Source organism: Patagioenas fasciata, chromosome 5, assembly GCF_037038585.1.
Source record: "Patagioenas fasciata isolate bPatFas1 chromosome 5, bPatFas1.hap1, whole genome shotgun sequence".
Lineage (NCBI taxonomy): Eukaryota > Metazoa > Chordata > Aves > Columbiformes > Columbidae > Patagioenas > Patagioenas fasciata.
In genome coordinates this window covers 68,063,082-68,135,170 of record NC_092524.1, presented here as the reverse complement: position 1 = coordinate 68,135,170, position 72,089 = coordinate 68,063,082, and the positions used below count along the sequence as shown (strand labels likewise).

The following is a 72,089-nucleotide window of genomic DNA, read 5'->3' as shown; positions in this document are numbered from 1 at the left end:
GCCTCTCCAGGTGTGCAAACTATCCGTCTCCTTTGGCAGGTACTGCCAGGGGCAAACTAAGCTGCTAAAGGCTGCCAAAGCTCGTTTCTGACTCATGGTCTCCCATATCAACAGGGAGAGAGGTGACTGCAGAAGGGGTCACAGCAGGGACATCTGAGACTCTTTCTCTGGGTTTTGGGGGATGCCTGCAGCATATTGTAGGGTGTCAGTGCGTTAATGGATCATCTGGATCTGCTGTAAGTCTGTGATTTTTCAAGGGACGGTGGTGGATTGATTGCAAATTAGTAAAAAAACAGTGTGCTGGAGCTATTTGGAGGCAACCGCACTAAAATACTTCCTATATGTCTAATTTCCCAGGAGAAGTCCTGATTTCCACCGTTTCATTTTCTACTTTGATGGCATCAAGGCTGAGGAGCCATCTACACGGCTTTTATGCTTCTGTCTATAGTACCTCAACTGCCTCAACCTTTGCATAGATACTGCAACAAATATTTGTTATTACTTGGCCAGAGTCTTTTATATTTTCTGCAAGATGATGTCTGATCCTTTATAAGGTATCTAGGAGGCTGAGATTTTCCAAAGCCAGGAGCTGAGCCTTGTGGATGGTATCCATAGCCCAGCTGGGAAGAGGACAAGAGGACCCAGGGACAAGGGCAGTGCTTACTGCTGGTAAGGACAGAACAAATTGCTTTGCCATCTACATTGACCTGAGTATTAGCTCTGTCTGTGCTATGTTTGTGAGTAATTTTGATGTCAGGACGATAAGATGCTTGGCAATGGAGCCTGAAAATATTTTGGCCATGGGCGTTATGCTTGTTGGACCGGACATGGCAGCAGGGTCAAAGAAGGGTCTTCCCCCAGCCCATCTGGGTGACACCACACACAGTCATATGTACGGTGAGATGAATCTCAAGGTTGGCGTTCCCGTGTCAGACACAGCCCCTCGATGGAGCAGGGGGCAAATCAACCAATTGTGTCTGGCACTCGGGCACAGAGGAGTTGAGGTGTTGCAAATTCAGGAGATGGGGTGAGCTGCATGGGGAGGGGGAGTGTGAGACACAAATCAGCTGTCCAATGCCCCGGCAGTGCCGAAAACCTGTAGGTCTCTTGATAATCAGAGAATCCAGTGATGCTCATGGGCTCATACTGGAAATCTGTGACTATAACTGTCCCATCAGTATTAACACACAGCCTCCTTACTCTGCAGTTTAATAGACAGTGATTAGATATTATACAGAGTCAAATGACTCATGGAGACCGAGCATGATGTGCTTATTTTTTATTTGCCTTCAAATCACAGAAATCCACAAGCAGCATTAATTGTAGACCCACCCTTACCAGCCTGCTCTGGGAGCTTTCAAATTAAAGCAATCACAAGGCTGCCCTTAGGTTTCCAGTGACTTATGCAAGAAACCAAACACATGAGAACAAAAGGACAAATGAAAAAAGGGAAAAGAGGTTTCAGGCTGGAATTCAGCCTGGTCTTGGTTTGTACTGAGAGCAATGCCATCTTGGAGTCAACTTTCCTGTGTCAGGAGAGGGGAGGGAGGGGGTTGTCCTGATTAGATCTAATTTCCTACCTGTTTACTGTAGGCATTTGCATAATGATCACCCTGTGAAGAGTGGTTAGCATATGCTAACACTGATTCTTCAACCCGTTAAAACACAAAACCCGGGCAGACTGCTGCTGTTTGCAGCACATCCCTTCCTCCTGATTGTATCTCCATGGATGGGGGCCGGTGGGTGCCCCCCACTACCCGAGATGGCTGGAAACCTCCTCCAGATGTCATCAGGATGAGATGTAGAGAGATAAACACAAACAGTTCTATTTTCATCCATAAGGAAAAAATCAGAGGGCTGGAAAGAGATCTGGAAGTCTTTTAGGGGTCATTTTCCATTTTAGCTTCTTGTTCAGTGCTGGAAGGAAGGGATTTCTCCGATACCCCGTATTCCTGGCACAAGTTCTAGCATGGTGACAGCAGTTGACAGATTTTGAAGCAGTGCAAATCAAAAGAGAGGCACAGAGAGCAGTTCAGTCCTCCCCAGTTATTTGAATCCAAGGAGGATATGTGCTTCACCAGAACATTCACCAAAGCAAACCTTCACGTGTAGAGTGATGATTTACAGACTCTCACTCTAACTGGTGGGAAGTTGAGCTTATTTACAAATCATTTGTTCCCATGAGGACAGACACGAGTGTGCCATTGTTTCGGAAGAGTTTCTTGTTCATTGAATTAAAAACCGAAAAAGATAAAGGAGAGAGATGCAAGGCAGACACCACGGTGCTGTTTCCAAAGGGTGGCAGGGGATTGCAAGTTTTGAGTATCTGAGCAGCAAGGTGTCAGCAAACAAACTCAATCTGGTTCACCTTTCAGCAGATCTGTCCATGTCTGTGCTTTGACAAACAGGGTCACAACATCCTTCCCCACGTCCTCCTTTTCAGTGTTTCCCACGTGTGTTTTCACAGGTTGGCAGCTCCCCTAGCTACTGTGAGCTAAAGTTATGCCCCCTCCACATGCATGTCTCTTTAATGGAAGTATTTTAATGCCCTTGGATGACTCTGGTAGCTTAGAGATCAGTTGTGTGTGGAGTTGTGCCAGCAGATCTCTGAGGGGATGAGAATATCCAGGGAAGGGCACAGGGAGCAGGTGAGAGGCAGCAGCATCTCCCTTGGGATGGGGCAGCCCAGCACATTGCAGGTGCTCCTTGCTCTGGGTAGATTTGTTCTCAACAAATTCAGACAATATTCTGCATAAACTGGATTTTCATAGGAATGAAAAGTCATAGAACTGAAAAGTCGTACAACAATTAGAGTCTGAAGTAACCTCTGAAGGTCTCCAGTCCTAGACCCTGCTCAAAGCAGACCTAACTTCAAAGTTAAATCATGTTACTTCGGTCAAATTTTGAATATCTCCAAGGGTAGAAATTCCTCTCAGCTTCTCTGGTCTCTGCCCCAGGGCTTAACTGCTCTCATGGAGGAGAGTTGTTTCCCATCTGTCCCTTCTTGTAACTTGTGCCTGTGACCGAAAAGGGAACCTGGGGGATTGCTGTCACCTCCCGCACAAGCCCAGACCTCCAGCAGAGTGAAAGATCACTTGCCCCAGCTCCCGTGAGCACTGGTCTCTCCTGCTTTGTGACCACAACACAGAAATACATCTTCCAGAAAGAGGGATTACTTAAAGTTGGTCTCTGGCTTGACCTGGAGGATAAGGGGTTATACCTAACAGCCAGTCGCATGCAGGGGTGGGACCAGATAGTCTTTTGCTCTGTTCTGTTTTGTGAAGCTCTGAAGCCCCTTAGAGCAATCCCATAGTGTGTTATAGAATCATAGAACAGTTTGGGTTGAAGGGACCTTCCCAGCTCCCCCAGTGCCACCCCTGCCATGAGCAGGGACATCTTCACCAGCTCAGGTTGCTCAGAGCCCCGTCCAGCCTGGCCTGGGATGTCTCCAGGGATGGTTCATCCACCACCTTTCTGGCCAACCTGGGCCAGGCTCTCACCACCCTCAGGGACAACAATTTCTTCCTCATGTCTGACCTGTCCCCTGGCAGAGATATCCATGGGCCTTGACCTCCAGCCAACTCCTTTGGTAGCTGCTGCAGCTGGACATGTTCCTCTTGGACCCACCTCTCTTCCACACCAAACATGTCCTGATGATCCTTCATGGTGTCTGAAAGTCCTGTGGGACAATTGCGAAGGTGTTCCGGGGCTTCCTATGGCACTACACTGGCCCAAGGACAGCGGAGGTGTTCTCAGTGTGTGTTGTATGTTGGAGTGGCAGTGTTTCTCATTGACATTTGCCTCTTCACCGTGTCCTCAGTTCACATTTCCCAGCAGCGGTGGCACTGAGGCATTAAGTGACCCTGTTTCCCATCACTCCTGTGGAGCATTTTTGCTTTCTGCTCTCTGTGTCATACACAGGGCCTTGATGCTGCCTTTCCTAGTTGGAGTCATTGCCATGGGGTTGATTCTATTGCTCAGCACCCTGTCCCAAGCTTGCCCTTGATTAGGGAGTCAGTGGCATCTGCAAGGCAACATCGTGATGCCAGAGTTCCCACCTCTGTCACACAAGTACCTCTTACCTTCCTTCTTCTTGATTTTGTGTAACAAACAGTATCTCACTCTGCTGGGGTTCCCAGAGCTCATCAAATACCTTTATCAGCTGCTGCAGGATCCCTGGCAGGATTCCTGGTGATGATGTTTCACTAACTTCTCTTCCCTTTTCCCCATGAGACTGATGGTCAGCTACCTATGCAGAAGCTCCCGTGCTTATAGAAGAGTCTTTGTCCAGAAATTCAGCACTTCCAGTGGTCTGAGACCTGCCTATTTGTTTTCTTCTCTACTTGCTTAGTGTTGTCCAGTCTGCCTTTATCCTGAGCTTGCTGTAACTCACACTAGATGGTGACACCCATCACATTTCTTATGCCCTGTGCTGGGTGGGAACAAAACAAGAGATCACATTTTGGACACTTGAGCAGTTTTTAATTAATTGACTGATTTCTCATGACACCGCTGCAGTGGCTGTCCCCGCAGGGTGTTCCCAGGGCTGCTTCCAAACACCTCCTTCATGCACCTCCAAGCCACCATGGAGGCTGACATAGGTTGCCCCATTCTATGTCTTTTTTGGTTTCCCAATAGCATTTTGATACACTTCTTCTATGAGGACAGGCTGAGAGAGTTGAGCATGTTCAGCGTGGGGAAGAGAAACTCTAGGGAGACCTTTTTGCGGCCTTTCTAGGCTTAAAAGGGGCCGATAGGAAAGATGAGGACAGACTTTTGAACAGGGTCTGTTGCGATAGGACAAGGGGTGATGGTTTTAAACTAAAGGAGGGAGATTCAGGCTGGACATGAGGAAGAAATTGTTGGCCCTGAGGGTGGTGAGAGCCTGGCCCAGGTTGGACAGAGAGGTGGTGGCTGAACCATCCCTGGAGACATCCCAGGCCAGGCTGGACGGGGCTCTGAGCAACCTGAGCTGGTGAAGATGTCCCTGCTCATGGCAGCGGTGGCACTGGGGGAGCTGGGGAGGTCTCTTCCAAGCCGAATTATTCTATGCGTCTATGATTCTATGATAATGTATGTGGCCATACCAGCTCTGACTCCCTCGCACAACATGGTACAAGCAGAGAAGTTACAAAACAGCTATGTGCTCCTGGCAGAAAGGGAAACCTCATCATCCTTGTTGTACCAGCAAGGCATGGAGACACTATAGGTAGGATGGCTCTCCTGTGGGATCCATTTGGCATCAACCAGGTGTCTCAGGCACACCTCAAGCCACCAAAGGTGAGTTACTGCTGATACCCCTAACCTGTGCTTTCCCGCTGGCAGTCGGACCTGGCGGTTCAGAGTCCTACACCTGAGAAAAGGGGCAGCCCAGGGAAGCTGCTGGTTTTCTGCTGTCGCTCCATCGCTGCAGCGTCTGGCGCAAGAGCCCAGCTCTCATGCTGGAACCGCACGTTGCTTTCTCATTATGCAACTGCTGCATTTTAATAGAAACCTCTTTTTAGGCAGTCTCAAAAACAGTTGGATTTTTTCTTTTTTTTTCCTCCTTCTGTCAAATGACCAACTTAATAATTCACTAGTTGTGCTGGGATTAGGCACTTTGGGCCACACTCTGGATTTCTTATCTTTAATGTAGTTCTCGACGACATCTTCTGCACTTAATCCCCTGACAAAACTCCCTTTGATTCCCATGACAGTCGCTCACAGAGATCAAACGCAGAACGCTGCTCTGTCAGGTAGAGCTGGGCGAATAATTTGTGACAAATAATTTACCCACAGACTTTCCTCCTCATTTTCTGCGCACAAATTGTCCATTTGGTTGAGGTTTGGGACTGCAGACGGATTTGTTTCTGGCTGCACGAGTCTGAGTTCAATGACTTGCTCACAAGAAAGAGCCTGCAAGTATATTTAAAGAGCTTCAGCCTTCAGGATGCTTTGACCTCGTTCAGCACCAGCTTTGGTTGAGCCCATCTCACCCCACAAGTGACATCAACGCACACCCCGATGTGCTCAGCGCTCGTGAGTCATCACGTCGTATTTCTGTACCAGATGGGAAGAGCGTGACGCTCCAAGCCCAAAGTCGCAGTGCAAATAATCTCTCATATCAACTTAAAATTTCCTGTTCGGGGGGGATGTGCTGTAATGTATGCGCCTGATATGAGTTTTATCGCTTTCCCTCGCAAAGAATAGTCTCCGAAAAAAACAAGCAGAGGCGAGACGGGGATGTGCAGGGATAAAGGGAGCCGGTTTCCATGTGGAATCAGCTCAAGCAGGAGCGAGGGGCACCCACCCCGCTGGCAGAATTGTCTGCAGCCCACATTGAACGACTGGAGACTGAACACGCACCCCGTTTTCACCTTTGCATTGCTGTGGTCTCCACGCTGGTTTAACCGTTTAACTGAACATGAATGGCATCTCTGCGTGTGCTACATTAATGCAATCTGGGTGTTTCAGGTAGAGGAAAAAAAATAGGAATTAGTATTAATTAGGAATTAGCCATAAGAAAGTTCTGATCTAGAGTGATTTGAGCCATATTTATGACTGTAATTTTACAGACGGGAATGTTTTTATCTTGCAGTTTGTGTCAACTTTTGATTTTTTTCTTCCTTTTCTTTTTTAATGAAATGTCCTCAACTCTCAAAAAGCACAAAGGTGGGAACTTTAAGGTCTCCATCTGTTTTCCAAACAGCCCTGGTAACGCCTGCAGGGAGCAGAGAGCAGTGCTGTCTTACCAGGGCCCACAGAGACGCTTCATTAACCCAATTAAGCAGGTGGATGGAGAGGGTCTCTCTGATAATTTACACCTTACTAATGAAGTGTGTGACTCTTAATCTCCTCCAAACAAGATACACTCATGAAACACTGGTGCAAGGAAAGGGGAAATTAATTAGGTGAAAAAACTATGAGATTATAGCAGAGGGATTCCAACGAGGCAACTGTAACATGGCTGGTGATTCATTTGTGCCTGTCTTAAATTAATGTCTGAGCTGTCAAGTAAATAAGAGCCAGCATTATTTTGGCTTAAAAGACATTCTCACCAGGCCTGGTGAGAGGCACCTTATTTTACTGCATGACACACCATTTTCCATGCCCCAGCTGCCTGAATGGTCCTGGGGTGAAACAAACCCAGTCTGAGCAAAGCCTGGCCTTCTTCTAAGCTGTTTAGTGAAGGGTTAGAAGAAGATACTTATTTGATGCAAATATTTTCAATGTAGTCTTAACTTTCTGTCCCATAAGTGTCTGCCTGGCTGCCAAGCCTACACTTGGGTTGCAGTGGGATGGTGGGGAGGTGATGTCTCATTGCAGAGCAGCCATCCCATCAAGTGAACCAGCTCTACTAAATGCTTCATGTTTGCTTCAGCCCAGCGGTGGGTAAGATGAAAGGATGGTTTGGATGATGGCGAGTGAAAGCCTGGAGTCAAGCTCCAGTGAGGTGCTGGAGCAATTTCAGAGAAGGATAATAAAGCGGTTGAAGTGTCTGGAACACAAGTGTGATGGGGAGCAGCTGAGGGAATGGGGCTGTTTAGCCTGGAGAATGGGAGCTGAGGGGAGACCTTCTCACTCTCTGCAACTGCCTGACAGGAGGTTGGAGTGTGGAGGGTTTTGGTCTCTTTTCCCAGGTAATAAGTGACAGGACAAGAGGAAACAGCCTCAAGTTGCACCAGGGGAGGTTCAGATTGGGTATTAGGAACAATTTCTTCCCCAAAGGGCTGTGGGGCATTGGAACAGGCTGCCCAGGGCAGTGCTGGAGTCACCGTCCCTGAAGGGGTTGAACAGATACAGAGAGGATGTTCTTGGGGATATGGGTTAGTGCCAGAGTTGGGTTAATGGTTAGACTCAATGATTTTGAGGGTTTCTTCCAACCAAAACGATTCTATGATTCTGTGATTCTCTGGGTTGATTTCCTTTATTTGTGTGCAGTGCCACAGAGTTATGCTGCCCATCAGCATTTGTGAGAGAGCAGACTGGTTCAAATCATGGTCAGAAGAGACCTTCAGCAGCGTGAGAGCTGGCTACTCAAAAGAGCATGACTTCTCCTAGCCTCCAACGGCGTTGGAAGACCCTTGCCTGTGTTCCTGTCATGCTTGGGTGCCGGTAGGGGATCCTCCAAAAATTTGGTATGAACATGACTCATAGATCGTCTAGTTTTGTCCCCAAGAGCCCATTAGAAAGACACTGTTCATCTTGTGGTCATGTCTGGTAACTCTACCTCCAGGTAATGGAGTCTTCGAAGTTTCCTCAGTGTGAATGCTGCAGAAATGCATTTTACCAGCTAAATTGAGCTTCTGGCTACTGAAAGATTCCCAGAGTAGCGAATCTGAGGAGATTCGACGTTGGAAATTGTATTTTGTCCTAGAAGGAGCTCAATGAATCCAAGGATTTCAAAGCTTTTGGCGAACATGAATTAAATCAGCAATTAATTAAGCTCTGCGGCACTCCTGTTTGATAAACAAGAGATACATTATGATCAGTCAGTATTGCCAACTGCAAGCGTTCACAAAATGTGAGTCCAGCTCCCCAAAATTATGAGATTGGCTTAAAAAATCATGAGATTAAAACCCCAAATTGTTGCATTTTCTTTATCCACCATCTGGCTTCTCAGCCTCTAGGGTAAACATGCCTCGTGTTTTCAACTCCAAGGGCTAGCCACTTACTTGAAAACATGAAAACTGAGATCCTTGTGCTTCGTAATAACTCCGACAGCTGAGGCTTTAGGAAAAACACTAAAAATCCTAAGACCCATCATAAAATCAGAAGAATTTGCAATACTGATCGCTTAGAACTGAAATGTTTTTTGGCTCAGCAGCTATTTCTGAATGCAGTAAAGCAGTGCAAGACCTGCTAGACAAGGAATAATGAAGACTACCCTTCCTGGTCGAGTTTGCAGGAGAATTGAGGTGGGTGAAATACAATATGCAGGATGTCATGTAGTCCTTGGTGGAATTTAGCCGGGGCGCGACAAGCGAACACATCAATTCCCATGAAAACTCTTATGGGATTGTTAATTATTACAAACAGTTGTTCCTGTCTCTGAAATATGATTGAAAGGCAATACCACAGCACCAAGCACTTGGCCGGGGGGCAATAGTTTTGCACCAAACCACAGATGTGAATGTCACCCCTGAAAACCCCGTCCCCCCTGGTTCTGCAGCCCTGACAGACAGTTTGTGTCAGGAAAATCCTGTCTCCGGCTGATCCGACTTAACTTGTGAGACGGGGCCATTTTGGTGGCAGGGCTGGCAGCCACCGCATTACTGTCTGGAGAAGAGTTTACGCTGCAGTGGGAATGGGAAATTATCTGGAGGGGAAAGTAGCTGCAGAAGGGCCACGGCTGGCCGAAACCAGGAAAACAGATTTCAAACTAATGTAAACAGCTTGGGTTTATCACTGGTTTTGCAGGTTCAAAAATAAATATCACAATTTTTGAGGTTTGAAAGTTGGTTATTTTCTACTGACACTTCAAAAATGTAGTTTTCCAGTGACCTTCGAAACCACTTTAAATGTATTTTTCAGTAATTTAAAAACCTGAGGTTAATACAAGAGAAGCAGAAAAAGAAAGAAAGTTTCAATTCTTTAAGCGGGTCTATTTGTCAAGGAAGAGAAGATGAACTTGCAGCCACCTGAGCATCCAAGCACATGTATTTTAGAGAAAACTAGCTCTAATGTCTTCACGGTAGCAGGATCCTTAGGGGCATCAAGAAGCTGTTTTATTCAAGGAAGAACATTATGGCTGTGCTTAGGATAAACTCTGATCTTTGCACCTAAACCTATTTAAAGTGACACCAAGGGCTTTTGTGCTGCTGCGAAATTACCTTGGGCCAACGAGAGCAGTCGTTGGCTGCATCCTCCCCTCTCCTCTGCAGAAATCAGAGTACAAACGATTTGAGTTATAGACAAATTCATGCAGTGAGCACCAACCAGGGCTATTTTAGCAGAAAACATACAGTCTCTGACTCAGGAAGCTCAGTGATGCAGGGAATGGGGGTGATAAGGAGGAGGGTTGGCCTTGTTTTTATGGTTTTTCTCTAGATGTCTCTACTAGATGGACCTTCAGGCAAACCCACGCGTGGTCACTTGTGTCCTCCTGTCCCCCAGGATTCCACCCCCTACCCCAGCCCAGAGAAGCATCACCAGGAGGAGCTCCCACACAGCTGGGGCTGTGGGTAGGATAAGTAACTCAAGTGCAGAAGAATCTTGGTTAACACGGGAGCCATGGACCTCCTGATGCTGCACTCCATTTGGACCTGTCCCCCTGCTTTTCAAGTTACGTTTGCACATTGGATAAAGCATTTCCAAGGGTTATGCTAAATAGGTATTTGGGGCTCAGTAATTAATGTCAACATCCACAAATGCTGCGTTTCTCACTCTGATAGTGCCCATGCCCTGACGACAGCACCAAGTACCTTATCAAGTTGCTTGCATTCTCCAAAAGATGTACCAGCAGGTCGTGTGTAGGTTAAATATGGCAGCTCTCAGGAGCTATTTTATCCTGTGTGCAAACCTGGTTTATAAAGCTTATCAAGAAGAGAGGCTTGATATCACAGTCTAGTACTCATAATTAATCCTGGAGACAGCATGGATTTAGGTTCATTGGGGCTGACTTCAAATTAAAAAGTCACTATTAGCATGTGAAACAGACACCATATGTTATGTATTAACACTGTAGATGTTACAGAATGTTGTGTGATTTTTGTTTCAAGTAAGATAGCTATAGATACATGCTTTTCAATAGACAGTTCTTTGGTTATCTATCTATATTTCTCTTACATGGAGTAGTCTCCATTATGGATGGTGGCAGATGTCTTTACAGAGATCACCACGCTCAGACCTATGTAGATATAGTCCTTGTTTACGTGGTCATCTATATTTGTATATGTAAAATGATACCTGTATGTGTATTTTATATGTTATCGTTACATTTAAAATACAATACTGATCAGTACGCGCACACAAACCAGTCCAAGAGAAATGGCATGTACATATCAAAAGATATAATTTATTTACATGTACAAATAACTCAAAATACAGATGGAAGTGCTGTGTAAGGATGTATTTTGCAGCATCCTGTAAAACCTCATTGTACTGGGAGTTAATACACTGTTCAGTCATCTGAAATTTGAGTTTAAAGTTTTTGCACAATCACAGTCAACATAAAATGCAGCAGGAAATCGCCATTAGTCAAATGTGTTCATCTAATCCCACTGCAAAATGGAGCTTTTTCATTTTTATCCTGCCACGGGTTAGTTTGTGATTTCATATGTCAGATACATCAATTCTGCCAAGAAGAGAAGATGGGCAAGAACAAATTAAAAATATAGACTCCTTTGCCTCGGGGGAAGAAGAGAGGGCAGGTCTTTGTAGAGAACAGTAATAATGATCTAATTTAAGAGAGTTTCTGGGTTGGATTCTTTGCTGCCCTTCCTCACAGTTAATTACTCCCTGGCAAATTGAGGGCCTAAGCAGAAAATCCAGATGAATATGTGTTCACTCTGCTGAAATTGCAGAGGGAGAGGGCAAGGAGGGAGACATCAGCCCACGTCCACTGACACCTCTGTGCCAGGGAAGAGAGCAACAACTGGTCGCCAATGGGAAAACCTGCCATTTCTTTCTCTCATTCTTTCTGTCTTCGTCTCATTCTGTTTCTCACTCTCCACACTTTCTTCTTTCTAATTGTCTCCCTTCATTCTCTCGACCACTGGGATAAATACAGCAACAGCCCTTCTCTTCCCAGAGACTCATGCTCGGGAGGATATTGGTGTGTGCCCACACTCCGCTTGCCTATTTGTCTTAAGGTAATTATTTCTAATGGCTGTTGTTGTTTTTTCCTGCAGAAACTGTAATGTAGCCCCTTTTGTATCATTGGCTGAAGCCTGTTGTTTCTGTAAGAAAAACAATAGGCCCGCAGATTAGGACTGCATATTATGGCTCTGCTAGCACAGCAGGCTTCTGGTATTGGTACCAATCCTATCAATTCCTGGCATCCTTCCCCCTTTACTCCTGGTAATTAATCTTTTCATGAATGCTGTCACATTTAGAGCCATTTCATTAAGTTTCTGGTTCCTGCATTTATGTAACTCACCGCATCTCTCATCTGCTCCATCAGCTGGAGGGATGCGGAGAGGCGATGCCGGGCGCTGGGCTGGCTCTCCCCATCGTTCCTCCTCTCCGCAGAACACGCTGTCTCAGAAATGAAGTCACACGCAGATGACAGACAAGCAGCCACACACTTCAGACAGCCTGAAAGGGGCAAAATTGAGCCATCAAAAAGTAGGAAAAGCCCCTATGAATGAAGTCCGTGGAACGTGATGCCCATTTCCTGTATGTATGTATATGATAGGAAAGGGCTTATAGACTTTGTGCAACGTAAAATATTTTTCCTGTGAAACATTGCAGATTTCTTAAAGCAAGGACAGAATTTGGCACAACCAGCTCCTCTCAACCTACGCTGGTGTTTTATTTCCTCCTCCTCAACAAATCTCCAACCCACCTCCCATGAAATTCCCTGACCTCAAACTGTTCCTATATAGCAAGAGGCTCTTTGGGTAGGGCAAGGAGAAGTGAGGTTTAAAGCCAATTTTGCTGATATTGCTCCAGACTGTTACTCCTGGTTTTGAGAAGGAGTCGGGCCCAATGGTCGCAGATTCGTAGGGTGTAGCAGCGGGGTGAGAGACAAAAGCTGCCCTACCCAGCCCTGCCTCTAGTGACCTTGTGCAACCTCTTAATTACTGCAATTACTTGCCTCCTGAGATGACATTATTAGGCCGTGCTTGGTAATAAGGGCTGTGAAGTTCACAGAATTATTCGTGTCGGTTGGTGAAAGAGCAGCAAGTAAAACACCCAGCCATCTTCTGGCTTCCAAACGGGCTCGGGGTCAAAAGGGGGTGGTCACTGGCTCTTCTCGGATACTCAGAGTTGGGGGTGTCTGGCATTTTTACATTTGGGGCTGGGATTTTTGCTGCATGGCATCTGCACCGTTTCACCCAGGGTGTGCAAAGAGCAATTCTGCAATGTGGCTGCACCTAAATACATTTTAAGGGGAACAAAAAATAGTAACTATCCTCTTGCAGTACTGTCCATCTGCCAAATTCCATGTTTCTCCCCCAAATAAAATAAGAGCACTCCTAGATGGTAAAATACTAAATATAAAATATGAAAGGGTTAAAACTGACAGCTGCTGGAGCCAATTTTCAGCATTAGGGACACTAATTCAAAACTCCAAAAGGCTGGGGCATTTTGCTGTCCTTGGAAAAAATAATTAAAAACAAGAAAATAAACAAACACCCCAAAACCGAATGATGAAAACCAGAAAGAACTGCAGAATTGCAGAATTCACCCTAAGGCAGAAAATAAACATCAAGGATCTCAAGTGAAGTATTTAGTTATTGCGAAGCAACAGAAACTGAAAACAGGATACTAAGTGCAGAAAATTAAACAACCTTGACTGCAATCATTGCTACCGACAATGACAGATGCAACTGCATTTGCCTTTAGCTGGGATGCAGCAACAGCCCTCCTGCCTTGATGTTTGCACCATGTGTGAGAATGTGGCTGTCACCGAACACCTTCTGCTTCTGCTGTGGTCAGTTTTGACCTGCAGGTCCCCAGCTTGGCTGGAACAACACACAAGGACGCCAACCCTCCTCGCTACCAACCGTGATCCAAGCCCTGATTTCCCAGTCCCGGGGGAGGGCTGTGTCCTCCAGCCCAGGCTGAGCTGTGGGGGGCTGGAGAGTTGTTCTTGCTCCCACTGCTCCACCTGCCCAGCTGCAACCCACCGGGGACATGGGGACCCTTCCAGGGCAGCTCCTCTGCTGAGGTTCCACCACCAAGCACTGCTGCAGAACCATGGAATGTCCTGAGTTGGAAGGGGCCCACAAGGATCATCGAGTTCAACTCCCGTCCCTGCACAGGACAACCCCACGGTTCACACCGTATGTCTGAGGATGTTGTCCACTCTCTTCTTGAACACTGTCAGATTGGGGCTGTGACACCTCCCTGCGGAGCCTGTTCCAGTGTCCAGCACCTCTGGGTGAAGAACCTTTTCCTCATATCCAACCTAAACCTACCCTGGCACATCTTCCTGCCAGAGTTAGCAACTGGTGCTGAATGTCCTGTTCTGGAAAGGGGTAGAGGGAAGGGTGGAGGTCAGAAGAGCTACATGGAGGAGAAGGATGTATTTGGCTTAGATCTGTGGGCAGGAGTGTCAATATGTACTCATTTGGATATGGAGACACGTTGGAAAAACATGTCTCCGTGATTTCGGAGTGGAAGGAGGTGCCATGCCAAGCAAGGAAAAGATGAGGGGAAAAGTACAAGGCACTTGCTGTGGGCTGCAGGGAATGGGTTTTGGACCTGTTATTCCCTCGTGAATAACTCAGCTCCTCTGTATGAGCATTTGGTTGAGCTCTTCTCTACCACTGCAGTCCGAGAGAGAAACCTTGCCCACTCTCCAACATCTGCTTCGCAGTTGCATTATGCCACATTGTTGTTTTTCTTCTGTCTGGGCTTTTTTTTTTGTGTCCACTGACACCTCTATAATAGAGGAGGTAAAATATTTTCATTATCCTCTCCCCAGAATGTGGAAATCTTCAAAGAGGAGGTAGGAGGGAGGTTAGCTCCTCCAGCCTCATTTCCCTACTGCTGCCGTTCCTTGGCTGTTCATCACAAAATGAGTCCACATGCCCATTGCATTGTGGCATTGAGCACGTTGTATGTTTTGCCTTTTATTTTTTTCCCCCTAAAATTATTTCACATTGCAAACCTGGTGATTATTTCATGCTGTTTAAACTATATTTGTAGTCTTTGATCATACATAAGCAGACTGAAGTAAACTGCTGATAGAGTGAAGATATTGTTCTCGGTGTTTCTCCTCTCACTTTGTTCATTACATTATGCCTATAAGCTTGCATAAAATGTTCATTGTGGCAATGCACCTTTGTTATTAATTCTTGCGGTGCTGTGTATTTTTATGAAACATAGTTCATTCAGAAATTGAGTGATTAGGTAATCTATGCCAGTGTGTATGGGTGTATTTTATACACATCATGGACACACGCAACACAAAATTATATGCACCCCAAACACATATTTATCCATATAAACAGAGGGACCAAACCATCATGTCCTCTTTATGTTCAGAAAAATACTTATAATCCAGTTTTCAAGGTGCATTCTCAAACTAAAATCTTGTTGACTATGGACATTCTATGATACTTTGCTGCCTTGAGACCTGGCCCAACAGTAAAGAGACTCAATACCATGCAGTAATATCCAGCCCAGGATTTCAAGACAAGACACAAACAGCAGCCCAGGATTTCAAGACACCACACATACAACAGCCCAGGATATTGCACGTGACACCTGTGTGACTCCTTATCATCAGTATCATTATTTACAAGGAGACAGGGGAGTTAAATAATTCATCATGCGGCAGGGAGCCGGGAGGTGGGAACCCCAGCCTGGTTCTGGCTTCATTTATAAAACCATGCACACTAGGACATGGTCATGCTAGAGGGTTGGGCTCCTTTTCAAATAGAACAAGTACCTAACCCCATAGATTGCTCCCATTTAGTGGGAAACAGATGTCTCATTCCCAGGTTTCTCTGCAAATCACTGCTAGTCACTCCATCAACTAATTAAAAAACTGCCCATGTGCTAAGCTTCTCACCAGCCTTGACTCTTTTCCATGCATTTATGTCTATTGTGTGCAATATATAAAGATGTGATTTGTGTATGATGCCTCCATCACTCCAATATATCTTCATCCTATTTTTTTCCTTTATAATCTATATTATTATAGTTACTATAAAAGAGAAAGAACTGAACAGCAACCCTCCCTCTGCAGCTTGAGCTGCCCCAGCTGAATGGGACAGGTGAAATAGGAAAACAGATACGATGTGGGACGATAAGAAGTTTGCTGACCTGCATCCCTCTGAGTGGGGTGACTGGGGGAGACCCCAGAGCCGTGAATCACAGAATCACAGGATGTCAGGGGTTGGAAGGGACCTGTAAAGCTCATCCAGTGCAATCCCCCCATGGAGCAGGAACACCCAGCTGAGGTTCCACAGGAAGGTGTCCAGGTGGGTTTGAATGGCTGCACAGAAGGAGACTCCACAACCTCCCTGGGCAGCCTGGGCCAGTGTTCTGGCACCCTCACTGGGATGAAATTTCTTCTCATGCTTGAGATGCAGATCAGGTGGTTCCTTCCAATCCATGAAGGAAATAATTGATGGTAATATCAGAGAGTGTCATGAGAAGAGCAGCACCATGTGAGCATCAATCTCAGTTGAAACCAAGAAGGCTTTCAGAAGTGAGACCCTCGAGAAATTTTTTGGCAACTCAGCACTCAAAGCCCCTGTTCCTATGGTAGCCACCATCCCTGCTAGGGACATCATCTGAATGACCTACCCTATCATCAAGGATCTCTTCAGCTGTCAGAGAAGGAGGAGAAACCCGTGGAGATGGGTACATGACAATGCTGTACCACATCTGAAATGATGACCACTGGGCAACATATTGCCCTCACCAGAATATGCTGGGATCTGGACAGGACCTCTGTGAGAAGCTGAGATAAGAAGGTGAAGCTGTGGGAGCACCTGAGCTGGTAAAGGCCCAGCAGAGACAGGCAGGTAAGAATGTCCCATCCTGCCTGCAACATGCAAGTCCAATGACCTGCATTGCAGGGCTGGCCACAGCACCTCCAGCCCACCCAGCCCTGATGGCTCCATTCCTTCAGATACATTTACAGGATGTGCACAGCCAAGGTCTGGGAATGGGCACTCCAAGGGATTTCCCTTCATCATCTTCCTCCTCAGGGAGATGGGCCCATGCTCTTGCAGGTGTTCCCAACAGCTGCTTCTTTACCACTTCTAAGGGGCCTTTTTACCCCTAAACGGTTTAACTTCCATGTGCAGGGCAACCAATGCTCTGTGATGGGTTCCAGTAACGCAGCTTACACCATGCGAGTTGTGTTTTAAAGCCCCAAACTCTTCCTTGGAAAGCATCTTCTCCTCTAGCCTTGGTAAATACAGTGTCCAATTGCAAAATGCTGATATTGTGCAGCATGGAAAAGGCTTTTTTCCCCCTGAGTTTTATTATGTACAATTGATTATACACCATTTTTCTCTCCTTCTGAAACCTGCACAATTGGACTCATGTTGCCAGAAGAACCTGCTGTTACCCAGCCCCAGGGAGAAGAAACCGAGAACAGGAAGAAAGCCATGTTTTAAAGCTCTTTAAAGTTTTTTTTGAAACACATTTCTCTATAAAACATCTAGCAGCTGCATGTACCAGGGGCCTCGTGATTGTCACACACTACAGGAAAGACATTGCGGTGCTGGAGAGAGTTCAGAGAAGGGCAATGAAGATGGTGGAGGGTCTGGAGCACAAGTCGTATGGGAAGCAGATGAGGGACCTGGGGGGTTCAGCCTGGAGAACAGGAGCTGAGGGGAGACCTTCTGATCTCTGAACTACCTGAAAGGAGGTTTTAGAGAGGTGGGTGTTGGTCTCTTCTCCCAAATAACAAGCAATGAGAGCAAGTGGCCTCAGGGTGTGCCAGGGCAGGTTTAGGTTGGATATTAGGAAAAATTTCTTCCTGGAAAGGATTGTCAGGCATTGGAACAGGCTGCTCAGGGCAGTGGTGGAGTCACCATCCCCTGAGGGCTTTAGAAGATGCGGAGATGAGGTTCTTAGGGATGTGGTTTAGTGCCGGAGTTGGGTTAATGGTTGGACTTGATGATCTTCAGGGTTTCTTCCAACCAAAATGATTCCATGAGTCTATGATTCTGTGAGTGGGTTTGCTGAATCTAGTCTTCATGCAGGGTTTGACTCCTGGTCTGGAGGCTGTGAAAGAACAGAGGAAGTCTGACAGCAGAGACATGGCAGAAGAGAGAAAATCAAGCCAGAGACATGCCCCAGAGGTTACATTTTTAGCCATGGTGGTTCAAAGAACACAATTTGAGGCCATTTCCTCTCAACCTATCGCTTGTTACTTGGGAGAACAACACCTTCCATGCTCTAAGCTCCTTTCAGGCAGTTCAGAGATCAGAAGGTCTCCCCTCAGCTCCTGTTCTCCAGCTGAACCCCCCAGGTCCCTCAGCCACCCCCATCACACTTGTGCTCCAGCCCCTTCTCCAGATTCATTACCCTTCTCTGAAGTTGTGCCAGCACCTCAAGGCTTTTGTTGTAGCTCCCAGTTGTGCCACCAGCAGTAACTGGGACCAGCCCTGCTCCTTGGCTCTGCACAGGGAACATACAGCACATAGCACATACACACATAAGTGGCCACTTGCAGCTCCACTCCTAGCTGGGCTGAGCTGGAGCCACCTCACCATACGGGCCCTGTCTGCATCCTGCTGATGCAAAGCCATCAGGTGAATAATCCTTCCTGAGCATCAGGTGAGCTGAGTTTAACCATGGACCATCACAGCTGGAAATGCTGTGAGCCCCCAAATACTTCTCAGAGGAAATGGGAGGATGCTGAAAATACATAAAAAAATAAAGATATCCTTCCTCTCACTGGCCTTGTTAACATAAAAATAAGAGTATGGAGAACAGGAGCCATAATGTTTTGTATGGAGTTCAAAGACTGGATCAGCATTTGCGTGGCTATTGTGGGTTATTCCTTCACATACATGAAAAAGGAGCCTAACATGGACACAGTTTATAAGACCCAAACTAGCCTTCCTAACTGTGAGCATTTCCCTGGCCAGAAGCTCTTAAACTATCCTCTAATCACAATTATATATAAATATATATCCACATACACTGTCCTTCCTAGCTGTGAAGATTTGCATGGCGAGGAGCCCCCAAACCATCCTCCAGTCATGATTATGTTTAAACACACACAAATAAATAAGCAAACATTTTGCCCAAGGGAAAAAAAGCTGAAGATTTTCTCCATTTTTTTCAAACTATTACAGATGATAAATCATTATGATTTCCTGAATTATTGCCGAGTAGATCAGCATTACAACACTCAGTCTCCCTAACCAAGAATGCAAAAACACTTCATGTGCCTTAGTTATTTTTTTCAGGGACTGAGAATCGCTAAGCGATTGGGAAGGAGCAGTAAATACATGCTGCTGGTGTATAGGGTAGCCTTCCAAAAAGGATTTCAGGGTCGAATCCTGTCTCTGTTTACACAGCGTAAATCAGGTGTAACTCCAGTAAAGCTAAAGGAAGCAGTCTGGTGTCAAACCCATGCGGATAAGAGGATCAGGCCCTCTAAGCTTTAAAGTTATGAGTCTTTTCAAACTGCAGATCTACTGTCAACATTTCAGTGATTACTTCTCTTTTTTTTTTTCCAACACACAAACATAAAATAGTAACAAGATTATCAGATTAAAGAGCCAAAGAACAGCCAGTTTATTATACTCTTGCTTCTAAAACACTCAAATCTTATAGGTTTCCTTCCCAGGCTGCATCTTGAGGGGAGAGATCGGTTTGTTTGTTTGTATTTGGTTTTAATTTTTTTAATGGCAGTCTTGTATAGCTATGTAGGAAAAGAAACCAGCCATAATATTATGAATAGCGCAGTGCATACTCTTGGATCCCCAAAACCAACCCTTCTGAACATTTCAACTTAAAAATCTTTGCTTTCGTTCTGTCAGTCCCCATGGAGAAGAAATGATGGGACAAACAGAATGAAAAGGACAGAGCTGTTTAAAGCTAAAAATGTGCAAATGCTGCATTCCTTCTGGGAGACGGGGAAAAAATACAACCCCCCACCTTTGCATCAGTATAAATTATTTAAATCAGAGATGGTTTGTGTTAAGGGTCTTGAACAGATTGCATAACTGTTGCACAACTAATGTGTACAAGTGTGTCACTAATTTAATTTTAATTTTACTGTATGAGTTTGTATAAGATCCCCCAGCTGTCATGTGCTCATCATCTGTCACAGAACTATCACTAAGCCATGCTGGGCTAAGACAGGATTATAAACGATGAACTGCCATGTGCTCTAAATCTTCTTATTTGCCTAGCCTGGAAGGTATGCCCTGTAAAATTTGATTGGCAGCGTGCTCTATTCTGTCAATTGACTTTGAAGGCCCTTTTCTATTGGCGCTTGGAGGGGATCTCAGTAGCTGTATTGACTGTCACCTGCTGACACCAGCACGTGCCTGACCCCGGCCCCGCGCCCGGGCTCCGTCCCTCTCGCGCTGGTCGCACTGGTCGCACTGGTGGCACGTGCGGCACAGAAAAGGGCATATGGGCTGCCTGGTTGTGTGCAGAATAGAATAACTGAAGCCAAGCAGCCCCGCACTGTTATTACGGCAGATGGGGGAAGCGTGGCATTCAATATTAAGACAGATGCCACCTCCTTATTCCACCTGTCTGGAACTTGGACATGGGACAGAATGAACTGTCTGCCTAATAATTAAGGAAACAAAGACTGCATTTATGAAGCTCAGCAGAGCACCGTATCTGCAAAGCATGCACAGATATAATTGTCGACTATAACAATAAGGAAATGTAGACTACTGCTCATCAGATGTTCAGATACGTATACACAATTACAGTAGGAAACTGTACTGTTCCCAGCTGCTTTTGTAGCCTTTTATTTAGGCTGGTTGTGTATTAAATTAAAAGGGAGGAACAAGTTGGCTGGCTTTATTACTATTATAAATAACGCTTTAAAATTATAGTGAAGTTCCTTAAATAACAAAGCACCTACCGTTCCCCCTAACAGTCGCTGCTGCTATTGTGCTGTGCCCTTTCTTGCAAATTTGCTCTTTGCTTCTCAGTAGTCAACTGTTTTTGTAACAGCCAGAGAGAAGAAAAACATTCTTTCCAGGACCACTATTATTTCCACGTATTTTTACACAACAATTTGCCTCTTTCTTTGGCGTTGTTAAAAAAAATGATAACTGTGTAAAAAAGAAGGCCTGGCTTCTTGGCATTTATGCTATGTTACGTTTCTGTTATTTAATCCTACTTAATTTGGGACCAATTATTGTCGAACCCGCCGTGCTTTGTGATGGGAAGGATTGTGCTGGAGAGATGGCCCAATCCTGCCTGGGGTTGAGCCTTGGCTTGATAGGGTGGCAGCGGGGCTGGGTTGGTGGCCACAGGGTTGGGTTGGTGGCCACAGAGCTGGGCTGGTGACCACGGGGTTGGGTTGGTGGCCATGGGGCTGGGCTGGTGGCCATGGGGCTGTGTTGGTGGGCACGGCACTGGGCTGGTGGCCACGAGGTTGGGTTGGTGACCATAGGGCTGGGTTGGTGGCCACGGGGTTGGGCTGGTGAACACAGGACTGGGCTGGTGGCCACAGGGCTGGGTTGGTGGCCATGAGGCTGGGTTGGTGGCCATGGTCACCTGGTGCACCAGGACTCCAGACCTTGTGCGGGCTCCACAGAGGCTGATGCCAGGGTCTGCAATTGTTGTGTAGGTCCAGTAGCACCTATATGTTGTCCAGATTTGGGTCCTAGCCCCCCTTGAACAACGGGTGCCTCCCCCTTATATATCTGCACACACCTACAGGTTCACTGGAATTAGGTGCCTGGATATAAAATTGAGCAGGTGTGGGTGTGTTGGCTGGGCAAAGATATTTCTCTCTAGAAGCAATATGCAATTAATGCCTATGATTGAGAACCTAATGTGATCCAGGAGATATTTTTAGTATCTACTTACCTACCTCCAACCCTCTTTTAAATGGCCTGTGCTGATGTGATCACGCCCATCCTTAAATCTTTCTAATTAATTTTATTCTCTTTTGACTGAATGAATTCAAAGGCAGCTTAAAGAAATCATCTGTGTGTCTGTCCTGGGATTTATCTGTAGATGGCAATTGGAATAAAGACGAATAAGTTGCAGAGAATGAAAATGCAGGAGTAAGTGTTAAGGGCATGTGTACTGTGTATACATTATATAGAAGATTAAGGACACACAGAGTGCCTTTTGTCTCAGCAAGCCATGAAAGTGGGCTTTTATTTTTATATACCTGTGTTTGTATGTAGCAACTGGCATATATGTGTATATAATCTCTACAAATAAAAGTGAATAATTGGATTTTTAAAGGTAGAAAGATCACATGCAACACAAAAAGGCAAAGCTTGGTTTTCACATTTATGTGCATATATAAATATACATATCCATTTAGAAATATATACATATAAATATTTACAGTATAACGTGATTAATTAGACATACATATGTGTGTATTTAAATATATACACATAGACAAGGCATGCTGAACCTACTGTAGCTCTGTAATAGTACTCATAGAGTGTTCTATACTAATTTGTAGCAGGGATATTTAAACCAGGCAGCTTGTCCTTGGAAAAACAAAACCAAACTACTAGCTGTATTAGATTCTCCAAAGCACAGAAATCACATGCAACAAATTTAAAAGAAAATAATCAAAACCTGAACTTTTAAATTTTTTTTTAATAGAAAAGACAGCATTAAAAAGACACAGATACATACTACAAGATGAGGATCAATTTGAAAAGATCCCACAATATCTGTTACCAAGAGCTTTGTTAATCTTTAAAAACCTAGAATGATTTTTTATACGGAAGCTGTGAATTAACTAGGCTTTAATAAATAGCTTGCAGGCACATGTGTCAAGATTGTGCTTTTTGTTTTTATATGTGTCTGTATCTGGAAAAAAAAAAAAAAGAAGAAATAAAAAAGGAAGCCATTATTTGTTACTTTTTTCTGCAACAATTATTTCAAATTAAAAGCCCATCTGACGAAAGGCATATGGATGGAGAGGGGGTTCAGTCCTAATTGAACAGCCCAGGACTCGTGAGGTTAATTACAGATATTAACGCTGTTGTTCTTCAGCTTCTTGCCCTCACGAAGGCTCCAGCTTCCAAATGACCTGGCTCCAACAATAAGACTCTCTTTAGCCCATTAACTAATTGATAAAAATGTGAGTGTTTAGAATGAGTCTAATTAAATCACCGAGCCTTACAATTACGAGTCCATTTGGTAGCTGTCGGGAGATGGGTAACCTCAGCTGGCATTGTAGGCGAATAAAAGATAAAAATAAAAGGGAGCTTAACCAAAGATCATTTTGAAAGCTGTTCATTTGAAGACAAAGTACACATTTGCCTGAAATGTATACATACACCACTTCAGACTAGCACAGTGTCTTGAAAAGAAAATGGAGCGTTTAGCAATCATGATTTTTTTTTTCCAGTGCATGCATGAAATTCTCTCCAGCCTGTGTGATGGAATGAGACACTTTGATAACAATTTCTGACTTACAGTGAATACCTAGATTCTTCAAGAGCACCCGAATAGCTGATACGAGGTATTTCTATGTTTTTAACGTATTTTTTTCTTGCTCTTTCACAACTGCAAACTCCCTGCAGACTGACATCCCTAAGACCCCATTCTGTTTGCGGCTGCTGCTGTAGGGACAGCCACTTGTTCTCAGATGTCCTGTTTGGGAGGCTGGCTTGCTAGAGCAGGGCAGATTTTCTCCTGCACATCACAGGTGCCATTGACAAGGGAGCTAGAAAACATCTTGTTTGTAAAGACTCCCATTGAGGGTGTGCTTGATGTCCTAAGCATCACACGCAATTCCAATCTCACCATGCCAGGCAGAGATAGAGATCTAGAAAAGGATTAAGAGGTGGGTGATATCGTTCGCTGAAGAAATGGCTTCCATGGAAGAAATATCAAACCAACAAAGTTTCACAGGTCAAAAAGAAGAGATTGAATTTGGATATAACGTGTAGCCTCATCTAGGTGTTCCTGCTTCAGCCGGTGGATTGGACAAGATGGTCTTTCGAGGTCCCTTCCAATCCCTAGCATTCTATGATTTTATGATAACAAGAGTCTATAATAGCAAAAGACAGATGGAGGAGGTGACCAGGAATGAGTATGCACTGTTGCATGGGAAGATCAACCAAAATGATCATTTGATAGATTAAAAAAAAAAGAGATGAACAAAGTAACTGTTTCACTGTTAAGCTGCTGAACTCACTGCCAAAGGAAGTTTTGGATGCTAAAAGTTTAAACCAAAAAGCTTCTAAACAAATCAACGGAAGAAAAATCCACCCAAACTTATAAAGACACTGTCTCTGTCTTGAGAGGTCTTAAAGCTGCAGAAATCTGGAAATTTGAAAAACATACAGATGAATTTCTGCCCTATGTCTGCCCTGCACTTATAGTCTATAGCCATTACCAGTAAGAAGATACTGAGCTAAACTGTTTGTTTGCTTTACTCCAGGACTGCAGTTTGTACAGTCTTAAAGTGCTTCTTTGATGAGTGGACTGTAGAGAATGTGCCCATGGTGGTGTCACAGGCACTCAGGAAGACTGGAAGGAGCTTTGCACAGCCTGTGCATAGCAGAGAGTGAGAAGACAAAGCTCATCAGATCACTGAACCATGGAGACTCTGCTTTGGCCTCTGAAATATGGCCAGGGAGTGAACTACACTTACGGCATTTCTCAGCTCCCTGCGTCTCCCTAAGGCACGTGGCTGGAGACCACCAAGATTTGTCTCTGCCCAGTGATGAAACGGTCAGCAAAATGATTTGCACATAGTCATATGTGGACTGGGAGTCCCTTCCCTTAGGGGATGTCCTCCCATTATTTCCCAGGTTGAAATCTTAAAAAGCCAGAGCACAGTAAGACAAAAAAATTCCCCAACACCTTTTGGTGCCATTACAAAGAAATCATACTTCTTTTGCTGACTGTTAAAACATATTTATGGGGATATTGGGGGAACTTGGAGGATGAACAAGTTAATGTGCATGGTTTGATCACAGAGGGTGTTACTCATCAGCATTAGGACCAAATACACTAAAGTCACAGCTCTCATAGAATTGTAGAATGATTTTGCTTGGAAGAGACCCTCAAAATCATTGAGTCCAGTCATTAACTCAACACTGTCGCTGCCCCATGTCCCTGAGAACCTCATCTCTGTGTCTGTTCAACCCCTCCAGGGATGGTGACTCCACTGCTGCCCTGAGCAGCCTGTTCCAATGCCCAACAGCCCTTTCCAGGAAGAAATTTTTCCTAATATCCAATCCATGCCTGTCCTGGCACAACCTGAAGCCATTTCATCCCATCCTCTATCACAAGTGCTTTTTGCACAAGCAGGGGAAATATCTGTCTTATGTTAGCATAACAAGAGAAGACATCTCCTCATCTTCCATTTTCATAGCCTCTCAAACCTTTCTTCTTTGATGGGAAAGCCTAGCTCAAAGATAAGTATTCATCTTTCTCTTTGCTTTTCTGCTCCTGCTTCCTCCTCTCTCGAGATAATATTCTTGTAGCTAATGCTCCCCACTTTGCTTGTGGCAAAACTTCCCTTGATTTCATGAGCCTCGGGTTCAGGTCCCACAAAACAATGGGCTGTTAATGGGAAGCCTCAACCAAGCAGGGCATGAGCCATGAGGATACGGACCTGGGCTCAGCTGGTATTTCAGGTGTTGTGCGACCAGGCAGGACAGAAAAACAGAATTGGACCTAGGCAGAGCTCAGTTCATTTCCACCTTTATCGATATTTAACCAGTCTTGGATGCTACCCAGGAGTGACTTGGCAGCCAGTTCCGGGCACGGAGCACAGGTGTGATGTGCTCCTGCCAGTTTGCCTTGCTCAGAAGATGGGCAGCTGTACCTTGCACTGGACGATGCTTCCAAGCAGCCTTCCAGGGTAGCCCAAGGTAGGGCCTGCATCCTTAGATTAGCCTTGAAATGGCAGAGACAAAGATAACCACGTGAAGGTCCCTGAGAAAAGAGGGCAGACCAAAATGAAAGAGAGCGTTTCCAGACATTGGGTTGTCCAGGACTGGGGCTACATCAGTTCCTAAACGCCTCGGAGAAAAAAGGACAGAAGTCTTTTAATAGATGGAGCAGGCACTTTCTTCCAGCTCTTCAAGACTTTCTCTCTCTGCCAAGCAGCATGGTTTCTGCCTTATCTGGATTGACCTTCGGCCAAATGGCTTCGATCCACAGCTCCGTCTCAGCCAGATTTTGCAAGAGGAGGGAAATGGCACATTCAGGCAGGGGTAACAGAGCTGGGTGCTGCCACCCTAAGGCACCGAGAGCTTCATCACCCCTTTTCAGGGAATTCGCACATGTTTTGAGGAATATCAATTGCAAGAGTAAGCCTGGTGGGATGGGACAAGCTGGAAATGGAGGAGGTTCTGGTCTAGCTTCTGACAGAATGGGGAGGTTGAGTCAAAGCCCCTTGAGCTCTGCTCCAGATGTCTGCATATGCGCTGACACCAAGATAAAAATCTCCATGAAACTTGATTAATTAGCGAAGAGATTAAGAGTTAAAAAACCAACCAACCAAATAGAAAAACAACAAGGATTGGAGCAAGTTGAAATTTTCTGTATTTTCCATATTTTACATCCTGAAATTATTTCACAGCAGAAATTCAACTTTCAATAAAAAAGAAAAAATAGCATTTTTTTGGAACGAGATTTTGTGCATGGATTATGAGGGCCAGCAGAGGGAGGAGAGGGTCTGTCAGCCCATGGCACACAGGCTGATATTTTCCAGTCGTTCGCATTTTCCTCCAGTAGTGAAGGTCATTTTCAAATGGAAAGAGGACCCTTACAAAAATTCAACTTGTTGTTAATGGGCTCTCGTGAAAAGCCTTGCAAGGAAGTGGAAAATAGATGCATATATGTTATAAAAACAAGACATACTCTAAGAGATTGTCAGAATTAGGTAGCAGACTGCTGCAAGAATTGGTGCCTGAGCTACCCTGCTTTTTCCCTTTTCTTATCTCAGGAATAACCCCCCCTCTTAAACATCTCATGTCCCTTCCTGGAGCACCCCCCATATATTTTTTCCTATATAAAGCAATTGTATAACAGCTCCTACCTGGCTCCTGCTCTGCCAAATCACTCCTATCACCAAAAAAATCACAGGTTTTGTACCTGAAATAACAGCATTGCTGGGCAGAGGGTTGGGATAAAGGTTGACCACTTGGCACCCTGTCTTGTCCAATGGTACTTGCAGAGTTGCAGCTTGATTGGATTTAATTGCCTAGGCTCACAGACGGTATTAACTCGCAGGTGTGAATGGAAAATTATTAAAACATAGAAAGAAACATAATTCAGCTCAGCCACAGATTCAGAGCTGCTAAGAAGACACCCTCTGCATAGAAAAACAGGGAGATTTTTACATGTTATCAACCAAGAAAGCGGGTGCGAGACAGAAGACCAAAGAACATGTGTGTGTGCAAGGGGGAGAAAAATAATTCAGAAATACCTGCAGTAATATATGAATTGAAACGTTACCCTGCAAGTCACTTTTTTAAAGACAAAGAAACTACTTACAAATATAAAGTTCCAGACTTGGGCACATATGGCATAACTGCAGGGTAATAAAGAAATGGCCCATTAAGGAATGAACTGCTTGTTTAGCATCTACCATGCCCGCTTTATCTTAGGACTTATCATAGTAATTGCTTGGTAACATACTAAAAATATTAGTTTGTATTCCACAATAGGCCCAGGAGAATGAAGAGAACAGGTTTCAATTTTAGACATAACATCACATCCTTAGTGAACAATGCTTGTAAGCCAGTAATATTTTAAAGTTTTTAAAGTTTATGATTTAAGGCCACAGATCAGAGAGTTACATATTTGTCTTCTAGGGATTCTTAAACCCCATTATTCTGACAGAACTAATTAAGATGAGAAAATATCAAATGCAAACCAGTTTCCCACTAACCATCAGCCGAAACTTACTTGTTTCTGAGTTAACTTTCAAGATAATCAGCAAGTTTCAAAACGTTAGGTGAGATTTGCAAAAGGACTTTTAGCAAACCTTGTTTTGAACCTGTTAAAGTCAAGAAAACATTGAGAAAATGTTATTCATAGGTAGCTGTAAAATAATATGGCTATGGAGAGCAAATGAGCATATTCTGCATGCGTAGCCACACCCGCTTTTGTGTGTATAGATTTGGAAGGTATAAAATATTCTCTCAGCAAGTCCAAAACACTTTCTCCTGCTCTGTGCAACAGATGAGAAGATCCAACCAGCCATTTCTACCAAACACCACAAAGAAACTCTGCAGGTATCTGCTCAGGCATTGAGAAAATCACTCACTTCATTTCATCTTTCCCCCTCATGACAAAACCCCATCCCAATGCACTGTTGCACTGGGTCACTGCAGAAGCTCTTTGTTCCCCTGCAGACCAGCCCATTTGTCTCCAAGAATCTAGACTTGATCACAAATGTATTTTTAATGCACTAGTGAAAAGCGTTTACTTAAAATTATCTCATTTTCCCTCAGGGAAGTTTCAATTAAACAAACACATAATAATTATTTCCTTTAATTACTCATCTCTGCTTACCTGGAGCTAGGGCACCTTTGCCCTGTTACTCATATGAAAGCTGTCAGATTGATTCATTAGTATTTATTTGTTTCTTATTTTCGAAATATATCAATGTACTAGGGGCATTTAATGAAATGCTGCCGATGTCAAAGGGAATTTTTTCCCTAGATGTTGGCAGCATAGGCTCAGTTCCTATGCAGTACTTGGCAGCCTTTTCTAACGCAGCAAACAAGCCAGCTGGAGCAGTTATGGGGAGCTACCAGGACCTAGACGTGGTGCTTTGTCTCCAAGGTTTTCCTTCATCGTACCACACTTAGCAAATATCAAACCTGCACTGTGTCACCAAGGCTTGCCCCAGCTGGGGGATATGGAAGATGGGGTGACGTTGTTTTTATAATCATAGAATCATGTAATAGAATCATAGAATAATTTTGACTGGGAGTCATCCTCAAGATCATAGAGTCCAACCATCGACCTAAATCTGGGACTAAACCAAGCCCCTGAGAACCTCATCTACGTATCTTCTAAAAACTTCCAGGGATGGTGACTCCACCACTGCCCTGGGCAGCCTGTTCCAATGCCTGACAACCCTTTCCAGGAAGAAATTTTTCCTAATATTCAATCTAAACCTCCCCTGGAACAACTTGAGGCCATTTCATCTCATCCTATTGCTTGTTTCTTGGGAGAAGAGACCAACACCCTCCATGCTACAACTCCACTCCTCAAAACAACCCAGTAGCAATTCTCATTCACATCTATCCTGCTCGGTGTCTCTGCTGAGCCCACCTCCAGCAATGGAATGGAAGAATACCCTTCTCTTGAACATCCAGCACTAGAGACGTCCAATTCTGCTCTCAGGTTTTACAGCCAGCTGTCCCCATGCCTCTGCCAACCTGTAGAGTTCTCGTTAGTGCAGGAGCTCTTACAAATACCTCCGTGCCCAAACAGTCTACTGGTAGAGCCTCTGCATTGTCTCATCTCAAAATACTGATGGCAGAGACAGGCACAGCAAAGATTACGAGAGAAAAAAGGGGGAAGAATGTGGTCCTGAACCCATCACCTGAAGCATCTGTCAGCCCAGTACCCTGCAAGCAACAGTCACACCCAGCCCTGCCAAAACACGACTGAAGTTTTGGTGTTTTCATCCTTGTTCACATCCCCACAAAGCTTCCTACAGTGCCTGAAACCTGCTGGTTTTGCCTTAGAGAGCAGTACACAGTCAGTCAGCTGGGATGCAAACAAGAAAGGGCTGGACAAGACCTCTTAAGGCAGTATTAACTTGACAGATAAATTAAATTATTTTTAATGAAACCATGAATTTCAAACTGGATCTCCCACTCCCAGCCCTACCCACTGTCCCTTCAAGCCTTGCCAGGTCTCACCTGCATCTTTCCAAGCTCCCACCCAGACCCTGTTATGCTCTTGTTGTAAAATTGCATATTGATGCCCTAAGGAGTAGGGCAAATAAAATCGATCTTCCTTACACTGCTGAGCAGCCTCAGGCACTGGTGAATCACGGCAAGACTGTGGCTTTTACCTCCCACAGAATCCCCTGGGGCAGGAAGGAGTCCAGGTTGAGTTGTTTGTTCTTTAAATCTCGGTTTCACGCGGTGCAGTCATGTAGAGAGAGCTTTCTCCTACCAAAGGAAACAGAAAATATTTTACATCTCCTAAATATTTCCAGGCCTTCAATCGTGTCCTAAAATACTCCATATTTGCTTCCTGGGAAATGCAGCCCTGAAACAATTTTTCTGAGGTACCCAAATGACCTGGTGAAGGAGCTGTAATGTCACCATGGGGCAAAAAGCACCTTCCCATATCAGTATTGTAGCTGAGAACTTTCTAGAGATGTCTTGTTAGAATTGAGTCCCAACTTAGGTTTGCAGAAGTGTGTCTTTTACAATGATCACAAATAACCAATCTTTTAAAAACAATCCCCCTATCAAAAAGGATCAAAATCAGTCTCTGCAGAAAGTTTAGTGAGTTTATTTTTTTTTCCAAGATGCTTGGCTGTCTTCTCTTTAAAACAACATCCTCAGCCTTCATTAATGTTCCTAAAGATGTTCTTCCAGTGGAAGGCATCACGCAAGTCTGCATGTGAACAGAAAATATTGGCAAAGGACAGAAAAAGATCAGGATCATCTGGAACAATCAGCCATCACTTTGTAAGTGTTCTAAGAAAAAGGAAACATGCCATGAACACAAGATTTTGAAGGCTTTACAAGTCAGCCTTCGGTAACCATGTCCAAACTGCTCACGTGTGTGCAGCCAGTCATGTACACATGCATTTGCAGGATCAGGGCTTACAGAACCAGGACACAGGGGGAGTTAGAAGATAATTATCCAGAGAGACCTACAATAAATATCTGTGGGCCAAACAGCACCATATGTACTGTATATTGATTTGCTAGTAAAGGGATTACTTGAGTGATAGTGTCTATTCTGTATATTATTCAAATACAACAGATGGGAAATTGGCATGCCCTGTAAAATACAAAATTCAATATTCACCCAAGTGGGCTGATAAATTATCATAAACCATTTATGAATATCCCTCAACCATGAAGCCTAATAATAAACTAAAATTTAAAAAATGGAAGTCTCAGCCGTGCTTTATCAAATGGCAGACATGGAGCCATATTCTGGAATAATGGCCCTGTTCTACTATCCAAGCTGATCCTAGGCTGTGTCATCTTCTGCAGACAGTCCCATCAGACCCAAGAGAAGGTACTTTACTACCGATGACAGAAAGAGGAGGCTTGATTCCACCTTGAAGAGGAATATTAATCATGAGAGAGGTTGGCATGAACTGGGAGGTTTAAAAGAAACAAAGCTGAAGGTATGTGACAGTAGCACATACTTTATTACACTATTTTTCCTGAGAAGTGAGTAAATAAGAAAACCAGAACCGTTTGACTGAATGAGAGTGGGAGGAAGATTCAATAGTCCTAGACAAAGACATCAGCATATTGAAAGCACCATGACTACAGGATTCATGCAGAATATTTCACCTAAGGCAGCCAACACAACACAGTGCTCTCTGATCACTCCTCATCCTGTTGAAAAGACTACTAAACAGAGACTTCAAAAAATAATCTCTAGCAGGGGACAGCATCAGCTTTAACCATCTTTCCAAGTAGACCGCTGTTTTACATTGGCTATGAAGTGGACAACAGCAGTCGCTGAGTTGTCTGGACATTGAGTATATTGTGAATATCACAAGCAAAAGCCAGATTAGAAACAAGTGTCCAGTTCCCAGTGACCTACTGGGCTTTTCACATTCCTACAGACAAGGGAGATTCCTGACCCTCCCAGAAACCAGTTGTGGCCCCGTTTGAGCCCCACAAGCATGCATCATACAAATAGGAATAATTCAAGGCAACAAAAATATTTGGAAGCCCTAAGGAGGTTGTTTTCTGATCAAAGAAAAATTTGGTCTGGACTGCATGGGGAGGTTTTTTCCTCAATGAGGATAAATTTGGGATTGGGGGCACTGATGGGGAGAGAAGGGAGGCTTGAGGGTTGCAGTTTCATTTCTGCAGGAATCAACCTCAGCAATTTTGGCTGGAAAATAGGGGGAAACAAAGTCTCTACATAGAGGGTAGAGTTCAGCATAGTCTAATAAAAAGCAATTTCTGTCTCACAGCAAACGGCTCATACCCGGTCTTAAGTGCGCAGTCAAACTGACACATGAAAATTAAGAATATCCTCTGTCTTCCTTCTGTTAATTTAGATACTTGATAGACTCTTTTGTCTAGACTGAGTTATGGCACGTTCCTGATAAACCTATCTGTAAGCTGTTAAGAGTATTGACAGGAAGTTAACCAACGTGGTACCATCTGGACCAGGTCTAGCCAGTCTCCATGACCATGGCTAGTGGTGACCGTGTCTGTCATTTTCAGGCTTATTAATTAGAAAAGGAAAAATCACCCCCTAGACACACTATTTTTATCAATGAGTCATTCTAGAAATGATAATAAAACTGAAGATTTTTAAAGATCTTGTTCTCCAGAAGATAAGTCCTTCAGAAATGCTGCATGTTTATTCTGCAGCATGTATAGTCGTACCAAAAAAATGTATCTAGACAAAAGAATCATTATTGTGAGTAGGTCTGCTGAGAAAAAAAATTAAAGGTTTGCTTTCACCCGTAGACAAGATTTTCAGAATGAAGCGGAAATAATTCAGAAGGAATTTATACTTAGGAGATTAATCTTCAAACGACACACAAAAAATAAATTACCTGATTTGTAGTATTTTTTAGCATCCAACAGCCTCGTTCAGCTTTCTCCTTGAAAGAAAGGCCACCTGTTAGAGCACCACAATATGGATTTATCTCTTGGTCTTTGGAAAACAACCCAAAATGCTCTTTTCTGCTCTTCAGAGATCAATTCAATGTTGTGCATCTCTGCACTTCACTCTGTTCTATCTGTAAACTGGCACATCTAGAAAGAGTCTCACTTGCATGAATGTTATTCCTCTGTTAAACTCACTCTATTCCTATGGTATAAACACCTTTGTTAATTAATTCCAATAAATTAGAGGATGACTAGACTGGGAGGCTAGAATTGCCTCTCTGGTTTTATCACTCACCTGCTCAGTTAGCTGGGACACTTCATCTCTCAGGCTTTCTATTTAATTCCCTATACTTTGTCTGTCTTGCCTATGAAGACCACATAGTCCTTGAGGATCTCTGTGCCCCAGGCTCCACTGAGGTCAAAAGTCGCTGTTCATGAGATAAACAGTAATTGCACATCTCATTATCAGTACCTGTGCTAGCTCCTTCAGGGGAGAAACAGGAAAGGAAGAGAAAGAAGGGTGCATATGTTCTTCTGTGGCTGTGCACAAGGAAATGGGTGAAAAGATATCCAGTGTCATCTCTTAAATCCAGCCCTTGGGACAATAGAGCTGGACAGACCAGTGATTTGGAGCATTTCATTTGAACTCAGATACTTTACAGACATTAACTAGTCTTCACAGCACCTTCTCGCAATGGTCAGTCTTGGGGAGGAGATCTGATTCATGTCCACGATACATTTTCTCTAGCAATCACATACAGCAATTCTTTGGGATTTCATCCTTTTCAAGCCATTGACATCTCTTTCCTCCTTCCACTTTTCTTCTTTGTCTAGCACATAAGAATCACCAGACTAACAGCACAGAACACCTCAAGAGACCCTTTTAAATCGTGGTAAATTAGTGTCCTGACTTTCAAGACCCTGCAGCTGTCCCTGTTGATCCTGCTTAGTCTAAGGCAAAGAGGTCCATGAAGCTCCTCTGCTCCCCTTTTTATACACTGTCTTGAACTTTGGGACCATTGGGCTGTAGGCTGACAATACGTCTTTGTTCTTGGCAGTGTGGTCATGGTGTGTAGACAAGAGTAGCTGCTGGTACACTGCTAATCTCAGTTTTGCATCTTGTGCCTGTGAGAAAGAGAACCCGGCCCATTCTCCACCCTTTTTGAGATAATGCCATCTCAAAGCCATACTTTGGCTACTGGTTCCCCGTTATACTTTTTTTATTACAAATAAAGATTTCAGGCTGTGATCTTCTACAATCTTAGTTGCCATGCAAACTGGGTCCTTTTCATCTTCCCAAGAACAGTAACTTCTACCTGTAGAATTCAATTTGCATTCAGATGTTTGATCACAAAAATACAGGCTTTTCTTCCATCCCTATTACTTTAACATTTGATTTGCAAGTGACAAGTAACATCACTTTTGTATTTGTGTAGGTTTTTGCGCCCCAAAGTAGCAGTACACTAATGTGTCATTACTATAATTAAGAAATATAGGACGATTCAGTAGCAAAGAGATAAAAAAGAAAGAAAGAGAAGCCCCCTGCAACATAATTGGTCACTGCTATGAATCTTTACTCAGGGGACAGATAGCACGACCAGAGGTAATAGCTTACACACGTATTCTTGAGCTGTGCAATAGATGGAAAAGTGTCCCAGATGGATTGGGCAGGGGCTTAGTTCCGGGATTATGATGAGACAGTGGGTAATTATTGAGTGGCATTGCCTCAGCGCTGATTATATCTGCAAGCTTGTTCCTTTCCTTCAGAGGAAAGCATTGATAAAGATAAACCATGCTGCTCTATGTCCTTCATGTAGCACAAAACAACACATTTCAATCTAACAGGATCAGGTCTCCACTTTGATCACAATCTGTTACCTAGATGTCTTTGCAAATTAATCAGCCCTGCTTGTTTAGCTCCAGTCAGTTTGTACTGCTAAATTAATAAATGTACTAGGAGCAACAGAATACATAATTAAATTCTACAGTTTAATCTCCACATAATAATTTTGACCTTAGTCTGGGGCCTCTGTTATAGCCAGCAACACGTTGAATAGACACAGACCTTGCAATGCAGCTTACACTAACAATTTACCTTGAACGATTACTCAGGGGCACCATAATCACAAGCTACTAAAATCAGAGAAAGCAGGATGCACAATTAGGAAAATAAAATTGTAGCCACAGCTTCTGGCTATATAAAATAAAAGGGAGCTAACGCAGCATAGACATACATCTACCTCAAAAACTATAGAAAGTTACTCTGCCTTGGTTCAGGCAGAGTCATTTTGTATTTCCAATATCTGTATCAAATGCAATCCAGAAGAGTGGGGGGCAGCTAATGTTCCCAGCAACACTTTGGAGAGAATGGGCCGTGCCATTAAAGAGTTTTCTGTGCCAGCCTTGTCAAAGGCAACACCATTGAATTATTATAGCTGTTTAATATATTTGTATATAGTGGACGCTTTTTGCCTATATTACATGCAACTAACATCCAAATCTGTTACATTCCCACCAGCAAATAAATGCCTTCCCCCATGGAAATTCAGTATCTTGCTGCAGGAGCTGTCAAGGGCTTTGTTTTGTGCATTTACACACCTGCATCAGCTGCAGGTTACCCAAAAAAAAGACCAAAGCTGTCTAGTGTTGCAGTAATGTGAAGGGAGAGGTAATTTGAACACACTTCTCACAGAACTCCATGAAGAAGGGGTAGGGTGACCACAGAGAGCTTTTACCTTTAACTTGCAGTATGCAAAGGATGTATTCTAGAAGACTCACAGAACCCCTCCAAAAGACGGGAGCCAAAGGCTAAATGTCAGCATTTAAGGCTCTGCACCTCCACTGCACCTTCGTGTGCTTCCATACTCACTGACTGAGCAGATGAGAGGAAGACAAGAAGACAAAGCCTCCTCCAGAGTTTCCATCCACCTCTGCTTTCTCTACAGACATGGCAGCTCATGGGTACATGTGCATCCTCACTACTGACAGCCAGCACATCTGGACAGACATCCCGGATACTTGGTTCATCTGTGAACCTAGGACATTTCTGTGAGGGTTCTGACCTCCCCAAAAGTCTGTGTCTTATTAATATACAAGGAGGTACAGATCTACAAAGACAATTTGGAACAGAAGTCCCACTTTGTTGCACAAATGCTGGTTTAGATCTTAGCTTTGTATTGTCATGCTTTGCCATGAGTGTTCTTTAGTTGCAGAACTGTTGGTTTGACTCCAGGCTCTTCAGGGCAGGAATGGTATCTTCTTGCCTTTGCCAAGTCTCTGACAAATAGCTCTCTGGACTTCAGCTGAGGGCTCTCATCACTGTTTTAGTAAAACAACAATAATAAATGTACGATGAAGCTACTCTCTAACTCTCCTCGCAGATGTTTTGTTGCAGAACGCATCAAACACCTTGGTGGCCACTAAACAGGAGACAGAGCAAGTAAGGCAGACTTTCAAAGCTTACTGGTGATTTCAGTGCTCAGCTTGATACACCTCCCAGAACACTCGGCGAGAGCCGACAGCTTGCTGTGGGCAGTCTCTGAAGTTGTTTCTACATAGGAATGTACAATGCAAACTTACCAGGTGTTCTGAGAACCCTGAACTCCATTCTCATTTTACAGACATCAGGCATCTAGATTCTCCTATATCCACACACTGAAAACTAGCTGATTATTTCCAAAGAGATTACCCACTATGAATCTCTTCGTTCCACTTGCATCTTTGGGAGGTTTCTTAACTAAATAATTGCATGAGTTTCAGACAACGTCTCAGTGTGTTGATAGGATCAGCTCAGATATTTCGTTGACTTTTTGTTTTGAGTACTAAGGCTGCAACATGCAGCAGAGTTGCCTGGAGGATATGCACAGAGCAATAGTGAGACACACTGGATTAAGCTCCAAGATGAACCTGCCATCCCCATGCTTAACTTCACCCTTGCTTGCCTTGAGGAGAAAGCTCAGGATCCCCACGGTAAAGAGGAATTGCTGGCTGCCACATATCCAACATTATTAGGTTTTAACATAAAAAGGCAGTGGTGAAGAATGCTGTAACTTGTTCCAAAACTAGCCTAATTAATCTGGACCAATTGGTTTTGACTGGTTGTTTTGAGGTCAGCAAACGGAAGAAACCAACGATGTCATGCTACTGTGGTTAAGCCAGATCCTCGATCAGTACATAATGGATTACTAGAACTTGTTCTGTTATAAGCAGCCCTGTTGTAAATAATAAACTGAAATACTTGCTTTAAAAATCAACACATTTGAAGAAATACAAGCAGAACAACAATGAAAATATCTGGCAACAATCGTATTTATGCATTTCCTTTAAAATATTTTGATTAAAAACCAGTTAGCTGTCTTAATGCTTTGTGATTCGAGATAGTATCACAAGATTAAAAGCAGTTTGGCAGCCAACATTTGGTAGACCACATAGGCAGTAAAAAATACTGATGGAGCTTGGCCTTTTTGTCTAAGACCTCAACTGTTGTAGCAGGCACTGGAATCCTCTAAAGAACTGAAGGTAAATTATAATATTATTCACATATCTACAAGCTAATTCAGTGTTACTGATCCAAGTGTGAGCAACACTTGAAGAATTCAAAATAATTTAACATCAGTGGTCAAACTCTCAAACTATGGGCAGTAATGTCATGGGATGGCATAGAATTACAGCTGGCAGTGCATGCTTAGACTTCCAAGTTCTCTCAGCTCTACTGTCAAGGTGTAAAGTCTCTGTGAGCTCACAGTAAAAAAGCCTGTGGCCAAAGATCATGTATTACAGGTACATATTTTGAGTCCCAATCTATGGTGCAAGCTTGTTTGCTATTTACCTCGTTGTTCTTCTCCATTACTTACCAAGGTTTAGATGCAACTCACTGCAGAATGGGGTAAATGGGTGAACCAGAAACTTACTGAGTCAGATAAAATGTTTCTAGAAGCAGTTAGCAGCCCATAACTATGTCTTGATCTGATGGGAACACAGCAGAGACGCAGTAGCAAGTGTAGGGGGCAGATTCTTGACGCTAATCATCTACAAAAGCAATAGCATCACAATGCATGAGAGATGGCAACACAACCTGCTGAAAGGTAACTGAATACCAGAGCAAATCACGACCACTGGCGTCTACTGCCAAGCTTGCCCATGTCTGTGTAGGAAAGAGGGAACAATTGTCCAGCCGTGCAGCTCTTGGGAAGTGTTTTGGGTGGATAGATGGATAGATGAGTGGATGGACCAAGTTCTGGCATAGTACAGTGGGACTCATGAGGAAAGACATGTTCAACATGGAGTGGTCTCTCTCTGAGCTATTCATCTGCAGCTCCTGTTAATAAATGGATTGGGACTGGCACTTTTAGTCTCTGATTCTTCTGATGTCTATCTTGGTCACCTAGGCTCAGATGATTTTAATGTTTTTGGGCTGAGCTGTGTTCTGCTTGCCTGCCAACTACACGCTCTTCCTTGTGACAACTCTCCCAGGCCACTGTCCCCAGGTGCCGCATGCTGGGTAGATAGTGAAGAAGGACTCCATGGTTGGAGAACAAAACCCGTCCTCTGCACAGAGAACCATTCACAGCAAGGTTGTGTGGTGGCTCATGCATTCACCCTGGTCACACAGACTAACCCCCCCACATCTATTCAAAAACTTCCCTCCTGCACTCTGTTTCTTCTACATCCATCAAGGCTGAGCGTCGGTGTGATAAATGAGGCCTAAAGTGGTATCACAGAATCCCAGAATGTCAGGGGTTGGAAGGGCCCTGGAAAGCTCATCCAGTGCAATCCCCCCCATGGAGCAGGAACACCCAGCTGAGGTTCCACAGGAAGGTGTCCAGGCGGGTTTGAATGGCTGCACAGAAGGAGACTCCACAACCTCCCTGGGCAGCCTGGGCCAGTGTTCTGTTACCCTTACTGAGAAGAAGTTTCTTCTCATACTTAAGTGGAACCTCTTGTGTTCCAGTTTGAACCCATTGCCCCTTGTCCTATCATTGGTTGTCACCAAGAAGAGCCTGGCTCCATCCTCCTGGCACTCCCCCTTTCCATATTGATCCCCATGAATGAGTCCCCCCTCAGTCTCCTCTTCTCCAGCTCCAGAGCCCCAGCTCCCTCAGCCTTTCCTCACACGGGAGATGCTCCGCTCCCTTCAGCATCTTGGTGGCTGCGCTGGACTCTCTCCAGCAGTTCCCTGTCCTTCTGGAGCTGAGGGGCCACAACTGGACACAAGATTCCAGGTGTGGTCTCCCCAGGGCAGAGCAGAGGGGCAGGAGAACCTCTCTGACCTACTGACCACCCCCTTCTAACCCACCCCAGGTACCATTGGCTTCCTGGCCACAAGAGCCCAGTGCTGGCTCATGGTCACCCTGCTGTCCCCAGGACCCCCAGGTCCCTTTCTGCTGCACTGTTTTCCATACTAAATTAACATGTCTTACAGCCTTTCATACTACAGAGAAGTGCAGAGCACCTTACCACATCCAAGGCTCAGGTCTTTTCGCAGATGTTTGTATGACAATCAAGTACAGTACTTAATATACTTGTGCTACTTTTCATATGTGCTCCAGGTAAAATTATCCAAACCACCTTCCTCTTTACCCTGTGTGCATGCAATACTTATTTTCTTTACTAAAACATTATACATTATGGAAGAGCAACCAGACGTTCTTTGTTTTAAACATTTATAGAAATGACATTCTTATAACTAATTTATTAATAATTTATTGTATCAGTGGTTTATATTAACTATTATTATTATTACAAATAGTAAGACACTATCAATTTAAATTTACATATTTATAAAAAAAGGGAGAAGAACTGCAAAAACAGAGTTAAGAAGAAAATTTATGATTCTTAAAGAAGAGTAAATGGACAGACTTTTTATACTGAAAGGACAATTCAGGCAATCAGCCCTGCTCACCATTTATATCAATTATAAATTTAAAGATTGACGGGAATATGGAAATTTCTGGAGGCCAGACGTATTAAAAATATTATACAGAATTGTCCTGCACTGCTCTTAAAATATAAACTCCAAACCTGTGCATAATGTTGGAGGAGATAAGCATTTGCAGTCAAGTTGTTGATCCAAAGAGAGTAATTAAAGAAGGTGAGGTCTAAACTTGTCAAAGTCATTTTGCCCTACTTTCCTATTTATAGGTTTCAAAATGGAAAAAGCCTTCAAAAGGATTTGCATCCTAGCTTCCCTCTGTAAAATCCTTCTGCAAGAGATTTGAGAATTAGCTGCTGTGCCTGCAGTATATTAAAATCTTTGACAGCCATGCACTTGGGGAATCCCTGGGAAAAAAGAAACAACAATAAAATAACCACCTCAGTTTGCTTCAAAAGCTTCACTGTCCCACTTGAAAGAGGAGAATAAACCACCCCTCTTCCTAATTGTTCTCAAGGTTTATCCATTCTGTGGGGTCCGTCGGTTGGAAGAGCCGTGTGGCTGGGCTGGTGGTGAAGTATCTCCTGCAAACCCCATGGTTTGGTTGGAGGAAGAGTAGGTTTGGTCATCTTTTCACCCAAAAAATCAGAGCAGGCACTGGAGAAGAGCTGTGTGAATGGTACAGACAAGCAGTTTGAAACACGTCTTGCAGGAACTTGCTTGAAAAGACAAGTTGAGAGAGACATCTGGGTTTTGGCACCTTTGAAGAAACAAAATAAAATGGTTTGGGTAAAATTTTCTCTACTTTTTCCTGTGTCAGTAATTTTTGACCTTCTTTAAACTCGGTAGAAATATGTTGATAGAAATGTTTTGCATGAAAAAGAAAACGAGTTGTTAACCTTAAAAGCTGAAAATCTCCACATTTTTGTTATTCAATATTTTTAACAAAACCCAGAAAAATCCATCTTGAAAAAAAATTTAAATTGCAACCCTGATGGAAAAAAAGAAAAAAAAAATAATAAAAAAAGAAAACAAATACATGACTTCAGCGCAAATTGTTCAACTGCTACATTCTCAGCTACGAGAAAATATCTTTCAACTTTCAACATCAAGTTTTCCATTCATCACAAAAAATAAGAAGCTTTCTTTGAGCAGTTCTCCAATAGACCAGACCTGTGCTTTTTAAAAGCCACAGTTGAGCCCCGCTTTGCTCTGTGACAGCGCAGTTAAATGTGACTTCTGGCTCAATGTATATTCTTATGTCCCACAGGCAAACGAAGAAGCATTCCATGAGTAGACAGGTATGTGCTGTCAGGGACACTGCATTATCAGACAATAAACCTTCTAACTTCCACTTATCTTAGCTTCCTTGTGCTAGGCTATGAAAAGGCAGGGAGCTATCTAACCCAAATATCATACCTGTGTAAGCAGATAAGATTAAAAGGACAGCTAAAGTGATGAAAATTAACATATTTTGGGCAAGCTAAGCAAAATGCTGACTCATTTTCTAAACTGTTGAGATTATTCGGAAACATAAGTCAGTGAACAGGTTGGTTTCTCACTCAAATGTCCAAGCCATCATTAGGAAGTTTAAATGTTTCCCATCACAAGAATTAAAAGTGAGCTGATGTGGGCATATATCATAAAATAAATTGCTTCTTCTACCCTGGCACTTTACAATCCTGAGGGATGAGTAACGCATGAGGAAATGTGGCTTTTTATGCCCACAATGATCTTGCTGAAGGAAAACGTGAAAAGTGTCGTTTAGATAATTAAAAATGAGAACTAACAGAAACAACATCCAGAGACAATTAAAACTTGCCCAGGGACAAGAAGATAGGCTGGATACTTCCCTTCTGTTCTACTGCTCCTGACTTTGTGGACCAGATTTTTAGCTGTGTAACATGATGTAAGTCCACCCACAGCCAAGAGTAAGCTGGTTTGCAACAGCTGAATGTTTAGTCCACCAGCTTTATGTCATTCTAAACTCCTCATTTTAATTCCTCCCGTTTTTCCATTGCTATCACCCTTCCAAGAGAGCATCCATCCCCCAACACCTTATCTACAAAGGGCTCTGCAGAAGATATGACCCTGCAGCTACTTGAGTGTCCTGGGAGGAAAGGCTGGCTGGCTTGCTTGTTACTGTCAAACTGGTTTAGTTATTTTTTTTCATCCTTAAATCATAGCCTAAATTACCTGGAAGTGAAAGCAACGTTTTAGAAAAGGAAAACCCACTCTCCACTATGTATCGATGTCTCTAACGGGACCCTCAGACCCAGTTTTTCCATCTCCAGTTTTAAATGAGTCTTCAATAACATCCTTATTTGCTACTTCTGCATTGCTCCCACCACCTCCTCACCTGGTTTGCAGGGATGCGGAGTCGTAGACTTCCCTAGCATGTATGTCACATCTCAAAATCTGACCCTTAAACACCAAACTTTTTACCCCAAATATCACAGGTATCCGGACTCAGGAGCCAAAAGCTCTTGCAAGACCATATAGTGACATACCGGCGGTAATTGTTGTGACAAGTACCCTGTGAGCAGTGTCATTGGAGGCGACAGTCACCGGCAGTCTCCAGCTTAGCAGCAAGGTCACTGGGGAAAGGCAGTTTCCACTAATGCTGTCAGGCAGCGGCCGTGCACGGTGCAAATGCGGAAAAAATCCTTCTGTCCATGAGCAATTCCTGAGTGATCACCATCCTAGGGGGCAAAAAATAGCAAGGAGAATGACAGATAAAGCACAACACTGAAAAATGCCTATACTTGTCCTCCTCAAATGAAATATATATATATATATATAGCACAAAGGAAAGAGATAGGGTTTGTTTTCATTTCTACAAAGTATCTCTGCTAAGGAACTGGTAAATCCATGGGCCTGGAGGACACCTATAAAGCAAAGGAGACCAGGATGGAGACCTTCTTCTATTTTCATGGCTTGCCCTTGTACCCCAGCAGTGTGGTTCAGCGCTGCTAATCTTTGCAAGTGAATATCTGGGGAAAACGGTCTGTTTTCTGCTCAGGGAACTGAGCACAACTCCGTTGCACGTGGCAGAGGTTCTTAGTTCTCCGTGCACTCAGGAACCTCCTATTGCAAGGGCTGTATGGGTGTCAATGTCAAAGAGACATTCAGTTGGAAAGAGGATGCTCTGCAAACTGATATGCAAATAAAAGCCATCAGCGAGGAGATGCAGCAGACACAGACATTGTGCTCTGGGTAAGTTCAGCATTGTACTGACCCAGCCTTCCCTGGAGGTACCACTTGCCCAACAGGTGATGTTTGACTCAGTGGTCATGAGGTGACAATGTGCTAGAAATAGGAAATTCATATCATTTGTATTCCTTTTCCTCTGCTATTCTAAGGGTTGAAAGGGCCACCATTTTAAATTTAATTTACAGGGTATACCGTCTATCTGTTGGAAACACGAGGAAGCAGACCTTGTCCTAGTATTTATCAGACACATGCCGCCCATCTGCTTGAGCTGGGTCGAGGAGGATTTGCTGTTAATCCTTCAGACCCATCTGCAGGGGGTTCAAAATGCTGACCAGAAAGCTAGACAAGATGAGGTTTATTTAATTAAAAAAACTGCTCCAGAGGTTACTGGAAATCACTCTGAAGAAGAAATAGCTTTTGATCATGTCACTTCTAGGGAAGGCGGGAGGGGAAGGGGGGCAGGGGGAGGCAGGCAGAGTTTTGCATCAAAATAAGGCGGTGGCTATCTGTAAATAAATAAAATGACAGAGCTGCACCACATAAAACTGTTCCCATGAGGAAACATTTCTATCTACCTGTTACATCAAATACAGAAAAAACTAAGCTCCCACTGTAGCTTGGATGTTTCGCCACCACATTGCAGGGCTTGGCCTCTAATCTGGGCCAAGTATGAAAGGCAGAAATTGGGTTACTCCTGCACACACACACATGAACACTAATCTGCAGGTTTGTTTGCATGGATCTGGAAAGGAGGCAGACACAACCTAGAAAACAATTCCCAAATTGCAGCAGGTTAGCACTTAAAAACTTGGCATTTGTGTTTGCCTGCTTTTTGGAAGAAACACAAGTTTCTGGGGAAGATGGCTCACCTGAGCTTTATTACTTTAACATTTAATTGCAGCTTTTCATAATCAGGGCTGCGACCATTCAAGATCCATTTATGTGGAAGCGAGAAACAATAAAATCCCATCTACATTTGCTCTGCTGAAAATGGACATCTGTTAGTAACGATATTATTTCTAATGAAATATTATGTACACAACTGGTTTAATGCAGCCCTGCTGTTTGGGAGAAGTGGCTTTTTGTGGGAATAATCCTTGTTCTTCCAGCTCCTCACTGTTATTTCATTATTTTTTATTTAATGCAGGACAATTTTCGAAGTAACTTGTACAACAATTTACCTCTACCTCTCCCAAGGCTCTTTGAAATGATGTGCCTGTTCCTAATGAGATTCCTATACTGGGGGTTACACAATAATTTTGCTCTTCTTTTCTGCTTATTTTTAAGCACAAGCATCCTTAGAAAAAGCGAAAGCAGAGGCAGAGCTGAGCACTGGGGAGATCAACAGGCAGCAAATAGCAATATTCCTGACAATAATAAGCCATGAAACACAGGGTCTGGCATCGCTGGTCCTATACCCGGCACACGGGTGAAATACAGCTCCATCTAGGGACAAGGTACATCCGTCCTGCAGGGAAGATGGATTTTGGAAAGCATGACCAGGAACAACAAGGAGACCTTATTCTCCTGCAGAGTGGTAAGTAAAGATTCATGTTGCCTGGGATCAGATAGTGACCCTTCTGCTTTGTGGCTTAAAGATAAAACTCTGAGCAAAGTAACTTTATCTATAGCAAATTATTCCTTAGCTTCCCATTGCAGGATTTGCTTCACCTTAGTCTGAGGCAAGTGGCACTGGCTACTGTCAGAGCCAGGTCTGATTTAATTTAATAGAGAAATTCTCATGGAAAGTGATGGGGCAAAGTAAAAAAACCTTATCCAAAGATTGTGGAGAGAGAAATTCACTGAACTTCTTTTATGATGACCAGGTTAACCAACTGTGCAGAAATTTGACCATGTAGATATAAGTTCTCTGGTATTTAGCAGGCCAGTAAAACAGATGTTTTCTCTTCTGGATGTACAGCTTCAAGTCATCTGTGAGCCTTTTGATCCCCTGAGCCTCCCAATCCACATCTTTTTACTTTTTACTGAGTAAACTGGGCATTTCCCGTAGTTGTTTCTTCTCAGTCATGTAAATGTGACATTAACCCTTCATAACTGTCCATCTCAGCCCTAGGCCGTGCGAGGGATCTGACACCCAGCCCTGCTCATCCTTGCTACACGAACAGAAGACTTTAATTCATCTTAATATTTTTGCTGGCAGTTATTTCATCCGTTGCAGTGTTGACGGATAGAAATGTGCACCCCCACTTGCCAAGGCAAAGCTGGGCAAGCTTTGGATTTAAGGTACTGCTGAATTTAAATTGCTAAAATGCAGGAGTGAGAGTCAAAACCACTCAGGGTCACAACGTGTTTCCTTCTGCCCAAGCTGCAGCAGAGTCCACCAGATCCTCTTTAACAGGTTTCAAATCTCTGTGGGGCCTGAACATCACAAGGCGAAACATCTATTTCAGAAACCTCACAGGAGTTAAAGGGAATTCTCAAGGAAAGTATTTAAAAAGTAGCAAAGCCCAATTTCCCAGTACAGATACTTAAACCGCACGCAGATCCTGTATTTACACATGCAAAGTGGAATTTGCACATGCAATTAAGTTGATTGACATTTTCTCGCTGTGTAGATACTTTCATCAGCAAACATTTGTGCAAGCAATCAAGTGAGCTATATTTTTAAATGCCCAACCTGGCATGCAGAAGGAAACGTCCCAGCCAGGCAAGGAAACAGAGAGGACGCAACTTAGATGAATTCATCTGAGCGCTTGTCAACAAAGGTAATGAACAGGAAACCAGAGGAGCAAATGACAAAAGCCATTGGTTCTGGGAAAAGTGCCTAAGAGATGGTGTTAAAAGTGTCTCAGGAACAAGCGAAGATCACCTGGTATGTCATTTTTGTCATAATTAGTTGTCAAAGAAAACGGTGAAGTCAAAATCACAGTGGTGCACCACAGCCCTCCTGTTAACAGAGCGAGGCTATCGATCCCATCACTCATTTATTTAGGAGATAGAATTTTAAACAGGAATGAGAACATAGTTACCATCAAATCAGCTGTCAGCTGGATGTCACCCTAGGCAATTAGCATGCTCCTAATGTGCTACAAATTTTAAGCCCAAATTATGTCCTCAGATGCCTGTGTTCAGTTCACACTGACTTTGCAGAACACACGGTTTAGAGCACGGAAACAACAGAAGATCTGCGGGTGGATATTGCAGAGGCTTTAGACAAACAGCCTTGGCTGGGAGAAAAGGAACAGGAGAAGAGATCTACCATGGATGCTGCTAACAGAGCAGAAAGGGTGGAAAACCCTTCCTGCCAGACTGAGCAAGCAAGCCTGCAAACGTGCTGTCTTCTGCCCAAAGCAATGCTGGAAATGGACTATAAATACATTCGTACACACTACAGGTAGTTAGATATTAATATTTCTGGGGCTGATCCTTGGCAGGTATAAGTCACCCAAATTCCGCTGATTTTCTTTGTTCATACCAGCTGTGGCTCCATCTCTGTGTTATTATTAAAGACAATAAATCTCTTCTTTGGGCCAAATTTAGTCCTAGCTGGGTCACTGTGACTGGATTAGCTCCACTGAAACTAACGGAGGAAAGTCTGAGCTCACATGCTAGAAATGAGAACAGAACTTAAAGAAGAAGAGAAGCACCTTCACATATACACATACTTACGTGATCGTATTAGTTGCATGTTGGATTCATTGAACATTTTTCCTTAGAAAAAAGGGGAATTGAACTGCTTTTCCTTCAAAACATGAGATTTCACACAAACCAAGATTGCCTACATGGGGAAAAAAATGTTTCCCAAAAATGTTCCAGTCAGAAAGCTGATGGTTCTTGTTTTGTTCTGCTTGAGCCAGCACACTCCATGCTGGAAGTCTCGTGATTCCCCCAAGTAACTCAACTGCTGGAAGAAATAAGGGCACGTTATGGTAGATACAGTTTAGCCAGTGGTGGGTTTCCCTGGGATCACAGGAAATGTAGAATTACAGCTATTATTAATATAAGCAAGAGGCTGTTCAGGCAGAAGTAAATGATGACCCGATTCAAGCAAAAATATTTCATTTTAGCTCAAAATGTCAACATGAAACACTCTGACATTTGCAAATCAACTCTTTTTAGGAACTATGTGTTCCAATTTGAGATTAAAACAAATACGAAAATACCAGAATTTCCCATGGGACAGAAATTCTATTTTTCAACGAGCAGGAGGAGTTATCTCTATTGAGAGGTCATTTCTCCATTACAAAGCCACTGTTTTCTGCCGCTGTGTCTAAACTTAAATAAAAGACAGTTGGGGATCAAACACTTGTCTCAAAGCTGGATGGCCAACTGGCTTCCACATGCACATGGAGATCCCACAGCTTCCTGATCCAGCGTATCCTCACACAGATAATTATTTCTTAATACCTAACTGGAATTTTCCATGATGCAATTTGTGGCTGTTGCCTCTTGTGCCTCCAAGAACAGTCTGTGTCTGTCTCCTCTGTGACCATTAACTCTGTGGACTTCAAAATGGAGCCATGTGGGTTTATATCCTGCCTGAATCTGGCTGGCTCTTGGAGAACTCCATTACCATTCCCATTCAGACAGATGAAGTCATCATTGTTAATCATCTACCTGCCTATTTCAATCAGCAAAATCCCCAATAACACAACAAATGTTCCTGTGGAGAACAACCCAGCTACGGAATTAATAAATGCACAATGTGGGAGCTGTAGATTGTGTGTGTTGTGGAGGGGGAGGCAGATCCCAGCATATGAGCAGAGAGAAATGGAAAAGCAAACATTCAAGAAGAGCAACATGTAATTCTTTGCACCAAAGCACAGGGTAGTCATGCTACAAAGCTGACGGAAAGGAAAATGCTACATGTATTTTCAAGCCGTTTTCATCATCTTTTAATGCTGGAAACAAAAGAGGGAAGCCAGCTTCCCACACCTCTCCATCCAGTGCTCTGTGGAGAAACAGGGACTTCAGGAAAAACAATTTCAGCCCACATGCCACCAGAGAGTGCCTCACGCATCCGATGTGAATAACCACCACTACATCGCACAAACCATCCCTAACAAAACAGACACCCCGCATGGGGACACCTGCTCTTTTGGTTGCCACTAACATTGTATTTCCAAGGGATGCTTCAACTCTCTTGTCAGAGGATGAGGTCCCCAGTATCTTTGGTAGTCCCCTGTTTTCTGTACCTTGTTACCAGGGGATTGCATCTGACCAAGGGAGGACTTTGCTCCCCAGATACTATGGAAAGGGTTTCTCCAATATAACTTTGGAAGAGACACTAAAATCCCCAGAAGATGAAGCTCTTTCCCAGTTATTCATCCTATAGTCTCATCTTCTGTTCTCTCATCTGTTCCAAAATATTTAGGCTTTACATTTCAGCCACACAAACTAGACACTGTGGACTAAACTTAGGCTTCCACATTATCACAGCAATTACACATCTCCTGTCTCCAACTTCCTTAAATCGAGCTGATTAATATTCAGACCTTGCAATCCCTTGATTAAACAAGACACCCACAAGGAAGACACTAGTAGAAACCAGTTGCCAAACTGGAAATTCCCTGTCAAAAATTATAAAAGAAAAATAGGGAAAAAACCCCCAGCTCTTTCATCTGCTTCCTATGAAGTCTCAGCTGTGTTTGTGTCACTGTGCAGAAGCCAATAAGAGACGATGTCGACAGATGGGGAGCTGAGGACACAATTCACCCAGCCTTCAAGAAAGCTTACAGTCCCGTACTATACATTAATCCACAAGGTCAGTAATGGGGAGGGGGGGAGACACTAACCGTGTAAGCAGATAAAGAATTAAGATGGAGGTAGCAGACAAAGCGGGCATGTCTGCGGTATTTAGCGTGGATGGGGGAATCTGGAGGAATGTCACAGGGGGCATTTCAGCTACGGGGCCCTTTGCCAAAGGCATGGCCAAAGGAGAAGGAAAAAGAGCAGAAGGAAAGAAAAGGTGCAGGAGACACTCACCCAAGTGACAGTCAGTGCTGAACAGGGAGTAAATTAATCCAGGATGACACTAACAGACTAGGATTAAGTAGCTCACCCCTGTCGTTAGGTTGCATGCACATATAGATGAGCTAACAAAGATAGGGACAATGCTTACCCCAAATAATTGAGGACACAAGGAAAAAAAGGGTCAGGAGAAGGTTACAAAAATAGTAGGTTAGGAAGCTTCCAGAGAACATTTTCAAGTCAGCCCTTTCCTCACTCTCTTGTTAAAATATCCATTTCTGTTCTGATCACTTTATATGTCACCTACCTGACTCCCTTTTCATTCTAACTCCTCTCCTTCTCTTCTACCCTATCCAAAATACCAATTTCTTTCCTTGATTCACCTCACATGTCACCTTGCTTTCCAACCACTACATTACCTCCTAGCCCTCCAATGCAATCCTATCAAGCTCATCTCTTTCATAGAAGCCATCAGTATGGTTCAGCTGGTGAGGAGTAACTGCTGAGAAATGTTAACTCAATCATTTGCCATCATGAGTCCAGAGCAGATACAATGCACATCACTTTTTAAAATGTTTAAAACTTTTAGGATACAGTCACTGAACTGAGACTAAAGGGTGGGCTCAGGTTCTCTCTTACCCACACCACTGACTTGGTGCAGGAGCAGATGCATCGTCTCAATTCTGTACTTTAATTTCTCCTGCCCTTTGCCAAGCCTCCAACTCCTTCATCTGAAATCCACCCAGGGAGCTCCTCTTGCTTTGGCGGTATGCAGTGTCTCAGGTGTGGTGCTAGGACCCATTTAAAGCAATCTACAACAGCACAGCTGCCATTAAACGACATGGCTGCATTTCCCCCTCTTCTTCCTTCATATCAGTTGATATGGTCAAATTTTGGTTATTTCTGAGCTTGAGCTGCAATTCACTGCAGAGCTACAAGAACTCTGGAGTAGGGACAAGGGACGAGGTGGACATGCATATGTGGAGAAGAAGGCAGCAAGTGGCTCCAACCTCCACCTCTGAGCTCTCCTGGAGTACGGATAGCACGGACAATAAGAGAGCAGGGCCTTGACTGTAGCTCCGCTCCACCTATGGGTTTGCCTGACCTGTACTTGGAGTTTCTTACAGTGCTTGTTCAGGGTCCTCGGTGCTCTCTCCCAGCAAACTTTCACTCTCCCACACTGAAATAATGAAAGCTGAAGGGTGGTAATGTTCACATCAATGTGAAAGTGGGTTAAATCACGTTTGGTAAATTAAAAAATGATCAATCTCACTCAGAGCTGGCAATGAGATAAGACTTAACTATGTATCAGCCAAGTGGGAAAAAGGAAAGAGCTGTTTACCCTCTAAGGCCTCTGTTAATGGCATCTGCCCAGAGAAGGGACATTCATCAAAGACATGTGGCTATCCTTTTGTTTCAGTTTTCCTTCCTCAAGACTGTTGCAATTAGCATTTCTTAATGCAGCTCAGCTGAAACTGCCACTAATACAATCCGAAGTTGCTAACTACAATGTCATTGTGCACCGTAACGAATGTTTGCTTAAAGATCAATAGGTGAGGCCAGTGTTAATTGTTAAATTAAACATAAACATTGTCAAAACACATCCATCGTTATTCTTCCACCTGATGACATGAACCTGGAGATCCCTTGGTGACCTTATATTCAGGCTGTGTGACCTTCAGGTGGTTTGCATCAGATTATCTTTACCTTATGCAAACTTAGTGTTTTAATTGATCATTTTAGAATATAGCAGACAGCAAAACTCACACAGTCTCAGGAGGTTTTTCTCTGAGAAACATTCTCTGAGGGGGTAAAAACATCTGTAGGTTACCTGGGAACATTTGTAGGGTACAGGGAAACTTGGAGTTAAATATGTCATGCCTTTCATGATAGCATCCATTTCTAACCTGCCTTGATTATCTGCTGGACTCGCGAGAGCCAAGAAGGTGTTGCAGAAGAGAGTATTTCAGGTGACAATTTTCAGGTGCTTTGCTGACTGGTAAGATTCAGTTCCTACTACCTAAGTATGGGAAGAGCCCTGCCCTGCTCCACCTTCTTACTGTGCTGCTACCCTCAGGCAAGCAGAGCTTGCCAGAGGCTGCACAGAGCCTGAAATAATTACTTCAACATGCATTATCTGTCATATGCATCTTAGGATGTTCAACTCATTGAAGAATTTGAAGGGCTGCTCTGAGTCATTGAGTTCGGTTCTTCACATTATGAGGAACAAAACTGCATTGGTTTAATTTATTTATCAAACATCATCTTAAAACTATTGAATTTTTTTTGGTCCCAAACATGCTGGTGGGGTCTGTTGTGGATCCCCTTTCCTCTCTCAGTTAAAAGCTTCCCTCTAATTTCCAGCCTTGATTTATTCAGAGCCAGTTCCTGCCTATTTGTTCTTGTGCCAGCTTTTCAGCTTATATAGCTCTTATCCCTCCCTGGTGCTTACCCCCCCGATGCATTTCTGGAGAGCAGGCCTATCTCTTCCCAGCCTTCACGTTATTAGGCTGAACAAGCCCTGCTCTCTCAGTCTTCTTTCATAAAATAGGTTCTCCATTCTCCCCAGTCACCCCAGTAACCCTGTCAGTCTGAATCTTAAACATGGGTAACCACAACTGTCCCACTTAAGTTTTCCTTCATGCCTTCTGCAACAATATTAACATTACTATAGTTCTGCAATAAAATGGATATATTCTAGGATTGTGGTCCTTCTGTTCACTGCCAGGTTGCATAGTGGCCCGTCTTCATTCCCTAAGCTTTTAACAGAGTCTTTCACTATGTCTGTCTTTCAAGCTGAAGAGTCCGTGGTTTAAGGCAGAAACTTCTGTTATTGGTCCCAATGTGCATTGACTTTGTACTTCACAGTACCCAAATTCTGTAAGCTGATCCAAATCAACAATGTTCCCAAATTTTCTATCCGCAGGGTGTTTCTTTAGCTCAAGCAACTGCATAACCACCTTCCAGTGCTCATTTCTTCCTCCCAAGTCACCTTCCATCATTTCTCCTTTGCCCACTCTTTGCCCCACGACAGACCACTAGTTTTAATCCTCATCTTCTACATTGTCATCACAAATTCCCTTTACAGAAAAATGCATTCAGTTCTTTGGAGGAACCCAGGTAGCTGGGGCATCACACTATTCTTGACTTCTGCTCAGTGAAAGCTCTCCAAGGAGCTCAGCACAATCCCTCTCTCACAAACCCATCTTGCATTTATCCCATTTTTCACATGCCTTCACGTGTTCAGTTATTTAAAAAGCTGCTCTAAAGCACTACACAGTGTTGAGGTACAGCCAGGAGTTTCCCTAATCACTTTTCAACAGCTGCTCCATCCTGTATTACAGGTACCGTGTTTGCTACTTTCCAGTCAAACGCTCAGGGCAGAGTACTCAGGCTTTGAACAGTTTATTGAGAATCTCTGCTACAGGGATGGTGATTTCATGTGTCAGTTCCTTCTCTCCCCTGGGGCCGATCTGATCCTTACAGGCTTGAACACACGAAGCACTTGGAGTTCTGCATATTGCACATGACCCTCTCCAGTTCTATCCACTCATTCCCATGAACCATCTTCATCCCTAGGGAAAGCCAAGGTAGTGTCCCTTCAATGTCTGGATGACACGTACTAATCCCTAACCCCTGTTTATTGTGCAGGAGTCTCAGTCATTCTTTTTCTTCTCATTTCTATGGCTAGTGAGCCTTTTATTGTCTATTTTCCTTATTGTATAAGGTCCTCTCAGTTTCATGCTCCAACTTTAGGACTTCATCTCCTAACCTTTAAGACAAGGTGACTTTACCTGACCTACTCCTTCTTCCATTGCTACCATATTCTGTTTCAGGGGAGGTTTAGATTGGATATCAGGAAAAATTTCTTCCTGGAAAGGGCTGTCAGGCATTGGAACAGGATGCCCAGGGCAGTGGTGGAGTCACCATCCCTGGAGGGGTTTAGAAGGCACGTAGATGAGGTTCTTAGGGACACGGGTTAGTGCTGGTATTGGGTTAACAGTTGGACTCAATGATCTTGAGGGTGTCTTCCAACCAAAATGATTCTACGGTTCTGTTTCACTCCATATACCCTTTTCAAAGCTGTTATTGATCTGCTCAGGTCTAAATCCCTGCTTGACAAGTTTTTCTCACTGCTGAACAACGCAAATTCCAGAGAACTTCTATACTTTATTTTAAAGAAATCCTCAGCATTTCAACATCCAAATCCTTGAGTTGTCCCACCCTGCTAATTTCACCCGCTTTAAACACCAGCATGAGTTACTGCTGGCCATGAAAAACAGTCTGGGGACCCTCTCTTTGCCTTTCTCACAGGAAGGCTGAAACCATTAATGGTGTTAATGTTTGCTAATTAGCTACTCGGTTAAGGGCAAGATGAATCCTGAATGGTTGTACACACAAGCTGTCTTCCCAGCTCTAGGCAGCTTTGCAGTAACAGGGAATGTGTGAAGCTTTGTCCGTCCAAGATCTGAAAAGCCTGCTGCTTTTTATAGTCACTGGTTGAAGCCTAGAGAACATGCCAAGCACTGGTTGAGATTTTGAACCCAGGTTAACAGGTAAACAACTCTTCTGCACCCTGATCGTCCCATAGATCAAATTGTCTGCCTGTATGATTGACACTACACATGTCTCTCTCCAAGTCTGCGCTGGCGCGACTGAACTGTTATCGGTGTTACACAGAAATAAGTTGCCTTCTGATGGGATTCTTGAGTGGAGCACTGCGTAAACCCTGCAGTTTTAATTTGCTGGAAGGAAGAATACCACTTTGATATTCACCCTCACTTCTGTCAAACAAGATACGTGCTCTGATCTACCAGGACTGCAATTTTATGACTTCAGAAATACACGGTCACACAGCAGCGAGGACGTTTTCGCTAAAGTCAACAAACCCAACATGATACTGTTTTCGATTTCCTGTTATTTTTCACTGTGTTGTGAAGGCTGTTTGGTCCTCTCTTAATAAATGCATGTATTCACATTACACAGATTTGAGATTTGATAATTACGTAGAGTCATGCAAGTCTCAAGTATAGCTGGATCCACAATAAAACAGTATTAATAACCAGTGAAATTCCATCAAGATATGAAGAACATGCTGAGCTGGAATTAAGAGGATGGATGGCTAAAAAATTAAAACAGCCTTCTTATGTCCTGTTCTTCCTGAAAAACCTAACAACAAAGCAAGGGATGGAAAGAGATAGAAATCTACATAATTCAGCTTCTCCATACCATTAATTATGGCAGTTAGAAGAATCAAGCGCTTTGGACAGATTTTGTCCGGATTCAGGAAAGCGCTTTAACTTGGGTTTAAGTTTACCCTCTGTTTGGAAAGTACTTACGTATAGGCTTAACTTTGAGCAGACGTTTAAGTCCCCTTGACTTTAACATGTGCTCAAGTGCTACCTACAAAGGAAGCATTTTCCTGAAGCAGGAGACCATCTTGGCTTAGGCACGGGATTAGCCATCAAGAGACAGGGATTTGTTCCTGGCTCTACCCTTGGCCATTGACAGGGTGAGCCCAGGCAAACAACATCCCTTTTCTGGGCTTCAGTTTCACCACCTGTAAAATGGAACTAACTGCACTGCCCTTTGCAAAATTCTCCAATGTTGGTGCATGAAAAGTACTATATTTAAGAAGTAGACATTTGTATCATTATGCTCCGGGCTTTTTTGCGCCATCCTTTCAACTTGTGCTGGGAACTGCTGGACAATGAGGGACCAAGGCTGCACATCTCGCTTATCCTTCCCTGTTAATTCAGAATTACGGCTGACTGTATTGGCTGATTTCCACTTTTTATACATCTCTCAGAGACACCTACCTTTCTTTCTTTTTTTTATTGTTTTAGCATTAAAAAATCCATTGAAGTTAATGGGTTATTAAGTTGTTGGATGCATTTTACACCTTCATATGTGAAGTGAGTTTGGATTTTCATTAGTTAGAGCTAACACCAATTTTCAATAAAATATTAACCAAACACACACAGAAATAGTTCATGTGGATCTATCCACTACTTCAATAAAATTAATAGACTTAGATATTTACTCTTGCCCCAGCAGTAATATTTTCCTACATTACATTTCAAACAATGAAATGACACTAAATTCATTTAAAACAAATTTATATTATTGTTATTTTAAACAATTCTTAATTCAATTTCAGTGTTTGGCATGCAAAGTTTGAAAATATCAATATTATTGTTTAATGTAAAAAAAATAATAATAATTCAGCTACAAATTATTAGCATATGCAAGCTTCCCAAATGACTTCCAGGGCTGGTATTTACACTAAACTGAAAATGAGCAAAACCAGCCAGATGTAACTGGTGCCATACAGAGAATGGGGCTGCTGAGATTCAAGCAACAACAAAAAAAGGGCGTTCAGCCCCAGTTTCAGTCCTTTCACCTGCACTTGGTGGTGGCTCATGGGTCACCATGGGTTTGCTGTGGCTGAACCGAAGAGAAAACGGAGGGACATGAAGGTGAAGAGACATGAGGAGATGACCCATATTTTGCTCAGTGTGGAGCTTTTGGGGGTATATTTGTCACCAGTAAACCTCCATATATGTGGCAAATAGCACCATTTCCCTCACAGATCGGGAAACCAAGGCACTGCAGCTCTTCTGACCATGGAGGACACTGGAGATACAGCCATGTGGGTGGGGAACATGAGACCCCGCCATTGTAAACTGTCCTTCCAAGCACAGCCCAGCCCTCACTACCCTGTCCAGCCCCAGGTCAACGTGGCTTCTTGGACAGCGGGGTCTGTCCCTGGTGAGGAGAAGCCCCAGCCAAGGGTCCATCCTCCACCATACAGCTGTGGTGAAGCCTCACCTCAGGGCCAGGGGGTGGCAGCAGCCGTTTTGTGTGTTCTGCTCCCCCACTGCAGCTTCCCGTCATGGCAGGCCCTGAAGGGACAGTACCTGGAGGGCAGCAGTATTATTACTTAGTAATAGAATCATAGAATCATTCCAGCGGGAAGGTACCCTCAAGATAATCAAGTCCAACCATAACCTAAATGTAGCGCTAGACCATGTCCCTAAGAACCTTGTCTACACACCTTTTAAACCCCTCCAGGGACGGTGACTCCACCAATGCCCTGGGCAATCTGTTCCAAAGCCCGACAACCCTCTCCATGAAGAAATATTTCCTAATATCCAATCTAAACCTTCTCTGGCATGTATCTATTGTATATTATAATATAATAGCCTACATTGTTATACCTCTAATACGTTATTCTAATATTTGGATTAGCACATATGCTGCAGGGGGATTGTATGTCAGCTTCCAGCTCACCACGGACCATGGTGGTCCAGCACTTCCGAGGAACGGCTCAACCCAGCTGTATCCTTAAAGGAAATCAGATGCCTGGTGGAATCTCAGCCTCTCCATGGTCTTATTGGGAAAAAAAGGCTATTTTAATCCTTTGGGCCAACTATTTTGGCTGAAGAAGAGGAAGTGGATTTTAAGTTAGAGGAGGATAAAATAACCCCTGGTTCATTTGAGCTGCCGGGAGGATGGTGACATTTGCAGAAATGTGGGGCTGATTTCTAGCACTTTAGCCTCATGTAGGACTGGTTGGGTCAGCCAGTCAGCATCACCCCCTAACACGGGTGTTGCTGAACCGTGTGCTTGCTGTCCCATGGCCAGAACAATCTGTGGGGTCCAACCTTTCCACATGTGGGGTTCAATGGCACCTCGTGGGGAAGCAGTGTTAACACCGTAAAGGTGAATCCCACTCTGGACAAACTGCTTTTGAAACAACAGATGTTTCAAAGCTTGTAAACCATGTGGAGAGTCAAGGTGCTCACAACGTGTCCCTGAACACTCCATCAAGAGGAAGAAGATGCTCTATCACTTGAAATCAAGCTGCTCCCTGAAAATTGCCAGGACAGCTCTTGCCAGGCTCTCCTGCTAGCAAGAAAACATTGATGGAGCCTGGGGATGCCTGCAGCAAACCGGTGATCCAAGGCAACCTTTGTGGAAATCACAAAGTATATTTATATTTGTTCTTTACCTGCTAACGTGGTCCTTTAAAGCCTTTTTAAAAGAGAAGCAGCTGCCATTTGAGGATGCCTTCCCCACATTCAGTGCACAGAGGAGCTTTGATTCAGAGTAAAACAAGCAGCTAGAAGAGTGTGGGGGTATTTAACTAATTATATGTTTGTTAAATGTGTGTTTTAAAACAATGCCACTTGTCTCCTCCCTTCGCAGAGTGCCAGTTCACTGGAGTGTTTCCCATGGATTGGCAATTAGGTGTAATTAGGTCTCGCGATTTCCACATTTGTCTTCATGTCACAAAGTTCACTACTAAAAAAGCTCATTTTGATGGTGGGCGTTTTCTAATTGCTTACAGCCTGCAGCAGTAATAGAAACCATTGGCAGCTGCAGCACCTGAGCTTACTGTTGGATCAAGGCATTACTCCCTGCTCAACTTTTCAGGAGGATTTCGCAGCTCCAGAAATCTCAACCAGCACTTTACCTGGTGCAGATCCATTGAAATCGAGGACAGGGGACTTGGACCTGCCTGCTGGCTGACATGGCGAATCATCCAGTAATTTGGGAGGTGGGTAGGAAATTAAAGCCCAAGTTTAATAGCTGCTAAAAATTTAGAGAGGAGAAATTGACCTATTTCCCCCCCTGCCCCGAAAAACATGTCAGTGTTAAAATGCTACTTTACAAACCTTTTGGAATTCACGTCTGTTACTGATATTACCTCGGTCCCACTCAAGGCATTTTTGTGCAGTTTCGTAGAAGGCACCAGTCTGCTGTGAATTTCCAAGCTGCATAGGACAAGAAGAAATAGGATTAAGATGCAAAGGAAAATCTCTGCAGAGTGAGAATTGTGAAGCGGTGAGCTAGGCTGGTGGTGATACAGTTTCTTCTAAACTGGAGATCTTTAAGAACAGGTTAAGTGACATAAATAGCAGAAGTGATTTTGGTTTTGTTGGGTACTGGACTGGGAGATGGGCTAAATAGTTTCCTAAAAGCCATTCGAGCTTCATTCTTTGGTTTTATGAGTAACACGGGTCTTTCTCAACGCACCGTTGTAGATATTGTCTCACTGTGTGTGCATTTGTCACGTAAGTCTTACGGGCACCAGTCCCCTCTCCTGGCTGGGTTTTCTAAGCTCTTAAATGCATTCCCCTGAAGAGTGCATAGCAGAAGGGTGCATTTGACAAGCACAATTGGAGATAAGCAGCCCTGAGGAGTTTTAGGACACAGAAGAAAGAAAATAATCTTCTGGTTTCTTCTTTGCACAAAAAAAAAAGATTTAAAATAACCCCAGCCCCTCTGGACTGCAGGAAGAGACACTCTAAACCAGATAATCTCCAGCTCTTAGACTGAACATTCTCTCTGTTGATCTCCAAGATCTTCGCTAAGGAGGTCAGCAGCGTGGTCCCGTTTTGCTGATGCACACAGGTGTGCAGATCTGAGTTGCGGCCGCACTTCCAGGTAAGCAGAGGTGGGAGCTGGTTTATTTTTTCTGCAAATCCAGGCTGTGCTCACCCTTTCTTGCGGATGGTGAGCACGGCACCTCCAGCCTGCACATCTGTGTGGCCAGACCAGCTGGGCCCCAGCAGAGCTAAGCTTGCCACGTCTAAGTCCATCAGCAGACACCGTAAGACCAGCTCTTTCTGAGCGCACTGCAGATGCTTTGCGCCTCGCCGACTGCTTGGCAACACAGACAAGAAGCATGCGTGGGTCACAAAATATAATTATTACTCTCCTTCCTCTTCCTCACTGTGCTGTACAGATGTAGTCCTAGCAACAGGCTTATGTTCACCCCACAGGTCATAGGGTGCAGTAGAAGTAGAGCTAAAGGCACCATTCAGTTGTCCTGATGCATTCCAGGTGTGTGTCTTTGCCTGGAGCAAGCACATTTATGGATGACACATGTGGTTGTGCAAATTCCACCTGCAGAGACTGCAGCTCTTTGTCTCGTCGATGCTGCTGTGACAAAGCTGTTCCCTATCATGCCCTTTTATTACAAATTTGCTTCAACACTGGCTCTGTGCTTTTTGCAAACTCCACAGTCTTGGATTTAGAACTGACAACAGAGAAGAAGCGCAGAAAAACTGTATGTATGCATAGGGATAACACCTAAAAATTCAAAGTCTGGTGGTCCTGATATCACATGAGACTTAATTTGTTTCTTCAGTTAAGCTTTGGGAAAAACAAACAAACTAAAAACTATCTAGTTTATTTTTGTCTGGAACCGCAGGGCAGATGAGTTTTCCAGAAGGAATAGAAGGCTGCCATCGATTTTATTATTGAGTCAGTTTTAATGAGTCACAGTATTTTTGGAAGGCTTTTAAGATTACTGTAAAGTGCTTAGTTACAGTGTCTACAGGTGCCAAGGCAGGAAAGGAAATAACAAAGAAATGCACAGCAGCTGTATTGCTACGCTTCCCCTCAGAACTGGGATCAGCAGAACAACACACATGGAAAAAGCAAAAGAAAATAGGAGAAGATGTAAGAGATGACAGAAGTCAGCATGGTCACCTGCTAAAGCAAAATGCATTTTATTTAAGGAACTGTCCAATGCTCCTTAACTGCAAGTGGGAAAGGGCCGCTGACAGACTCTGGATTGCCAGGCGTTCGGTGAATCGCGTGTTTGCCTTTCAAGCTGTCCTTTGGTTGCAAGGCATTTGCTCCCATAGCTGCCAAGCTCTGCCACTGCCATCCTGTGTTGAATGAAACTGTGGAAACATCTCATTCAGCAGATGAGAGAAGGGAAGGCAGAGAAAAGGGAAAAGAGGTGTTAGGAAGATAATATTTATTTTATTGTGACTTGAACAGACTCATCTGTACCATTCTGAAATACACAGGGCACAATTTGCAGAGAGCTCACAGAGATGCTCTGCATTACACGGCGAAAAAGTATTCAGTGTTTTCTACTATAAAGTACATTCTAAAGATCTGAGGATGGAAAAACCAACCAACCAACCAAACAAACAAAAAACAGCCTCAAAAGTACAGGGCTAGAGAAAAAGCTTCCAGTTACCATGTAATGCACCAGCTAGATTTTCAGATACTTCCCGTGATGATTGGACTCGGAGTTAGGTAGAAGGAGCAACCATGATTTTGGCGAGCGAGCTCTGAGCAGGATCCATTACACATGCACACGCCTGCCTTTGCTTTGGAATAGCAAGTGACTGCACAGCTGAAGACTTGCATATGCAAATACCGGTTTGTACATGCAGATAGCTACACACAGCCCAGAAATCAATTCTGACTTCGGAGACCCATTTTCACCCTCCTCCTGCCGTCCCCCACCCCCTTCACCAGCTGAGGACATGCAGAACGTTCTCCAGGCTGCATCAGCATCGCGAAGGGTCATCGCCAACTTCACAGCACCTTCTGGCGTCCTCAGCGCCGGCATCGCTCACCCTGGAGATGCCACATAGCAACCTGGGCACCAGCCACCCCCATGTTTCCACACAAACACGTACGAGAGAGGCAGGGAGAGCAAAGGAAACCATTTGTTGTCTGCGGTGGAGCGGAGTCGCAGCGGATCCAGTCTTGTGTCTGCTCTTCATGCGTGACTGGCATGAGTCCCACCGCTAAGTCCTTGGCTGCCGGCCAAGCGTGGAGTGGCAGGCACCTGTCCCTGCTGGGCGACCTGGCGACCCCGACTTGCCCTAACGGTTAGTTCTCTTCTAACATCACGTCTACTCGAATTTACCTCAGGATTTCCCCCCTCCGGGTGCCAGGGAGCTTGGCTGATGCCAACTGCTTCACCATGGATAAAGCAAGGAGCGTTCCCAAGCTGCACCCAGGCACCCTTGAAGCATTCAGCTGTACCCTCCTCGCTGGAACAGATGGGGCCCATCAAGGTGTTAGTGTCCTCCACCACATCAGCAAAATACCCCAGCACTGGGACAAAGTCAGGAATGAAAATCAAACCTCAGCGGACGCTCGCTCTTGGCTGTGTTTAAAATGCAGTTTGAGATGTGCTGAGGATCAGGTCTGGCTATGCACTCCCACTTTGACGGTGACAATAGGCCTGAGATGTCCCATCAAATGCTTCACACAAGACCATCATCTCCATACCCAGGGAATTTCAGCTCCCAGCGCTTTGAGCTGCAGTTTGATTCACTTTCTTTGGGAAGCCCGTTCCAGCATTTCCCTGCCTCCTCTTCTATGCTTGCAGCAGCACCTTGCACATACAGATCAAAACGTTTCACAAGTGGCTCTGCTGGAAAGGAGGACAAAGAATTTCATTTCACAGGAGAGGCAACAGAGACCAGCAAGGAAGGTGTGGGTTTGTTTATTTTTCCCAAAGTTTAGGGCAGAGATAAGACTAGGACATAGATGTCCTTATTCTGCTGCCTGTTTCTTACATAAAACTCTACTTTCTTCAGCGTTACAAATGCAAGTGGAAATATTTTGAAACCGTGGAGAATTTTTGAGTGATCTTCCATTATTTCAGCTTCGTTTATAGTCTCTTGTCCCAATATAGGCACATTTCGCATATCCTTCTGAAGAAAAAGAACAGAAGCTTTTGCTTTCTGACAAATGATCTGCGCTGGAAATTGGCAGGTTCTGTGCGCCTTGTTCTCAGTTTTAATGACATGAAGTTCCGGAGGTAGAAAGAATGACAAATGGGGTTGAAGAGACCTTATTTTATACGGTTGGCCTTTGCCGATAAAAATGGAGCTATATTGTGTGCAAGAGAAGCTGCCTGCTCTGGGATGAAGAAGAGAAGGTGGCTGAAGGCAAAGCATCCCAGTTCTACCTCCTCGTGCCAGGCACTTGGTGGCTTTGCAGCCGCCTTCCTCCTCAAGCAACCATGGCCTGCAGGTTTCTTCTGTCTGTCCTGCCTCCCCCGACCACAGATCTTCATGGCCCAAGCTCTAATCTGCAAGGGGAATACAGTAGCTACAGGCTGGAAGCTTCATCTCAGCAGGCTCCGCTGCAAAAGAAATAACACGAGGAAAACTAAAGACCCAAATCCTCTCTCTTAGAAATCAATGCTCATTTTGTATTTAAGTTCAAAGAGGTGCAGAAGCCAGCAAAACCAAGGCTGGAAAATAGAAAGAACTGAGCAAAAAGTTCTTTGTGTTAGAACCACAGACCAAGACCGAGGTCAGTAATATTCTCAGGTCTGCTCATCTGCAAAAACAGGCTAAAAACAGCCTCATGGCAGCGAGATGAAGGAAAAGCCATCATTTAGGGCAGTGGCAACTCGTTAACCCAAATGACCTGCATCTCTGGCAAGCACTGAACGAAACACTTGTGAATTTACCTCCAGTGCCCAATAAACTGTCGCTGCCCAGCTTCTCTAATTAAAATAGTCCTGGATTTGCAGGACCTACCCAGAGAATAAACTGGAATTTATCAGATTAGCTAAGCCAGATCATACGTAGAGCATACAGCCCGGCCAACAGCCTACTTTGGACCAGATTAACCAGCTAAAATAATTGGGGATTTTTGCAAAGTCTGCCCCTAAAGACTAGCATTAAAGAAATGCACCAAAGGCTGAGCATATATTGCAGCCCATTTCTTTTTACTCTATTTAGTTCTTAGCTTGATGTTCTTTGGCAATTGCTGGGAATCAGCTTTTTGTCTTTCACCAGCTAGTGAGAAAAATCCTCTTTGCAGCTCCTTCAGGTGAGCTGTGTCAGTGGGAACTGGTGGATCTCTAAAAGGTAATTTAATGTATTTAATATATTTGTACATCAAAACTCTGTTGTTCCCCTTATTCCTGTGCTTTGATCCCTGCTTTGTAGACCTTGTGTAATGGGAAATGGTTAGTGGGGAGTTTGTGGGCTGATGGCTGAGCCAGAGCAGAGCTGCATCTTGTCCTGATCAAGTCAAATGTACTTGCTGGGAAACGATGAGGAGGTGAGTGAGTCTTTCAGCCTGAAAAGGACAGAAGCCAGGGGGATGCAGAATGCCCTGGGGGCTACATGTAAAACGGGGTCTTTCTCCTGCTCTCCTCAAGGAAAATGTGCATCTCTCCACCTGCTCTCACCGAGTTATGTGCACGGGAGCCAGCAGTGACATTCTGGCAGATGTTTCTAGTAACACAGACTCCATCACACTCAGGCAAAAAGGGTTTCGCTGCCAGCGCCAAAGAACTGCAGCCATGGGGAGGAGCAGGAGGAGGAGCAGAGCCAGGAGACACCTGAGAGCTGGATTTCCCACTCCTGTTCTCTGTTCTCACCCTCCCCCAGCAGCCCCTGCCCAAGCCAAACAGACCTCAGAGCCATGGACATCTTGTTCCCCTCTGTGGGAGCAACCACCCACTTGGCTCGTGCCTGGAGCTGGCCTTGGGCATCCTCAGCGCTGCTCTGGACATATACACAGCCGCTTCGGAGGGGAATCAAGCCTGAAATCTTTTAGGACATTTCTGTGAGGCTCCGCTTTTCAGCACCACTGGCTTCAGCCTTTCCTTTTTTCCTTAGACATTTACTGGGTTTTTTTACTACACAGAAGCCATTTTTAACACATCCTAAACCCAGGAATGTTGTATTCTACTGACCTTAGATGTACCAACATCTGCTCACCTCAGTTCTCCTTCTCAAGGAACTGTATGAACGCACCCAACAGGGGAATATAAAATAGCAGGTGAAAGTGGGGAAATAAGGTTCTGCTGTCCCAAGCCAGTGCTTGTCTGGAGTCTGTGTCCCTGAACAGTGAGACTATAGAAAGAAGGATAAGTCATTAAAGGACAGAAGAATACCTTCTCCCCCTAGTTTTGAATTGGTTGAGGATGCTAGGATGTTTCTGTCTTGTTATAATTTGCAAAGAGGAAAAGAAACCTGAGAGTCTTTTCACACAAGAGAACCGCAGCTTCATCAGAGCTGTGACTGGTTCGATCAGTGGCTCACATCTCCACATCTTTGCCTGCCCCATAATTCACTCCTGCTTCTCTTAACACGCTGGGCTGTACTGGTTTGAACTCCACCGAAAAACAAAGAAAATCCCTCTCTAACCAATTGAAAGCAAATTTCCTTTCTCACGAGCCCACATCCATCCTAGCTCAAAGCAGCAGGCTTATTTCAGCCACTGCGTTTGCAAAACCCAGCCCTGCATGCACAAGCCATCTCCTCTTCTGCACCCATAATAACCACCCACAACAATCTTACACTTCCAGGGTAAGGTAAGGGAATCCATTGCTTGCTGCTGGTTAGAGATGACCCCAGGATTACCATGAGGCAAGTAAACCAAATGCTAACCAACCTTCAAATGAATCTTTACATACCCAAAACCAGGGCGTGCATCTGTTTTTTGGGCAGAGGGACAGCTGCCACAGCTCAGACCCAGCGTTCAGTCTTGGCTGCAACAACCTGGCTTTTGGATTTCCACATGGGAAATTTCTACTCATGTAAATGAGGGAGCTCCATATACCGAACAACTGCAAAACACGGTGCAAATCCGAGCAGTGGGGTGTTTCTCCTGGCTCAGAACACACTCAGTTTTATTTGTGCTTTTACTAAGGAGTACTCAGAAGGCTTGTTAATTTTTCACCAAAGTTAGTGTTTCACCTTTTTTTTCTAGAAGCACGTCCAGAAGCTGACCTAAGACACCCTCACAGGGGATATTACATAACAATGGATATTGTGTGCATAGTTTATGTAAAAACACTTAGTTGTACAGCTGCTTCCCTCCCCTACACCCTCGGCAAAATTTTCCTTCCATCTCGTATTTAAATACCTGGTATTTGATCATTTCACAGGCTTGGCAAAACAAGCACAATGGAGGCAATGTTTGCTCAGATCTATTTTTGTGTGTTATGTGTGCGCGTGAATTTTTGGCAGAATCAGTGTTTGCAAGAAGCAGATAAAACTTTTCTGTTCAAGAACCACTGACAGCCAGGAATTGCTGCCTGCCAGCAAATCTCTGCTTACCGAGGGAGATCATGTCATTGTTAGCCAGGTAGAGGGGCTGGAGACAGAAATCCAGAGAGCTTCCTCGTTAGGCTATAAATGAAATAGTTGTTTAGCAATTAAAGACAGTAAATCTCTGTGTGTGAGCCCACTTCAAGATAAAATCCAAACTTGGTTTGCCTTGCTTATACAGCACAGATGCATCCTGGAAGCTGCATAACCCCAGCGATATTTTATTCACATCACACTCCAAGGAGCTCACTGACTGGAATTCAATAGAAACTGTTCTCTGTGTGAAAGTAATTTCAGAAAGTAATCTAGTTTATGGAAATGAAAGGCATCAAAACACAAAAAACACTGTTTCTGTACAAGTGCTTTGCTTCAAATATTTGACATGGAAATTTATATAATCCCTCTGGGGCACATGGGTTTCACGAGTGTTAACATCTTTTGAAATGAATTTCACAAATGTTTATTTGGAATACCAGGCATACAAATAATTTAGAATATCAAGGCATCTTGTTGAATCAGCCTTAATGATACAGATCTCAGATGGCTGCGAAGGTTAAAAGGTATGAATTTTAATTGGGTGTATGGAAGATGTCATTTTCAATCATTGCACTGCATTGCCAAAGCTATCACTTTCCAATTCTAAGCTTCCCGCTACCTCCTCCTTGACTCCCTCTGTTACTTAAAGACCAAAATGAAACATTTTTCACATTTTATTTGTGTGCTGGGCATGTATTAAATACAGAGTCTTGTTGCCTACCTTGGTTTATACAGGACGCCATCACTGTTGTATTGCAGCACTTCTCAAGCAATAAGAGGTTGACTTTTTCCAGACAGATAGTGGTATATTGTCAATCCAGTTCTATAAAAAGTTAAATGATTAAAGGCAAACAGTGTCAAGGCCACCTACACCACAAACGGTTGCCAAGACTCTGGTCAAAGTCAGATTTTATGGCTGTATTTTCTCTCCCTTCTTCCCATGATGGGAACAACATGGTATAAATCAGAAGTGAAATTATTTTGCCATTTAAAATCTATCTTTTAGTTAGTAGACCCATATTGTTTTCTGGTTTTGGATAATGTGATGGATAAGTATGAAAAGAAAAAATAACTGGGCACCTGTTGAGAGGTCTTTGTCCACCCCGTGTGGCAAAGGAGCGAGGATCCTCTGGGATGAGATTTTGTGTGATCGGGTAATTAAAAATTGTCATAAGCCACAGGCAGTAGGAAGGCAAATTAAGCCTGCAAAGGCAGCAGACGTTCTGAGAGCTCCTCAGCTACCGAGTGCTTAATATTGCACCATTAACACTCATTTTATTTGTAAGCTAGATTTGTAATCAGCCAGATTTTATCCAAGATACTGATTTTCTGTGTATTACCAAAAAAAGACATCTCAGAGGGAAAACCGAAGAGCAGTTCACATAGAACAAAGTGTTCGGGCCCTTTGGTGGCTCACTCACTGGCTCACTCACCTTACATGTGCTTAATCAAGGTGAAGTGGTTAATTAGGGCACCTTCTGGAAAACAAAAATAGTCCCTCTCCCATTCGAAGCCTCGGGCCAGTGCAGACTGTGCCTTCAGAGAAATGAAGCAGCCAAATTCCTACAAACCTCTAAAGAACATGCACACTGCTATCACTTGGCCAAACACGGGTGGATTTCAAGAAGGGCGTGAAAAGCACTTTGTTCACAGGCAGCATTCAGCCAATTTCCTCTCTGCTCCCGAGTGTGATGATAAAAGCCGAGCAAATGGCTCTGAGAGGGTTTTTTTTTCTTTTCACAAGGAAATTTTATTCCAAGAAATAGTCATTGTTTTCTGTGAAATGTCCATTGTCAGCAGCAGGAGCAAAATGAGCGTGAGGAAAACATCCAACCCACACAACTCCAAACCGCTGGCAGAAAAACAACATGAGTCTTCTAGCAGGACACATTAAAAATGCCCTGCTATAGACCGAACTGACAGGTCTACCTACATTCTGATTTCAAACATATTTTTATTTGCTAGGATTTATGGCCTTAACTATTTAATAACAACCATTCTGGGTCAGACAACTGACAGTCAGACCAACAACTTTGGATGCTATTCAGAACAAGAAGAGAATAAATATATGATTGTCCTTCCTGAGAATAACCCTCCAGCCTCTAGAAACATGTGACTTTGGGATTTATGGCCATTCTGGCCATAAATAAGTAGGGTCTAAGGGGACTGACTCCTTGTGAGGAACAAATGTGTTTAGAGCCTCCCTGGGAGATGCTGCACAGAACCTCTGATGAAAGGGGAATCCATGAGCCTCTGGGGCTGGCTCAGGGTTTCAACACCTCCACAAGCAGCAAGTATTTCGTAATATCGTCTCTAAGAAACTCCCATTTTGGAGGGTACAGACTGGCCACAAATTTCCCTTTTCGGTTTTGCCCTCAGTTTCCCAGGTGTCCCTGCCTTGGCCGGTCACCGGACCCCGATGCTGCAGGTGGGTGGTGCAGGTCTCCTGTCCATGGTGTGTGAGCACACACTCCCCACCACCAGCCTGAAACTCCCCCCTCGTTAAGGCCAGCCGGGAGGAACACAAAGCCCTCTGTTTTGCTTGACCCTCTCCTGTGAATAGGCGGAATGAAGGATAAGCACAGAAAGCAAGAAGAAAAGTTATCCAAACGCGGCAGCAGTTTCCCTGAGGGAAAAGGTTTTCAAACCCTCCCATTCACCTCTGCCTTGCTCAGATGGGACTGAGCCTTCTGCTGAGCAACTGGACATCAGCTTCCTCCATCCTTCCACTCGTGTCAACTGTCTTTCTCCCTTCCATTCCATTCCATTCCATTCCATTCCATTCCATTCCATTCCATTCCATTCCATTCCATTCCATTCCCTCTAACTCTGTAACACGCTCAGGCTGTGTCTGGCCATGAGCAAGGACAAATGATTAGGGTGAGAGGAAACGGCCTCAAGTTGCACCAGGGGAGATTCAGATTGGATATTGGGAACAATTTCTTCCCCAAAGGGCTGTCGGGCATTGGAACAGGCTGCCCAGGGCAGTGCTGGAGTCACCATCCCTGGAAGTGTTTTAAAGTTGAGTAGAGGAGGTTCTTAGGGACACGATTTAGTGCCAGAGTTAGGTTATGGTTGGACTTGATGATCTTGAGGGTCTCTTCCAACCCAGATGATTCTATGACAAGGTGGCTGGTCTGGCTTCTGAAATTCCTCTGTTAGCAGAGCAGTGGCAGAAACATCCCTTGTAGGAAAAGGTCGTGGAGTCTCCTTCTCTGGAGACATTCAAAATCCACTTGGATGCCTTCCTGTGTAACCTCATCTGGGTGTCCCTGCTCCAGCAGGGGGATTGCACTGGATGAGCTTTCGAGGTTCCTTCCAATCCCTGACATTCTGGGATTCTGTGAAAAGCACCAGGACATCCTCAGGTTGTTTTCTGAGAGATGCTTGTGAGTTGTGATGTCTTTTCTGTGCCACAAGCCACCCTTTCAAAACAGCAGAACAGGGAAGAAAAGAAGGGTTTGGGCAGTATCTGCCCCAGAGCTGCTGGCTGTGCTGGAGAAGAAGTTCCAGTTGCAGGTTGGAGGGAGGAAAATAATTCCTTTGCTGGAAATGAGGCAGCAAAATGGATCCCCTGCAATGAAATGACTTCGCTGTCCTCCCCTGGGGAAGTGAATCACCTGGTGGTGCTGCTGGTTTTCAGTGACAGTTGGCTGCATTTGCTGTCAGTAACATAGGCAAGATCAGTCCTAAGGACATGGAAAGCTTTGGGGTGCAAAGGGGTCCCTGACACAGAGTAGAGCCAATGCGAGATGCAAAGCAGGGCAGAGGCAGCCTGGTCCTGCAGTGGCTGCCAAGTGTCCCTCAAACTGTGCGCTTGGGTGTGGAGCATCCTTTTTGTTCCCAAGAGCGTACTTATCTGTTAATATGCAGGGCGAAAAGACCTTTGTATGGGTTCTTGGAGGGGGTTTCACCATTTCAGAGATGCGTTCAACCCTGAATTTTAGTTGCACACAAACAGCAGTGCCATTTCAAAGGTCAAATCTACTTTGTTCAAGTCTTCACTGCGCTGCAACTGCATCGACTTGAGCATCTGCTGGATTTACAGCTATGCTGAGGACTGCTCAAACCCAACCCATGGGTACAGCTGAGTTCCCCCTGAGTCCTCCTCTTCAACAAACCAATTAAGAACCAAGCAGCATCTGGAAACTGAACGCTTGCACAATGCTCACTGGTCCAGAAGGTCTGCTCAAGCAGTAGTACTATCATATATGATTTAAGTGTCCAGCATTGATTGATGCATTATTTCTTCTACTGATGGCTGTGTGAACAACACCCTGATTATACACATATCTAAAGAACAGGGAAGCAAGCTCAGAAAGAAATTCTTCAGGCTCAGGGCATATATGTGTCTGTATATAGTACACTGTAGGATATAAGCCTTTGGGAAAATCTGGAGGCTTTTGGAAGCAAAAGATCTGCAAGATACTACAAGTGTGTGGCTTAAGAGGAGCTGAGAAGCTGACAGGTATAGGAAGAAGAAATGAGGATCTTCCAACAAGCCTGCAGCAGAAAATGAGCATCAGGTAGGGTGGTATCTTTTGAAATATCAAATCCAAACTCCTGTTTGCAGTTACATCATATGGTCCTTTAATCAAACCAAGCGCTAAAATGACAGTTTGTATTACAGAAAGTAGAATAGGCAGCCGCTGGACTGGCTACTTCAAATTCAAAATTTGAGATGTTGTAAGTGCTAAAAAATGTCTTTTAGAAAGCATGTGTTGTTGCATTAGAGACCATAGTTCAAGGAAGGAGGTCAAACAAATGGTCGCCAGTTTTGTGTCTGTCAAGGGTAGGAAAGCAGTGCAGACCACCAAGAGGTCAAGACAGAACATTTGATTATACCAAAACCATAGCTTTTCATCTCACTGTGTGACAACACATCCAGGGCACAGGCTTCAGCCAGGGCACACACACATTTCACACGTGTTTGCTAGAATACGCTGGAAGCCTGAAAAGCGGTACAAATTGCCATGGTCGTCAAAAGATGACAGCAGCTCTGGGACTTTCTGGGAAGCACCTCCAGCACCAAACAGGAAACTAAAACATCCTAAAACCCATTTGAGGACAAGAAGTGCCCCCTTTAATCACCAAGTCCTTCCCGTCACATTCTCCGGCAACCAAGTCATACAATCCCATTTCACAGGCTGAACAATCATCAACTTCAAATGAGCTGGAGCATTTGCCCCAAGGCCATTCCCAAATCTCTGTTGTCTGAGACTCTCAAACTCTCTTCTGACATCCAGCCTGAATATATTCTTCATCAGTCATGTCTCTCTGTATTTGCAGCATCACGGTCCATTAAAGCAGGGCAGTTTCACCCCCTCACAATCAGTCTACACACAACCAGCAGCCACATCTCCTTCAGCCCATGTCAAGCCAGAATAAATCATCCTAGGCGTGCCCATCTCCTCTCTTCATTCCTGCCCCAAATTCAAAAGAGTCCCCTGCTTCTATTCTCATCTGATGTCCCCAATCTCAAATCCAGACAGGGCACCAAAGGAACTCATGCAAGTATCTATCTCAAAAAGCAAAGAGTGTTGAAAAAGAGCAGTTTGCCTTTCACTGCAGAGATCATAGAATCACAGAATAGTGCGGGATGGAAGGGACCTTCCCAGCTCCCCCAGTGCCACCCCTGCCATGAGCAGGGACATCTTCACCAGCTCAGGTTGCTCAGAGCCCCGTCCAGCCTGGCCTGGGATGTCTCCAGGGATGGTTCAGCCACCACCTCTCTGGGCAACCTGGGCCAGGCTCTCACCACCCTCAGGGCCAACAATTTCTTCCTCATGTCCAGCTTGAATCTCCCCTCTTTTAGTTTCAAACCATCATCCCTTGTCCTATTGCACCAGACCCTGCTAAAAAGAGGTGGGCGGATGCCTGCAAAGCCTCCAAACATAGGGACAGTTATACCAGCTGAATACAGCTTCGAAGATGTTCATCCTTTGCAGAATGTTGCTGCTTCACATAGTGTAGGTAATTTTGGGAAACACTCTTGAGTTGGGCCAGGTGATTGCTGCTCTCACTGCAAGTGTTTTGGAAATGAGTTTCACAAGCAGTCTGGATCTGGGTTGCTCGCCTGGTAATTGGGGCACAGGGTTTTTTTCCACTTGGTACAAAGCCCCAAATAAGCCAGCTGTGCAGGTCAGCAGGAATTAGTGTTTCTTCTTTTCTTCTCTCCTCGTCTTTTGTTGTAGTATTGGAGGCACTGGTTAAAAATAACTATGTAAACCTACTGTAGGAAGTGAATGTGTCTCATTCAGCACTTTCAGGCAGGCCTCTAGCAGGTTCTATCCAAAAGTGTTCACCAAGGCTGCACACACTTCGGGGTCAGCCTGCTGTCCTGGGTGTAGTTTAGTCTTCTTAGGTGGTTGCTAACCCAGGTGAACACCCTGAGCCCCCCAGATGAGTTCTCAAGGTTGGAGAGTATAGAAACCAAGATGGGCTTTCCAGGACCTAGAAGGTCACCCAACATACCTTTTCCCTTCTGTGACAGATGTACCAATGGTCAACCAGCCAAACTACCCAGTGGGAGGGAGTTGGTCCTCAGGGCTTCACCCTTGGGACAATTCACAGAGTAGAAAAACAGGACCCAGAGAAATACAGCTCTCCAAATTAATAAGGTGAGAAAGAATGACCAAATTCCTTCCTACACATTGGCTTTATTTCACTGCTGCTTGAAGTAACTTTGGGTGGAATTTCAAACCCATTTCAGCATTCACGTCTTTTTGATGACACTCAACGCAATTGGTATTTGAATGAAGATTGTTGTGAACGGTGATTAGGAAAGATCACATCTACAGGTTGTCATCTTGCTCATAGAAAAATAAGTTTAAAAAATCTACTGTCAGCATCAAGTGGATTGCTTTGGAAATTATTTTCATTCCAAAATCTAATCATCTATATTGGATACAACATTTATTTGTGAAAAAGAAAATAAAAATGGAGTTTTGGAGCTCTTCATGTCTATAAAAAGACTACTTTTCCTGGCATTTATAAATATTAATATGGAACACTAGTGAAGAACAATACATAACAATAATGAGAATCACCAAATCCCATCATTTTTGACATTGTCGTATGAACAGCTTAAGGATTAGCAGGTGAACTTTAAACATATTGCTTCCAAATAATAATAATAACAGTAATGATAATAACATCAGAATGAAAAAAACCCTTTCGTGCATTATATATTCTCGATGGCTTTCTTCTTCTAATAACGTTTACAGGATCATTGCTTTGAACGTTTGGATGACATGCTTAAAAAATTAACCTGAAGAAGGGGGAGGCCTTCTTATCTCTTTCCATTCTTGCAAAGCTTCGTTTAGCCTTGTCTTTGTTTCCCACTCACCCCTGACATTGACAGAGTCAAAGGCCTATCAACTAATACCCTAATTTCAGAAGGATTTTATATATACATATATCTATGCGCGTCTGCAAATGTTTTGTGCACGTGCGTACGTATATGCATAAAACGAAGCAGTGTTTTAAAAGATAAAGTTGCACCAGGTGTCAATTTTCACACCTCTTACTAAATACACATGGTAAAAAATGATGCCACAATTTCATTGAAAATCCGAGCTATTGAGATCTAATCGCTGCTTAAGCTGTGGCTTTATTCAAATCTGGATCACC

At 44.0% G+C, this 72,089-nt stretch overlaps 2 long non-coding RNA genes across 2 annotated transcripts; one reads left to right on the top strand and one right to left on the bottom strand.

Annotated features, from left to right (window-relative positions):
• Positions 1 to 39,278: 39,278 nt before the first annotated feature.
• On the bottom strand, positions 39,279 to 42,840 carry LOC139828033 (uncharacterized). Its single transcript, XR_011739201.1, has 3 exons — positions 42,668 to 42,840; positions 41,940 to 42,131; positions 39,279 to 40,189 (listed from the first exon to the last, which is right to left on the bottom strand). It is a non-coding gene; the product is annotated as an uncharacterized lncRNA (long non-coding RNA).
• A 535-nt stretch (positions 42,841 to 43,375) lies between these two features.
• On the top strand, positions 43,376 to 49,467 carry LOC139828032 (uncharacterized). The gene is made up of 3 exons (XR_011739200.1): positions 43,376 to 43,434; positions 43,930 to 44,179; positions 44,711 to 49,467. It is a non-coding gene; the product is annotated as an uncharacterized lncRNA (long non-coding RNA).
• Positions 49,468 to 72,089: the final 22,622 nt, after the last annotated feature.